A 66,628-nucleotide genomic window follows, 5' to 3' on the forward strand; every position below is an offset into this window, starting at 1 on the left:
TGTAATTGTACAACTTTGTACCTCTTTTATAGATCATGGTTTTGATTCTGCAGATCATGGTTCTGTAATTGTACAACTTTGTACCTCTTCTGTAGATCATGGTTCTGATCCTGCAGATCATGGTTCTGTAATTGTACAACTTTGTACCTCTTCTGTAGATCATGGTTCTTATTCTGCAGATTTTGGTTATGATTCTGCACATTATGGTTCTGATTCTGCAGATCATGGTTCTGTAATTGTACAACTTTGTACCTCTTCTTTAGATCATGGTTCTTATTCTGCAGTTTTTGGTTATGATTCTGCACTTTATGGTTCTGATTCTGCAGATCATGGTTCTGTAATTGTACAACTTTGTACCTCTTCTGTAGATCATGGTTTTGATTCTGCAGATCATGGTCCTGTAATTGTACAACTTTGTACCTCTTCTGTAGATCATGGTTCTGATCCTGCAGATCATGGTTCTGTAATTGTACAACTTTGTACCTCTTCTGTAGATCATGGTTCTGATCCTGCAGATCATGGTTCTGTAATTGTACAACTTTGTACCTCTTCTGTAGATCATGGTTCTTATTCTGCAGATTTTGGTTATGATTCTGCACATTATGGTTCTGATTCTGCAGATCATGGTTCTGTAATTGTACAACTTTGTACCTCTTCTTTAGATCATGGTTCTTATTCTGCAGTTTTTGGTTATGATTCTGCACATTATGGTTCTGATTCTGCAGATCATGGTTCTGTAATTGTACAACTTTGTACCTCTTCTGTAGATCATGGTTTTGATTCTGCAGATCATGGTCCTGTAATTGTACAACTTTGTACCTCTTCTGTAGATCATGGTTCTTATTCTGCAGTCTTTGGTTCTGATTCTGCACATTATGGTTCTGATTCTGCAGATCATGGTTCTGTAATTGTACAACTTTGTACCTCTTTTGTAGATCATGGTTCTGATTCTGCAGATCATGGTTCTGTAATTGTACAACTTTGTACCTCTTTTATAGATCATGGTTTTGATTCTGCAGATCATGGTTCTGTAATTGTACAACTTTGTACCTCTTCTGTAGATCATGGTTCTTATTCTGCAGTTTTTGGTTATGATTCTGCACATTATGGTTCTGATTCTGCAGATCATGGTTCTGTAATTGTACAACTTTGTACCTCTTTTATAGATCATGGTTTTGATTCTGCAGATCATGGTTCTGTAATTGTACAACTTTGTACCTCTTCTGTAGATCATGGTTCTGATCCTGCAGATCATGGTTCTGTAATTGTACAACTTTGTACCTCTTCTGTAGATCATGGTTCTTATTCTGCAGATTTTGGTTATGATTCTGCACATTATGGTTCTGATTCTGCAGATCATGGTTCTGTAATTGTACAACTTTGTACCTCTTCTTTAGATCATGGTTCTTATTCTGCAGTTTTTGGTTATGATTCTGCACTTTATGGTTCTGATTCTGCAGATCATGGTTCTGTAATTGTACAACTTTGTACCTCTTCTGTAGATCATGGTTTTGATTCTGCAGATCATGGTCCTGTAATTGTACAACTTTGTACCTCTTCTGTAGATCATGGTTCTTATTCTGCAGTCTTTGGTTCTGATTCTGCACATTATGGTTCTGATTCTGCAGATCATGGTTCTGTAATTGTACAACTTTGTACCTCTTTTGTAGATCATGGTTCTGATTCTGCAGATCATGGTTCTGTAATTGTACAACTTTGTACCTCTTTTATAGATCATGGTTTTGATTCTGCAGATCATGGTTCTGTAATTGTACAACTTTGTACCTCTTCTGTAGATCATGGTTCTTATTCTGCAGTTTTTGGTTATGATTCTGCACATTATGGTTCTGATTCTGCAGATCATGGTTCTGTAATAGTACAACTTTGTACCTCTTTTATAGATCATGGTTTTGATTCTGCAGATCATGGTTCTGTAATTGTACAACTTTGTACCTCTTCTGTAGATCATGGTTTTGATTCTGCAGATCATGGTTCTGTAATTGTACAACTTTGTACCTCTTCTGTAGATCATGGTTCTTATTCTGCAGTCTTTGGTTCTGATTCTGCACATTATGGTTCTGATTCTGCAGATCATGGTTCTGTAATTGTACAACTTTGTACCTCTTTTGTAGATCATGGTTCTGATTCTGCAGATCATGGTTCTGTAATTGTACAACTTTGTACCTCTTCTGTAGATCATGGTTCTGATTCTGCAGATCATGGTTCTGTAATTGTACAACTTTGTACCTCTTCTGTAGATCATGGTTCTGATCCTGCAGATCATGGTTCTGTAATTGTACAACTTTGTACCTCTTCTGTAGATCATGGTTCTTATTCTGCAGTTTTTGGTTATGATTCTGCACATTATGGTTCTGATTCTGCAGATCATGGTTCTGTAATTGTACAACTTTGTACCTCTTTTATAGATCATGGTTTTGATTCTGCAGATCATGGTTCTGTAATTGTACAACTTTGTACCTCTTCTGTAGATCATGGTTTTGATTCTGCAGATCATGGTTCTGTAATTGTACAACTTTGTACCTCTTCTGTAGATCATGGTTCTTATTCTGCAGTCTTTGGTTCTGATTCTGCACATTATGGTTCTGATTCTGCAGATCATGGTTCTGTAATTGTACAACTTTGTACCTCTTTTGTAGATCATGGTTCTGATTCTGCAGATCATGGTTCTGTAATTGTACAACTTTGTACCTCTTTTATAGATCATGGTTTTGATTCTGCAGATCATGGTTCTGTAATTGTACAACTTTGTACCTCTTCTGTAGATCATGGTTCTGATCCTGCAGATCATGGTTCTGTAATTGTACAACTTTGTACCTCTTCTTTAGATCATGGTTCTTATTCTGCAGTTTTTGGTTATGATTCTGCACATTATGGTTCTGATTCTGCAGATCATGGTTCTGTTATTGTACAACTTTGTACCTCTTCTGTAGATCATGGTTTTGATTCTGCAGATCATGGTCCTGTAATTGTACAACTTTGTACCTCTTCTGTAGATCATGGTTCTTATTCTGCAGTCTTTGGTTCTGATTCTGCACATTATGGTTCTGATTCTGCAGATCATGGTTCTGTAATTGTACAACTTTGTACCTCTTTTGTAGATCATGGTTCTGATTCTGCAGATCATGGTTCTGTAATTGTACAACTTTGTACCTCTTTTATAGATCATGGTTTTGATTCTGCAGATCATGGTTCTGTAATTGTACAACTTTGTACCTCTTCTGTAGATCATGGTTCTTATTCTGCAGTTTTTGGTTATGATTCTGCACATTATGGTTCTGATTCTGCAGATCATGGTTCTGTAATAGTACAACTTTGTACCTCTTTTATAGATCATGGTTTTGATTCTGCAGATCATGGTTCTGTAATTGTACAACTTTGTACCTCTTCTGTAGATCATGGTTTTGATTCTGCAGATCATGGTTCTGTAATTGTACAACTTTGTACCTCTTCTGTAGATCATGGTTCTTATTCTGCAGTCTTTGGTTCTGATTCTGCACATTATGGTTCTGATTCTGCAGATCATGGTTCTGTAATTGTACAACTTTGTACCTCTTTTGTAGATCATGGTTCTGATTCTGCAGATCATGGTTCTGTAATTGTACAACTTTGTACCTCTTCTGTAGATCATGGTTCTGATTCTGCAGATCATGGTTCTGTAATTGTACAACTTTGTACCTCTTCTGTAGATCATGGTTCTGATCCTGCAGATCATGGTTCTGTAATTGTACAACTTTGTACCTCTTCTGTAGATCATGGTTCTTATTCTGCAGATTTTGGTTATGATTCTGCACATTATGGTTCTGATTCTGCAGATCATGGTTCTGTAATTGTACAACTTTGTACCTCTTCTTTAGATCATGGTTCTTATTCTGCAGTTTTTGGTTATGATTCTGCACATTATGGTTCTGATTCTGCAGATCATGGTTCTGTAATTGTACAACTTTGTACCTCTTCTGTAGATCATGGTTTTGATTCTGCAGATCATGGTCCTGTAATTGTACAACTTTGTACCTCTTCTGTAGATCATGGTTCTTATTCTGCAGTCTTTGGTTCTGATTCTGCACATTATGGTTCTGATTCTGCAGATCATGGTTCTGTAACTGTACAACTTTGTACCTCTTTTGTAGATCATGGTTCTGATTCTGCAGATCATGGTTCTGTAATTGTACAACTTTGTACCTCTTTTATAGATCATGGTTTTGATTCTGCAGATCATGGTTCTGTAATTGTACAACTTTGTACCTCTTCTGTAGATCATGGTTTTGATTCTGCAGATCATGGTTCTGTAATTGTACAACTTTGTACCTCTTCTGTAGATCATGGTTCTTATTCTGCAGTCTTTGGTTCTGATTCTGCACATTATGGTTCTGATTCTGCAGATCATGGTTCTGTAATTGTACAACTTTGTACCTCTTTTTTAGATCATGGTTCTGATTCTGCAGATCATGGTTCTGTAATTGTACAACTTTGTACCTCTTCTGTAGATCATGGTTCTGATTCTGCAGATCATGGTTCTGTAATTGTACAACTTTGTACCTCTTCTGTGGATCATGGTTCTGATCCTGCAGATCATGGTTCTGTAATTGTACAACTTTGTACCTCTTCTGTAGATCATGGTTCTTATTCTGCAGATTTTGGTTATGATTCTGCACATTATGGTTCTGATTCTGCAGATCATGGTTCTGTAATTGTACAACTTTGTACCTCTTCTTTAGATCATGGTTCTTATTCTGCAGTTTTTGGTTATGATTCTGCACATTATGGTTCTGATTCTGCAGATCATGGTTCTGTAATTGTACAACTTTGTACCTCTTCTGTAGATCATGGTTTTGATTCTGCAGATCATGGTTCTGTAATTGTACAACTTTGTACCTCTTCTGTAGATCATGGTTCTTATTCTGCAGTCTTTGGTTCTGATTCTGCACATTATGGTTCTGATTCTGCAGATCATGGTTCTGTAATTGTACAACTTTGTACCTCTTTTGTAGATCATGGTTCTGATTCTGCAGATCATGGTTCTGTAATTGTACAACTTTGTACCTCTTCTGTAGATCATGGTTCTGATTCTGCAGATCATGGTTCTGTTATTGGACAACTTTGTACCTCTTTTGTAGATCATGGTTCTGATCCTGCAGATCATGGTTCTGTAATTGTACAACTTTGTACCTCTTCTGTAGATCATGGTTCTTATTCTGCAGTTTTTGGTTCTGATTCTGCACATTATGGTTCTGATTCTGCAGATCATGGTTCTGTAATTGTACAACTTTGTACCTCTTTTGTAGATCATGGTTCTGATTCTGCAGATCATGGTTCTGTAATTGTACAACTTTGTACCTCTTCTGTAGATCATGGTTCTGATCCTGCAGATCATGGTTCTGTAATTGTACAACTTTGTACCTCTTCTGTAGATCATGGTTCTGATTCTGCAGATCATTGTTCTGTAATTGTACAACTTTGTACCTCTTCTGTAGATCATGCTTCTTATTCTGCAGTTTTTGGTTATGATTCTGCACATTATGGTTCTGATTCTGCAGATCATGGTTCTGTAATTGTACAACTTTGTACCTCTTTTGTAGATCATGGTTCTGATTCTGCAGATCATGGTTCTGTAATTGTACAACTTTGTACCTCTTCTGTAGATCATGGTTCTTATTCTGCAGATCATGGTTCTGATTCTGCACATTATGGTTCTGATTCTGCAGATCATGGTTCTGTAATTGTACGACTTTGTACCTCTTTTGTAGATCATGGTTCTGATTCTGCAGATCATGGTTCTGTAATTGTACAACTTTGTACCTCTTGTGTAGATCATGGTTCTTATTCTGCAGATCATGGTTCTGATTCTGCACATTATGGTTCTGATTCTGCAGATCATGGTTCTGTAATTGTACGACTTTGTACCTCTTTTGTAGATCATGGTTCTGATCCTGCAGATCATGGTTCTGTAATTGTACAACTTTGTACCTCTTCTGTAGATCATGGTTCTTATTCTGCAGATCATGGTTCTGATTCTGCACATTATGGTTCTGATTCTGCAGATCATGGTTCTGTAATTGTACAACTTTGTACCTCTTTTGTAGATCATGGTTCTGATTCTGCAGATCATGGTTCTGTAATTGTACAACTTTGTACCTCTTCTGTAGATCATGGTTCTGATCCTGCAGATCATGGTTCTTTAATTGTACAACTTTGTACCTCTTCTGTAGATCATGGTTCTGATTCTGCAGATCATGGTTCTGTAATTGTACAACTTTGTACCTCTTCTGTAGATCATGGTTCTGATTCTGCAGATCACGCTTCTGTAATTGTACAACTTTGTACCTTTTCTGTAGATCATGGTTCTTATTCTGCAGTTTTTGGTTCTGATTCTGCACATTATGGTTCTGATTCTGCAGATCATGGTTCTGTAATTGTACGACTTTGTACCTCTTTTGTAGATCATGGTTCTGATTCTGCAGATCATGGTTCTGTAATTGTACAACTTTGTACCTCTTCTGTAGATCATGGTTCTGATCCTGCAGATCATGGTTCTGTAATTGTAAAACTTTGTACCTCTTCTGTAGATCATGGTTCTTATTCTGCAGTTTTTGGTTATGATTCTGCACATTATGGTTCTGATTCTGCAGATAATGGTTCTGTAATTGTACAACTTTGTACCTCTTTTGTAGATCATGGTTTTGATTCTGCAGATCATGGTTCTGTAATTGTACAATTTTGTACCTCTTCTGTAGATCATGGTTCTGATTCTGCAGATCACGCTTCTGTAATTGTACAACTTTGTACCTCTTCTGTAGATCATGGTTCTTATTCTGCAGATTTTGGTTATGATTCTGCACATTATGGTTCTGATACTGCAGATCATGGTTCTGTAATTGTACAACTTTGTACCTCTTCTGTAGATCATGGTTTTGATTCTGCAGATCATGGTTCTGTAATTGTACAACTTTGTACCTCTTCTGTAGATCATGGTTCTTATTCTGCAGTCTTTGGTTCTGATTCTGCACATTATGGTTCTGATTCTGCAGATCATGGTTCTGTAAATATACAACTTTGTACCTCTTTTGTAGATCATGGTTCTGATTCTGCAGATCATGGTTCTGTAATTGTACAACTTTGTACCTCTTCTGTAGATCATGGTTCTGATTCTGCAGATCATGGTTCTGTTATTGTACAACTTTGTACCTCTTTTGTAGATCATGGTTCTGATCCTGCAGATCATGGTTCTGTAATTGTACAACTTTGTACCTCTTCTGTAGATCATGGTTCTTATTCTGCAGTTTTTGGTTATGATTCTGCACATTATGGTTCTGATTCTGCAGATCATGGTTCTGTAATTGTACAACTTTGTACCTCTTTTGTAGATCATGGTTCTGATTCTGCAGATCATGGTTCTGTAATTGTACAACTTTGTACCTCTTTTGTAGATCATGGTTCTGATCCTGCAGATCATGGTTCTGTAATTGTACAACTTTGTACCTCTTCTGTAGATCATGGTTCTTATTCTGCAGTTTTTGGTTATGATTCTGCACATTATGGTTCTGATTCTGCAGATCATGGTTCTGTAATTGTACAACTTTGTACCTCTTTTGTAGATCATGGTTCTGATTCTGCAGATCATGGTTCTGTAATTGTACAACTTTGTACCTCTTCTGTAGATCATGGTTCTGATTCTGCAGATCACACTTCTGTAATTGTACAACTTTGTACCTCTTCTGTAGATCATGGTTCTTATTCTGCAGTTTTTGGTTCTGATTCTGCCCATTATGGTTCTGATTCTGCAGATCATGGTTCTGTAATTGTACAACTTTGTACCTCTTCTGTAGATCATGGTTCTGATCCTGCAGATCATGGTTCTGTAATTGTACAACTTTGTACCTCTTCTGTAGATCATGGTTCTTATTCTGCAGTTTTTGGTTATGATTCTGCACATTATGGTTCTGATTCTGCAGATCATGGTTTTGTAATTGTACAACTTTGTACCTCTTTTGTAGATCATGGTTTTGATTCTGCAGATCATGGTTCTGTAATTGTACAACTTTGTACCTCTTCTGTAGATCATGGTTCTGATTCTGCAGATCACGCTTCTGTAATTGTACAACTTTGTACCTCTTCTGTAGATCATGGTTCTTATTCTGCAGATTTTGGTTATGATTCTGCAAATTATGGTTCTGATTCTGCAGATCATGGTTCTGTAATTGTACAACTTTGTACCTCTTCTGTAGATCATGGTTCTTATTCTGCAGATTTTGGTTATGATTCTGCACATTATGGTTCTGATTCTGCAGATCATGGTTCTGTAATTGTACAACTTTGTACCTCTTCTGTAGATCATGGTTCTTATTCTGCAGTTTTTGGTAATGATTCTGCACGTTATGGTTCTGATTCTGCAGGTCATGGTTCTGTAATTGTACAACTTTGTACCTCTTCTGTAGATCATGGTTTTGATTCTGCAGATCATGGTTCTGTAATTGTACAACTTTGTACCTCTTCTGTAGATCATGGTTCTTATTCTGCAGTCTTTGGTTCTGATTCTGCACATTATGGTTCTGATTCTGCAGATCATGGTTCTGTAATTGTTCAACTTTGTACCTCTTTTGTAGATCATGGTTCTGATTCTGCAGATCATGGTTCTGTAATTGTACAACTTTGTACCTCTTCTGTAGATCATGGTTCTGATTCTGCAGATCATGGTTCTGTTATTGTACAACTTTGTACCTCTTTTGTAGATCATGGTTCTGATCCTGCAGATCATGGTTCTGTAATTGTACAACTTTGTACCTCTTCTGTAGATCATGGTTCTTATTCTGCAGTTTTTGGTTCTGATTCCGCAGATCATGGTTCTGTAATTGTACAACTTTGTACCTCTTTTGTAGATCATGGTTCTGATTCTGCAGATCATGGTTCTGTAATTGTACAACTTTGTACCTCTTCTGTAGATCATGGTTCTCATCCTGCAGATCATGGTTCTGTAATTGTACAACTTTGTACCTCTTCTGTAGATCATGGTTCTGATCCTGCAGATCATGGTTCTGTAATTGTACAACTTTGTACCTCTTCTGTAGATCATGGTTCTGATCCTGCAGATCATGGTTCTGTAATTGTACAACTTTGTACCTCTTCTGTAGATCATGGTTCTTATTCTGCAGTTTTTGGTTATGATCCTGCACATTATGGTTCTGATTCTGCAGATCATGTTTCTGTAATTGTACAACTTTGTACCTCTTTTGTAGATCATGGTTCTGATTCTGCAGATCATGGTTCTGTAATTGTACAACTTTGTACCTCTTCTGTAGATCATGGTTCTGATTCTGCAGATCACGCTTCTGTAATTGTACAACTTTGTACCTCTTCTGTAGATCATGGTTCTTATTCTGCAGATCATGGTTCTGATTCTGCACATTATGGTTCTGATTCTGCAGATCATGGTTCTGTAATTGTACGACTTTGTACCTCTTTTGTAGATCATGGTTCTGATTCTGCAGATCATGGTTCTGTAATTGTACAACTTTGTACCTCTTCTGTAGATCATCTGTCTTGTTCTGCAGATTTTGGTACTGATTCTGCAGATCATGGTTCTGATTCTGCAGATCATGGTTCTGATTCTGCACATTATGGTTCTGATTCTGCAGATCATGGTTCTGTAATTGTACAACTTTGTACCTCTTTTGTAGATCATGGTTCTGATTCTGCAGATCATGGTTCTGTAATTGTACAACTTTGTACCTCTTTTGTAGATCATGGTTCTGATTCTGCAGATCATGGTTCTGTAATTGTACAACTTTTTACCTCTTCTGTAGATCATGGTTCTGATCCTGCAGATCATGGTTCTGTAATTGTACAACTTTGTACCTCTTCTGTAGATCATCTGTCTTGTTCTGCAGATTTTGGTACTGATTCTGCAGATCATGGTTCTGATTCTGCAGATCATGGTTCTGATTCTGCACATTATGGTTCTGATTCTGCAGATCATGGTTCTGTAATTGTACAACTTTGTACCTCTTCTGTAGATCATGGTTCTGATTCTGCAGATCATGGTTCTGTAATTGTACAACTTTGTACCTCTTTTGTAGATCATGGTTCTGATTCTGCAGATCATGGTTCTGTAATTGTACAACTTTGTACCTCTTCTGTAGATCATGGTTCTGATTCTGCAGATCATGGTTCTCTTATTGTACAACTTTGTACCTCTTTTGTAGATCATGGTTCTGATCCTGCAGATCATGGTTCTGCAATTGTACAACTTTGTACCTCTTCTGTAGATCATGGTTCTTATTCTGCAGTTTTTGGTTCTGATTCTGCAGATCATGGTTCTGTAATTGTACAACTTTGTACCTCTTTTGTAGATCATGGTTCTGATTCTGCAGATCATGGTTCTGTAATTGTACAACTTTGTACCTCTTCTGTAGATCATGGTTCTGATCCTGCAGATCATGGTTCTGTAATTGTACAACTTTGTACCTCTTCTGTAGATCATGGTTCTGATTCTGCAGATCACGCTTCTGTAATTGTACAACTTTGTACCTCTTCTGTAGATCATGGTTCTTATTCTGCAGTTTTTGGTTTTGATTCTGCACATTATGGTTCTGATTCTGCAGATCATGGTTCTGTAATTGTACAACTTTGTACCTCTTTTGTAGATCATGGTTCTGATTCTGCAGATCATGGTTCTGTAATTGTACAACTTTGTACCTCTTCTGTAGATCATGGTTCTTATTCTGCAGTTTTTGGTTCTGATTCTGCACATTATGGTTCTGATTCTGCAGATCATGGTTCTGTAATTGTACAACTTTGTACCTCTTTTGTAGATCATGGTTCTGATTCTGCAGATCATGGTTCTGTAATTGTACAACTTTGTACCTCTTCTGCACATTATGGTTCTGATTCTGCAGATCATGTTTCTGTCATTGTAAGACTTTGTACCTCTTTTGTAAGTCATGGTTCTGATTCTGCAGATCATGGTTCTGTAATTGTACAACTTTTTACCTCTTCTGTAGATCATGGTTCTGATCCTGCAGATCATGGTTCTGTAATTGTACAACTTTGTACCTCTTCTGTAGATCATCTGTCTTGTTCTGCAGATTTTGGTACTGATTCTGCAGATCATGGTTCTGATTCTGCAGATCATGGTTCTGATTCTGCACATTATGGTTCTGATTCTGCAGATCATGGTTCTGTAATTGTACAACTTTGTACCTCTTCTGTAGATCATGGTTCTGATTCTGCAGATCATGGTTCTGTAATTGTACAACTTTGTACCTCTTTTGTAGATCATGGTTCTGATCCTGCAGATCATGGTTCTGTAATTGTACAACTTTGTACCTCTTCTGTAGATCATCTGTCTTGTTCTACAGATTTTGGTACTGATTCTACAGATCATGGTTCTGATTCTGCAGATCATGGTTCTGATTCTGCACATTATGGTTCTGATTCTGCAGATCATGGTTCTGTTATTGTACAACTTTGTACCTCTTCTGTAGATCATCTGTCTTGTTCTGCAGATTTTGTTTCTGATTCTGCAGGTTTTGGTTTTGTTTCTGCAGATTATGGTTCTGATTCTGCAGATCACTCTTCTGGAATTGTACAACTTTGTACCTCTTCTGTAGATCATCTGTGTTATTCTGCAGATTTTGGTTGTTATTCTGTAGATCATGGTTCTGATTCTGCAGATCATGGTTCTGATTCTGCAGATCACGCTTCTGGAAGTGTAAAATTTTTACCTCTTCTTTAGATCATCTGTCTTATTCTGCAGATTTTGGTTATGATTCTGCACATTATGGTTCTGATTCTGCAGATCATGGTTCTGTAATTGTACAACTTTGTACCTCTTCTGTAGATCATGGTTCTGATTCTGCAGATCACGCTTCTGTAATTGTACAACTTTTTACCTTTTCTGTAGATCATGGTTTTGATTCTGCAGATCATGGTTCTGATTCTGCACATTATGGTTCTGATTCTGCATATCATGGTTCTGTAATTGTACAACTTTGTACCTCTTTTGTAGATCATGGTTCTGATCCTGCAGATCATGGTTCTGTAATTGTACAACTTTGTACCTCTTCTGTAGATCATCTGTCTTGTTCTGCAGATTTTGTTTCTGATTCTGCAGGTTTTGGTTTTGATTCTGCAGATTATGGTTCTGATTCTGCATATCATGGTTCTGTAATTGTACAACTTTGTACCTCTTTTGTATATCATGGTTCTGATCCTGCAGATCATGGTTCTGTAATTGTACAACTTTGTACCTCTTCTGTAGATCATCTGTCTTGTTCTGCAGATTTTGTTTCTGATTCTGCAGGTTTTGGTTTTGATTCTGCAGATTATGGTTCTGATTCTGCAGATCACGCTTCTGGAATTGTACAACTTTGTACCTCTTCTGTAGCTCATCTGTTTTATTCTGCAGATTTTGGTTCTTATTCTGTAGATCATGGTTCTGATTCTGCAGATCACGCTTCTGGAAGTGTAAAATGTTTTCCTCTTCTGTAGATCATGGTTCTTATTCTGCAGATTATGGTTCTGATTCTTTAGATCATGGTTCTGATTCTGCAGATCATGCTTCTGATTCTGCAGATCACGCTTCTGTAATTGTACAACTTTGTACCTCTTATGTAGATCATCTGTCTTGTTCTGCAGATTTTGGTTCTGATTCTGTAGATCATGGTTCTGATTCTGCAGATCACGCTTCTGTAATTGTACAACTTTGTACCTCTTCTGTAGATCATGGTTCTGATCCTGCAGTTTTTGGTTCTGATTTTGCAGATCATGGTTCTGATTCTGCAGATCACGCTTCTGTAATTGTACAACTTTGTACCTCTTCTGTAGATCATGGTTCTGATCCTGCAGTTTTTGGTTCTGATTCTGCACATTATGGTTCTGATTCTGCAAATCATGGTTGTGATTTTGCAGATCATGGTTCTGGAAGTGTAAAATTTATACCTCTTCTGTAGATCATCTGTTTTATTCTGCAGATTTTGGTACTGATTCTGCAGATCATGGTTCTGATTCTGCAGATCATGGTTCTGTAATTGTACAACTTTGTACCTCTTATGTAGATCATCTGTCTTGTTCTGCAGATTTTGGTTCTGATTCTGCAGATTATGGTTCTGATTCTACAGATCATGGTTCTTATTCTGTAGATCATGGTTCTGATTCTGCAGATCATGGTTCTGATTCTGCAGATCACGCTTCTGTAATTGTAAAACTTTGTACCTCTTCTGTAGATCATGGTTCTTATTTTGCAGTTTTTGGTTCTGATTCTGCAGATCATGGTTCCGATTCTGCAGATCATGGTTCTGATTCTGTAGATCCCGCTTCTGCAATTGAACAACTTTTTTCCTCTTTGGAGATCATGTCTTATTCTGCAGATTTTGGTTCTGATTCTGCACATCAAGGTTCTGATTCTGCCGATCACGCTTCCGTAATTGTACAACTTTGTACTTCTTCTTTAGATCATCTGTCTTATTCTGCAGATTTTGGTTCTGATTCTGCAGATTTTGGTTCTGATTCTGCAGATCACGATTCTGACTCTCTAGTGCATGAGAACCAGACTCCACAGCTTCTAGCAGTCCCAATTTTCGTGACCTTTTGGAGACCCAAAACCAGTGTTGGGTCTGTGGGGAGGGGACTGTCTGGACTCATCTGACTTCTGCATTTGTTGTCTAATGGTGTGGAACTGACCTGTGACATGCTGTCCTCTGCATCCTGGAAGTTCCGCAGTGCCATCATGTGGTTTTGCTGAATCCTCTTCAGCAGCATCTCCTCCTTCCTGGATTCACTGAGTTGATTCTGCAGAACTCTGATTCTGCAGATTTCGATTCTGATTCTGCAGATCCCCTTTCAGGTTCTGCAAATCTGTAAAGCACAACTCTGTACCTATTCTGTAGATCATCAGTCTTATTCTCTAGATCATCAGTCTTATTATGCAGATTTTGGTTCTGACTCCGTATTGCACGAACCTGACGCCACAAAACCAGTGCAGGGTGGGGGGAGGGGACTGGCTGGACTCATCTGAGTTCCACATTTAAGAGGTGTTATTCAAATTAGGGTGCGGTCCTAACTGCGTGTTCACACCGGACGCAAATGCGAATTTCCCGTTCGCTGTGAACACACAGTTCAAGTGTCTTGGGTGCAACTTTTTCCCTATTGGTTGATCGACATGTGAGCGGGAAATTGACTACGTCTGCCTGGCAACAGCCACAGCAGGAGGAAGTCGCCACATGACTCTCAATGGCGGTATATATGGCTACAAGCTCGAGGGAGCTCCGTTTATTCTCAGATATTGCTGATAATGCTTCCCCAGATTACCTGCTGTTCCGGGTGGAAGCATTGTTGGAACAGTTAATTTACATAAATGAAACAATAGACTCGGAGGTCGACCCTGTAGTTTACAGGAACTTGTGTCATGTTGTGGAGTACCTAAGCACTCGAGTCGCAAGTTGTGTTGACAGTGGACAAGTTGGTCGTCCATCGCTGGAGCTGTCCAGGCAAGCCGTGGAGACTTGTTGGCGGGTCTTAGTGTGAACAAAATAGCCCACCTGCTCGGTGTGAGCGAGAGAACACTCCACCGTAGAATGGCAGAGCACGGTAGCAGATGAGTTTGCATGACAAGGTCGTATTGTATAACTTTTGTAGGAATTTTTCAACAAGTCATCATTAATCAATCAGAAGGACCCACAGAGTCTATATTGCGCTGTTCAAAATCTGGAGAGGACACCTTCCAGTTGGTTCAAAAGAATTTATTCAGATTAACAGGAAAGAATACAGAGCTCTGGAGATGGTCTTCCCCTATCCTGGAGTCAGCATACGCAGATGCGGCATCCCTGGCGTTGGGGCAAGAAGTCCAACGATCTAACTATCTTCTCCAGTTTTATGTGTTACAGGGAGGTGCTTATGTGATTGCTTATGCGTGCAAGTGTGTATTTTTGATCTTCGTGTTCTTTTGCAGATTCTTCTGTCTGACCGCGTGCCAGCACCATCTGTTCCCATTGTATACTTCGTGTTTCATCTGTGAAGACAAAAACCCCTCTTTCCCTGATTCACGACCTTGCTCTAATCTACTTCTGACTCCCATAGAGATTCTGTGGACTCTGTTCCGACCTGATTAGCTTGAGGGAGTGATGCTAGCCATGAGCTACACTCCTGCTATTCCCTGTTGTGACCTTTTCACCTGTGTCCACTCTTATACAGTCTGGTCTGTGCTTCACTGCCTTGTGTTTCCTGCACTCTATTTTAAGTAAATATATGTATAAATTTAACTACAGTTTAAGCAAATATATATGTATGGATTAATTTACAGTTAAAGCAAATATATGAATACATTTATCTACACTTTACAATGAATCATGTGGTTTTGTGGCACCCAGGATATTTGATTAGTTCAAATTATGTCCATACTTATTTCTTTATTGGTTATTGTGATTAACTTGGTCCCCCACCATTACTTTTTGTCATTAATGTAGGTTAAAATGCGCTGTGTCACCGGTAAAGACTGGCCTGCTTTAGCTGAAGTCATTGTGGAACAATACCCATTTGCGTCAGGAGGTGTCAGCGTCGGCTCTGGTAACGAGGCTGACTAGTGTTGTAATCCTGGCCTCGTCATATTAAGTGTACTCTTGAGTTGTGCTGTCATATGTATATGTTTACAATGGAGTTACCGTCCATAAATAAGGCCGTAACTACCGCTAGCCTCAGCTGCTAATGCAGCATGTCGTGTCCGCCGTAGCAGTTGACCGAGCGCCGCGGTGCAATGATAGCGGCCGTACCGTTGACTTTTGTCGTGTCAAGTGAATGAATAATAAGTTCAGAGGTTTGTAGACATGAAGCAGCCACTAAAAACTTGTTCAACATGTTGTATCTAAGTACAAGTGTTCAACTAAGGTGACTAATATGTGGGACAACGACCATGAGCAGTTTAAGTACTCAAACCTTATGTAAATGGGTGAATGCAACAAGTGGTTAGTATGTTTAGTTTAGTTAGTATGTTTGAGTTATTACCCAGATAAATAGAGCACTCAGTCAGTCAGGAGTAGACAAATTGTAGGAGCAGCTGCAAGTATGGAGTTTGTTACTGTTGTGAACTGCAAATGTTCTCTCGTGTGTTATGTCTTGATGTAACTGTTTAACAGTAATAGTTGTATTATTTGTTAACTGTAGGACAGTGGTAGTTGTATTGTTGTTTACTGAATTATTCAGCGCCGTAATCTTGGCATAACAGAAGCGAGCTCAGTCACAAAGCGCAAGACGGACCCAATAGCAACACAGAAACCGATACTCACAAAAGACAGTTGATATTTTCTATTTGACGGTGTTTGCTGTTCAATAAAAATCCCTGGCACCTGGATGGAAGTTGTCAGCGTTGTACAAGAGTAGCAGTAAGTTCTATGGCGCGTTGCCCCCTCAACACTTCTGAATGACACGGCAATCAAAGTTGTGTAGGACTGCCCCAGTTTGGCTTAGCAGAGGTTACAACTCACATATGACAGCAAATTTTCTGCCTGTTCACCATGAAACTTTGTGTGCAGGGTTTCTGACTTGAATAATTCCACTGACAATGCAACGTTGGATGCAGCTGTCACAGAACTCCCTGGATATCACCCAAATACAGGCTACAAGATGATGCTTGGACATCTCTGGGCTGGAGGTGTGAAGGTTCAAAGTTAGTGAATGTCATGAAGTGGTCTATAGCCTACTTGGACTAAAGTTTTCATCCAGTCAGAATAAAAAGAATCCAGCAAGCTTTTCTATGACTTAGATGAAGGGCTCAGGCAAATGTTTGATCACAATGAAAGACAGTGCTGCAAAAAAAACCAACCTGTCTAATTTGTACCAGGAATATCAGGCTAACTAATTTGACACTGAGCAGCCAAACATGACATTTTGTCATTACTGATACACTCACTTAACTTTTAATGATTTTTTTTTTTTACCAACTGCTGATCTGTGTAACAATACAGAGAAATCATGACTTAGACATGAATGTTAATCCACTTTATTCAGTTGAGGCTTCTTTAACCGTTAGAAATGATTTTTTCAGCATTTATGTGATGCAGCTTTTAAATTGCAACTTGTTTTCCTGTTTTGATTGGAGGACCATGTGTGCAAGAATCCATGCGATGTGTGGATCCACAGGGAATTCTAGTCCGCGCACTACGACTACACACCGTCAGGTGCAGGAGATATTCTGTGCCAGCTGCCAACAGTCTGTGGCTTATAGATGGCAACCATAAACTCATAAGGGAAGCCTCTATGTTGGGAAACCAGGAAGTAGATTCAAGTACATTTCCAAAAACTTGAATATCATGAAGAAGTTCAACATGTTTTGTCACTCGTTTCAGAAAGTGAACCCAAACGTTAAACCCCTTTCCCACTGCACCAAAAACGTGGATCAACACGGGTTTTTGGGCGCTCCGAAAGGGTCGACTCAGCATTTTGAGTCGTTTACATGAAACAATGATGCTGTCAGCACGATGACGTACAAGAGAGAAAATCACAGGCACGCAGCCTCACAGCGGGAGCTCAGACGCGCGTCTGCTGGAAGCTTGAATGAGCCCTAAAGCCGAGCAAACGCGGGTCCAAAAACCTGCGTTGACATGCATTTTTCAGTGTGAAAAGGGCATAATATACACAAATTAAACATAGAGTGAAATATTTGAAGCTTTTATTTCTTGAGATGTTGATGTGTTCTGCTGAGTCCCTTTCTACTTTTAAGAGACAATTGAAGACTCAATTGTTCAGAGAGCACCTCGGCACTTAACCTGACTCTTCTCCTCTTTGTTCTGTGGGGTAGAATAAGTCAGAGGGCCCAAGTCCCAGCACTTAGTGATTATGTGGCACTAACTGTGTTGTGTGATGTTGTATATTTGTCCCCAAAAAAAAAAGGGGAGGGGGGGCGACACTTCTTCTGCCACTAGATGGCAGTACATGTGACCAAATCACAACTGAAGCACTTTTGTGCTTCCTATGGGTTTTTCCTTAATTAAGTCTGAATTCTTGCTTGTGTTGTACGTCGCTTTGGACAAAAGCGTCTGCTAAATGAAATTGTAGAATTGTAGAATTGATGATTATGGCTTGCAGATAAGAAAACCCAAAATTCAGTGTCTCAGAAAAAATGCAAAACAGAAATTTTCCTCGTGCCTGCAACACATCGGCTGCTGTTAAGAAATTTGTGTTGCTGCCTGAGTGGTGAGAAAATTTGTTGCTGAAGTTTTTCAAGTTCATCTTAGCTACACAGGTTCTTGTCTAAATCCATGGTTTCATTGCAACACTATGGGCAGTTGTTAAAAATAGCTTCAATTGGATGCTGTCAACAGAAATATAACAGCAGGTGTGGATTTCTGTTAACCTCCAGATAAAAAACAATAAAAGTCTCATGTTAAAGTGAAGTTAAAAAGGTTAAAGCAGTCATAGACACAAGCAAAATGTGCAGTTGATTTATCCAGTTATATACCATGAATGCAGATTGACAGATACACATTTTCATACTGTGTGTTTATGCAGCAGCCATTCACCAAATAGTGTTAAATTTCCCCTTTACTGCACACTGTGCCTCATGTTGTCCCAAGTGATCCCTGCTTCTGTCACTGTTTTTACAGATGGAGAGTTGTGGTCCATGGGGGAGTTGATGGCTTCAGCCGTCTAAGGGTCTGTCTTCGTGCTGCCACCAACAACCGAGCCTCAACAGTGCTGAACAGCTTCACGCAGGCTGTCCAGACCTATGGAGCACCATCTCTGTTAGCGCTGATGAAGGGGCGACCACCTGGAAGTAGCAGGGTACATGGGGTCACACAAAGGAGTGAACCGCAACTCCCACATTACCAGGAGAAGTACACACAACCAAAGGTATTCAGATGTTCTATAAATAATCTTGAAGTGGTACTTAATGTTATCATGGTTTGCCCAGTCAGCATTGATATTGAATGCATCCATGTGACTTCAGTACCTTTTTGGTTTGTAATTTGTGTTTGTGTGTATTTCTTGGGGGGGGGGGGGGGTTGGAACCATCTAATTGCATGTGTTCTAAATCCATGTAAAAGTTCCTGATCAGAACACCTTGGAGCTCTTCACAAGCCTGTGTTTTCAGCACCAGCCTTGACAGCATTTCATCATCTTTGGTGATTTCTAAAGCTGACTTTGTTTTGTTTGTGTGTGTTTTGTTTAGATTCAAGGACTGAGAGGTGATGGCGTGATGTCTCTGGGGAGTGTCACACCTCTTCTACTCCTGCTTCTGCAGGATGGAAAGTAATGGCCTACTGGACCCAGATGATGAACTCCACATCTGTGCACTGCACTGGAGCTTTCTGCCACACACCCAGAGTCACCTTGAGTTCTTCAAGGATGGGTGGAATCACCACACACTGCGTACTGGAAGAAATCAGTCACCTCTTCAGCTATGGACTCTTGACCAGCGTGAGGGATAAGACACCCCCCCCCCCCAAGGTTTGTTCTTCAGACAGAAAGAGAACTTTAAGATTGCATGTTTAAGTGTAATATTACAATAAAAAGGAACACTTGAGTGTATTCAGAAAAGTAGTCACACCTTCCATGTTGTAGCCTTGTGCTCAAACATTCCTCCTGATAACAACACTTTCACAGTCCAGGCTCACACAGGTTAGGAAAGTCCACAACTCTAAATCAGCCATGTGGGTGTGCTGGTTTAGTTAGACTGAGGACCAGCTGGTTCAAACCTTGTTTACATAATTCTCTAGTGTTTTATGTGACAACGACTTCAAAACACAACATATTTTTATATTTTTACACTTCAGGCAGACACAGAATTTGGAATTGACTGTGACACCCACGTGGTGATCACCACGTGGGTGTCACAGTCCCTGAGGTGCAGCTGCCAGATCCCTGTGGGCCCTTTTCTAATGTGCTGAATGTGCACAGCGAGACAGTGGCCATCATACGTCAAATACCTGGACTTGTTTGAAGTCAAAGTGATGTGTATCGTCTCTGCATTGAGCTTGGACTCAATTGTGTGTTCAAGTTTGGCGGTTACTCCGGCTTCCTGCCACAGACCAAAAACACACTCATGAGGTTAATTGGTGACTCTAAATTGCCCTGAGGTATGAGTGTGCGCGAATGGTTGTCTTTCTCTCTATGTTGCAATTGGCTGGCGAATGGTTCAGCGTGTACCCCGCCTCTTGCCCGATGATAGCTGGGATAGGCTGCAGCCCTCGTGACCCCAAAAGGGATAAGCTGTATGGAAAATGAATGAATGAAATATAGGGATTCAGAAACTGTTTATTCACGTATCAGTTACCTGGAATGGTTCGAGGAGGGTGGGCCACCTTTCTTTGAACTCTGCCACCCCTGGGGACTGGGCAACCACTTCCATTCTTCTCCAGCTGTAGGTCCTGGCCATCATGTAGTTAACGTCTTTGACGTTGTCCTTTCTCTTGCTAGCCCCAATTAGTTCAAGTCTAACACTCTCAAGAGTGTCATCGCTTTCACCAGGTGGGTGTGGAGGAAGATCATTTATCTCTGCTCTCTTTGGTTTTTTCATGTTTTTGGCAGCTTTTCTATCTTAGTCTTGTATTTCATTGAGTTTATTAGAAGTTCAGGGCTTCCCAGTGGTCTACGTTTTGTGTGATAGTTTCCACATTTGTACTTGAGACTCTGCTGCCATCCCTAAGTTCCATTAAAAGATCCAGGCTCCTTTAAGCATGGATGCTTCTCTGTGAGGGCCTGTGCAACTGCACATCTTTGAGCATCACTGGGATAAGATGTGTAGGAGAACATGGCCTCTGCCAGACGCTCCAGTATGTCAGATTTGACACTTGGTGATGTCAGTGAGGTGCCATCTCTCAAATAGCTTTCATTGCCTTGTCTCAATGCGAGCTCTGTGTTATGGGAGAAAGTTGGAATGGGAAAAACGGAGGGCCATGGCTCCTGCCTTTCAGAGGGAGAAGGACTCCGAATCCCAGTATCGTCTGACTCTGTAGACTGACTCGCACATTCACACAGTGAGCTCACATCAGAGGTATCAGGGGTGCTTTTCATGGGAACAAGTGTCAGTGTCACAGGATGAGGCATGAACGCTTCTTTCAGTGTGTCTTTATCTTTCAGCTCACTAGTTGAGGTAAGGGTAAAGAAGTCATTGAAGTCTTCATCTTTGTATTGCAGACTTACTTCTGCAGTAATGGAAAACTCTTCCTTGATAGCTCCAAGTAGCTCTTCCACAGATGAAGGCATACCACTGTTAAGAGTGAGTTTCTTGATTTCATTATCAATGAGGACCCGCAATCTCACAGCTTGGTCCACACCTAGAAGGATAACGGAGAGCAAAATGTGACACTGAGATACTCAACACTGTTATTATGTAAATTAATCCATACGGCCATCATCTCCTTAAAAATCACATATTCATGCAAAAAAATTCGGTCTTTAAAATTTGTAACATGATTCTAAATGACAGAAATTTATAGAAGTCTATAATGTGAGGACAGGTCATTTATGTCAAATGGAAGTGATTAATAATTAATCAATGCTAATTAAGGTTGGATATAACTGAGCACTTCAGTGTAAAGACATTACTATGGAAGTGGATAACAGGTCAAAAGGAAACAAAAGTTAAAAATGATACTTCTCTATTTCTACATGAATGCCTGACTTTTCATTATTTGATGACTGAGCTGGCAATAAAGCACAGAGTACAGTTATTTATATTGTAGGTTTAAGTCAGAAGGTAATGTTGGTTGTTTTACATTTTGTTTGGCAACAAGGATATTATAGGGATAATTCATAAATTATGAGATGGTTATAATACAGAAAAGAGTCCTTTTTGGTTTGGTCAGGGTCCTGTCCACCCTGAGGATAAACAATTCGGTGAGACCTTATAAATTCAGCATTGTTAACCATAATTGTGCCCTCACATATTTTAAAGTTTGAACAGGGCTATCATCGTTCTGGGAGCACACATGAACCACAACAGGACTCATTCAGAGCTGAAGGCCAAGGATGAGCCACCACGCTGCAGCCTGCATACTGGGAAACTCCACAACTGTTGTCAGCGGTCAAATGTCATTTTTCACACATTATAAGGCGCACCTTCAATGAATGGCCTATTTTAGAACGGTTTTCATATACAGGGCGCACCGCATTATAAGGTGCATAGAATAGAAACTACTGTCGTAGCTGGGGATGCATTATGCATCCACTAGATGGACACGTGGGTCACGTTACCAGCATTGTTAGTTTTGATTGGTTAAAACCACACCTGTTCTGCTTTCACGGAACGAAAAAAAGAGAAAGAAAACAAAACAGAGGGCAAAATCAAAGAACTCGGCTGCTGGCTTCCTGCAGCCTCCGAGAGTTTCTAAAAGTTGCCAGAGCCTTCAGCTATCAGGCTCCCCTCCTGTGGAACCCTCTCCCAGTTTCGGTCCGGGATGCAGGCACCCTCTCGACCTTTAAGAGCAGACTTAAGACCTTCCTTTTTGATCAGGCTTATAGTTGGGCTGCTTAGGCTGGCCCTTAGATATGCTGCTGTAGGCTTAGGCTGCTGGGGGATCTCCCATGGTGCACTGGGCTTCTCTCTCCTCCTCTCTGTCCTCCTACATTTGTCATACATAAATCTGACTCATACATATTACTCACTCATCTTCTTCTCCGGAGCCTTCGGACTCCCCTCATCCCAGATCCCGGGTTCTGCTGGAGGAGGCTGCAGACCTGAAGAGGCTCAAGCTGCCACCCGTAGCTCCACCTGCTCATGTCCCCGTCTGTCCATCAATCTCTTCCCTCTCTCTCTTCTTTATCTCTGTCCCACTCTTTCCTTCTGCATATCTTTCTTCCTCCATTATCTGTCTTTGTCTCTGCTCTGCTCTCCTGGTCTCTGTCCCCCCAACTGGTCAAAGCAGAAGGCCGTCCCCATTGAGCCTGGGTCTGCTCGACGTTGCTGCCTGTTAAAAGGAAGGTTTTTGTCGCCGCTGTTGCAGGATGTGCTTGCTGATGGAGAATTGTTGGGTGTAAATTCATTGAAGGAGTGTGGCACTGGACCTGCCCTACCTGTAAAGTGTCATGAGATAACTTTTGTTGTGATTTGGCGCGATACAAATAAAACTGACTTGACTTACCGGAATGAAGTTGGTTCCTGATTTCCGTTTTGTTTTTGTCCATCGTGATGTGGATGGATAGTTCAGACCTTCTACGCCTGTTCAACAGTTATGAGTGAACAATCTTCCGTTGTAGATAGATGACATAATCCCGTTCCTATGGCAACGGTGACACATTCAAAGAATTTACAAGTTGCATGAAGATCAAACAAAATTATGTAATTGGATTCTGAGATTTCTGATACTTCTGATTTCTGATTGAGGGGTAACACCCCCTCAAATCAAAATTTTAGAAGCTGAGAAAAACACACTGATATTCTCACAAAATTAATATATTAGGAGTTGACATCAGCCCAAAAAGGTACGTGATACAGTCTGAGCTATCAGCCTTAAGGTGGGAAGAGTTGGAGACCACTGTCGTGACTGAATCCATGCTAGGTCCAGCAAACGGTTGGATTTGCAAATAAAACTTTAAGATAATTAGAAATTCATTTGACCTGCAATGTTTTAAAAAGCGAACGGATAAAATACCTCAGTGTCTGTTGAAGCAAACCCTTTCAAATAGCAAACTGTCACAGATTTATGTGGAAACGGGACCCAAATGCAGCCAAAGGAAGGACAACAAAAGCCTTAAATTCAAAATGGTGAAGTACAACACAACACTGGGAGTTCAAAGGAAGGAAAAAACAAAGGCCTGAAGTCCCTTCTGGCTCAGGCCCTAACAAAAAGGGCCAACAGGCTGAAGTCCTGGACGAGTTCAAAGGACAAACCAAACAAAGTTCTACACAGGACTGAAAACTAAGGCCTTAGGGGAGACGTGGAGAACGACCATGACGCCGACTAAGACAATGAAGCGAGCAGAGACAACAGGAAACACAGAGGTGAAATACATGAAGAAACCTCACAGGTGGTGCAATCATACAGGTGAGACACATGAGGCGGTCACAGCAGGGAGCACACAGGAAGACAAGACCTGAACTTCAGATGAAAACAGGAACTAAAGGCAGACCAAGACAAAAGGGAACGCACAGGAAGAAAGGACACAAACCACAAAATAAAGCAAGAAATCAAGACACGGACCGAGACACAAACAAAACATGGTGGACTCCTGCAAAGGTTTTGAATTTGCAAACTATGTGCAAACAAACCTTTGAGATCATCACATTCCAATTTTACATGCAATAAAAACATGATTGCAGTGAGGAAAGTCTTGCCCTTCAAAGAGATTTTTTTCTTGGTTTCATAACAAAGACACAAAGAACCTCATAGTTATGTGATACAGTTGCAGAAACATGGCGCAACACAGGTGAGCCTCAACCACAGGCCAGGACTCAGCAGTCCACCTCCACCTCAAGGAGAAGGGGCACTCCTTTGAAGACCACAAGGTGTTTGTTCTAGCCAGAGAGGACAGATGGTTTGAAAGAGGGGTGAAAGAAGCCGTTCATGTCAAACTAGAACGTCCATCTTTGAACAGAGGAGGGGGCCTCAGACACCACCCGTCACCCACCTACAATGCCGTCCTTAGATCCCTCCCCAGGAGGTGCAGCCGGAATTCACGACAGCGAGAACTTAAGAAGCTTCTTGGATGAGAGGCGAAGAGGTGAACTACCCAGCATATGTTCGTGCACAACAAGACCATTCAAATAACTTTAAATGAATGAATCCTTAAAACAGACATTCTTGTGAGAGCTTTTATTTTGAAAAACTCCAGAAATGTTGCTGACAGGATGTCAGTACAACTGAAAACAGGTCATTCCAGTCCGTTCAGCAGTGAAGAGTCAAGATGAGTGACAGGTCAGGATGAGTGATGATGACTGACTGATGAAGGTGGCTCCCAGTCATCTGCTGCCCTGACTGAGATCAGTGATGAACTCACTCATATGAGGGGCGGTTGAAGAGACTCCATTCACACCACATTTGTTAGAACACAACTTGACACCTGGAGCGTTAATCACACCTCTGAAATGCAGAACTCAGAGTCCAGCCAGTCCCCTTCCCCTAGACCCTGCACTGGTTTTGGGTCTCATAAAGGTCACCAAAACGTGGACTGGAAGGAGGTGTGGAGTCTGGTTCGAGCACTTCGGAGTAAGAACCGTGATCTGCAGAATGAAAACTATGATCTGCAGAATCAAAACCAAAATCTGCAGAATAAGACAGATGATGTACAGAATAGGTACAAAGTTGTAACATTACAGAAACGTGATCTGCAGAGGCAGAACCGTGATCTGCAGGATAAGATGAGTGATCTGCAGAATCATAACCAAAATCTGCAGAAGGAGGCAGATGATGTACAGAATAGGTACAAAGTTGTAACATTACAGAAACGTGATCTGCAGAGGCAGAAGCGTGATCTGCAGGATCAAAACCATGATCTGCAGAATCAGCTCAGGGAATCCAGGAAGGAAGAGATGCTGCTGAAGAGGATTCAGCACCGCCATGTGATGGCGCTGCGGAACTTCCAGGATGCAGAGGACAGCATGTCACAGGTCAGTTACTGAGTCCCTTTGGTGTATTTAATCTCATGATTGCAGTGCCTACTTTGAGTTCTGAGGAACAAGTCAGAATTTGGATTTTAGGCTCAGTTTGGATCTCTGACGGGACCTCAGAGTTCTCACTTGATCTGATTTTAATCTCTGATACCCAGCAGTAATCTTGGGGTTCTGATTTGATCTCTAGATTCTGACTTTAATCTCTGACAGCTTTTTTTATAGAAAGAGATCTTGAGCCCAGTTCTCCAATCATGGCTCAATTCCAGTGACAGTTTTGTAACAATGTTCTTGTTGTTCCCAGGTCCAAGCCAGGCATGACAATGAGGTCAGATCTTTAAAGAAGGAGCTGTATCAGACTCGTTCCTGCCGTAACTGTCTGGGACAGGAGCTGCAGGTCAAAGACAAGAGGTTGCTACATGCTGTTGATCGCATACAGCACCTGGAGCAGCTCAACCAGGATGAGAGCCTGTTGGAGAGGGAGGAGCTCAGCCTCCAACTGGCCAAGGTGACACAGGAACGGGCCGAGATCACCAGGAAGTATGAGGTATGTTTGTGTTGACTGATGTGGTTCAACGTCAGATGTGAAAAGAGTGTCTAGCCTTGTTTACACCTGCACCAAAAGCCAAAGTGGGAACTCACTTGAGGAGTCCACTAGTGATCAGATCCATGAGGAGGATCTCTGTACCGGGTGTACACAGGTCTTCTGAGATGAAGGTCACCACCAACAGACCATGACTGGAGCCTGGAAATGTGGATCAGATTATAAACCCAAGGTGGGAGCATTAAGATTATAATTCTCTTTTTGTTGGCTTTCTGTCTTTTCTACTAGGACTTACAGAGAAAACAGGATTTGAGAGAGTCTGCATTCAATCGCCAAATAGCCATGGAACAAAGAAAGGCTGCCACAGCCCAAAACACATGTTGTTCTCTACAAGAGCAGATAGAGAAGTTAAACAAGGACCTACAAGTGAGTTGGAGGAGCAGTCAATCTGACCTCACGTCGTCCCAACCTGCGTCCAGTTTCTGGGCGTTTGAGGACATAAATGATCACGTTGAATAATTAGACGTTAGCACAGGTGACCCTTGCTGGAAGGCTGAGTGAATGTTGAGTGAACCGAATATTGGAGATTAATTTTCCTCATCAGCTTTGGGTCAACAGTTGTAATGTGTGTGATGCTGGATTACAGAGGAATCCTGCAGTAACTTCATGTGTTGTTCATCAAACAGGATCGAGACAGAGAGCTGGAACGGAGGAATATTTACTTCCAGAAATTCACCAAACCTTCCACCAACAGAGGTATCAAACATAATCTGCTGAGTGACTCAGCTGTTCTGGATCTTCTCAGTTGACACTGATGGCTCATTATCTGAATCCTTTCTCTTTGACAGGGAGAAAAAACAAGGGGCTTCAAACAGAGGAATCACTCTTGATCCCTCTTTCACACTCTCGACAACAGGAGCCTTTGGCAAGTGGATATCCTTCTGCAGGTAAGCACACAGTTCACGTTCCCTCATTCATTCATTCATTCATTCATTCATGCACTCAAAAGTGAATCTACAGAAGGATTTGACAGTGACAGTGATGTCATCGCTGTAGTCCACCTCACCCATTCCTTCAGTGTTAATGGAAGAGGATGTATCTGCCCCATGGTGCAGACTGGTTCTATACTGGGTTCTACCTCGGACCGTGCTCCTCCCCTGCGACAGCTTCCACTGTAACACTCACTCATGGTCGTGTCTGACTTACAGGAACAGAGACCAAGATGGTTCAGACAGAAGAGGAATTCCCTTCAGCCACAGAGGCTGGTAGTCTGGTGCCACTGCTGGAGGAGCAGAGGAGCTCTGGCAAATCAGTAAGTGATTCAAATCATTGGAACATGTGCATTTTTTTAGAGAGATGCACTTTTATTTTCGAAAGCTTGAACGTTGAATCATGCTGAGTGTTTTTACAAATCTCTGTATTTTTAAATACACACATTTTGACACGTAAAGCTTGGAACATTGAATAAAGCTGAATAGAACTCAGACATTTCTGATCTCTGATGAACCTTTTCTACTTTTGTCTTGTGCTTCAGGATTCAACCGAATATTCAGAGGTCCCAGTCGAGGGAAACAACTGTCCAGACCCTGATAAAAGAAAACCAAATGAGGAAGGGAGGACAGGAGACGCCTCATCAGAGAGAGGTCATGAGAGCCAGACGTCCCTCTCATCATCTGGGTCTAGGAAACCCCCCAGACCTGCTGAGGAACACCGGTGGCCCAGATTTAGCCACAAGTGTCCCAGATTTATCCGCAAGTACATCTTCAGAGATGTTGATGTAAACCTGCACTGTGGGAGACCCGCCTACTGGAACCTGGACAAGGAGACAGCACAAGTAAAAAAGTCTTCATTCACATTGTAAGTTCAGCCAGAAAGAGAGTGTGTGTGTTTGTGTGTGTTTGTGTGTGTGTGCTCATATACATTCATGAAATGTTACTGTCTGGATGTGACAGTGAGGGGTGTCACTCAGTCTACTTCCAGCAGGGAAGTGGTGCAGCTGACAATATGGGAGTCTCAGTTTCCAGAGTCAAATTGTATGAAAAGAGACAAATTAGTGATTGTCGATAGGATCAAAATGTCTGCTATCGACCTCTCCAGTCTTTTCTGCTAAATGCTGAATCCTGCAATGGGAATGAAAGAGAACGTATTTGCCCTGTGACTCTGATGTGCTCCAAATGTGAAGGGCTGTTCTTCAGTGTGCACTCCACTAATTCATCCATTGACCATCAATAACACTTTGTCTGTACAGGCTCAAGAGGAGTGAGGGTGACAGCTGAAACCCCTGTGTACTGGAGCCAGAGCTCCCTGCCACGGAACAGCCATGATGAAACCAGTCAGTTCAAAAGTCAATGTGGATGTTTGACTGTCCGACTCACATCGAGAAGATCAAGGACCAGCTAGCAGAACAAGTATACACCATGAGAACGACCCCATCCATGGAGGTCAGGGGCTCCGAGAAGATGGGTCACCTGAGTGCAGGTCTCCTCAGACCTGCTGGCATCCAGGGGTCAGTGGAAACAGACTGAAACACCTTTCCAAAGAGAATCTTCCATTGCTCTGCATTCTTGCTGCTCTGCTGCTGCTGGCTGCTGTCTTATGGATTGTTGCACTTGGTTGGGCTGCTCGGTCCTCGTCCTCATCGTGTCCTTCCATGTTTCGGAGTTGAAAAGTGACAGTGGTTTGGTGGACGGAATTCTGGAAGTCCCAGATATGGAGACTGTTAGGTCTTCTAATGCTGAGGAGCATGAAGCTCTAGTCAGGATTCAGACAAGAACGAGACAGAGAGCTGGAACGGAGGAATATTTACTTGCAGAAATTCACCAAACCTTCCACCAACAGAGGTATCAACTCCTGACTCAACCGTGCCTGAAACAAGTGAGTGACAGGCCTGTGGTTTGGATCCTCACGGTTCTGACACCAACATCTCTGCCCCACCAAGCCTCAGTCATGGGACGCAGCCAGGAGAAGTTATTTCTGCGTTTGTGTTTCCTCATCACTACTTGAATGAGTTTAGAATCTAATCTTGGCGTTTGTCTTTGTATATTTGGTTTCTTCTGATGTTTATGGGCTCTTATGATCTGTTTGGTCATCTCCACTTTGTCTTTGCAGGTTTTCAACCATCCCATCATCTGCCATGGTCACTGCCGACCTTCAACCTTTACAAGCATTAGCGTCATGTCATCTGGATCGATGGCTTCCTCCAGTGACAGAGTGAGGGTTAGTGTACAATCGTCTCCCTCTGTCAGAACCTTTGACTGCAGTTACTGCTGACATCCACAAGGTGGAGGCAGGGGACCATTTTATGACTGTCCTGACTACACGCCAACCCTGTGCAGCTCTCCTGCGCTGCCACGCTGTTGTACTGTATATTGTATTTGTTCAGATCAGATCCAAAAGATAAAATATGTCCAGTTTTGAGGACGGCACCAGAATATAAAGGGGTTTACACAGATTTACAGGATTTTGATCAGAAACAACCACAAGTTTACACTTTTGTTTTCCCCGTTGTTTTCCTCTGTTCTCTCCCTCCCCTCATGTGTGTTCAACATTTAGACAGACACCATCAGCGCGTTAGAAGTGGAGGGCACTTGACCTGATACTCTTCACCCCTGTACCACATTATGTAACTGGTGCAGCTTTCTGATGATCATTTTGAGCCTCCTTGTTGAGTAATCCTGCATTTATTCTCAGGATTACAACAAACAGGAAGAGCTCCTGTCAGGCTTTGCCACATTTTAATGAAGTGTTTACTGTTCGCTGCAGCTTGCACATCAGATTAGAATGCACCACACTCACTAACTCAGGGCCGGGGCCATGTGGAGTCACACAGAGGAGCAGTTCTGGTAACATAAATCCAACGTGACACAAAACCTGACCAGTCTGGGGGGTTCATCTCTGACCTGACACAGTTGGTCGGAGGGCTTTGTTTTCTTCAAGAGAGAGAAAAGGCCTTTTTTCCCATTGACCCTGATGCTTTCCTGGGGGAACTGCTCCAATTGGACTGTGTCCATGATGTCATGTCCACCAGGATGGGTGCAGTCCAGCATCAACTTCAGGACCAGCTTCTTCTTTTTACCACCTTTGCTGATGTTCTGCTTCTTCTGAGTCGCTGCCATGGGTTTGCCAAAAAGGAGGCCATTCGCTGTCTCTAAACGTCGATGTATGGCTTGATATTAAAAGCTAGCATGATCCCATGTCAATGAGCTCTGACTCAATGTAAAGGTGGAAGTCTGACCTTTCCAGAGACACCAGGCTTGTTAATTTTGGACTTTCTGGGCCCAAACAGCCCCTGGGAGAGTTGCTTCACCTTTCAGCTGAATTCAGGGGAGCAAAAAGCAGCAAAAACCTTCTTAATGCTGCCTGGTGATTTTCTCTGTCCTTCCTTCAAATTAAACTCATCCCACATCAAATGAAAGCTTACCCACCCTTTTTTCCATGCATGTTTCCTGGTTGCTGGATGTCTTGGTCACAACCTTCCCAAGCTCCAGACCCAGGTGGTCATCTATCTTCTGAGTCAGGTCCGGTAGTTCCAGGTCCAGGTCTTCATGCCCATATCAGAACGCACAGGTGAGTGTGACAAAGTCTTACTGTACCTGTCCTTCAGATATTCAGGGTCGACAAGGTTCACTCCATCTCCTGGGTCAACGTGGTCCACGAAGTCTGGCTTTCCCAGGTAAACGGTCTCCTTACAGTTAGGACTCGACTTCTTGGAAACTCTGGTGCCCGCCAGGTCCATGAAGACCAGTCCTGGCCTTGCATTTGGGGTCAGAGGTCAAATGTTTGCTGACAGGAGCAACACCTCCACCCGGAGCTTCTTTCCAACTAAAACAGGCATTTCTATTGCCTCCTCCCAGGCAAGGTGGAAGATGAAGGGAGTTGAAGAACAAAGTACAAATCAAAACCACTCTGATGAAGGAAAAAGCCTAAAGTACAAAAACTCAAAATCACTCTGCAGAGGAAAACCTGATGAGACAAAGTAACAAAGACACTCAAAGTTAAATTAGTTAAGGAGCATGGCATGGACTAAAAACCTGACTAGACAAAGAATCGACAAAAATTCAAACTTGGATGAGGCGTGGAATGAGGCATGGAATGAGGCTTGGAATGAGGCTTGGAATGAGGCCTGGAATGAGGCCTGGAATGAGGTGTGGAATGAGGTGTGGAATGAGGCTTGGAATGAGGTGTGGAATGAGGCCTGGAATGAGGTGTGGAATGAGGCCTGGAATGAGGCCTGGAATGAGGCCTGGAATGAGGTGTGGAATGAGGCCTGGAATGAGGCCTGGAATGAGGTGTGGAATGAGGCCTGGAATGAGGCCTGGAATGAGGTGTGGAATGAGGCCTGGAATGAGGTGTGGAATGGCATAAGCTTTTTCACATGAGGGACGAGACGAACTGGCACCAGACAAAGGGAAACACAGACTACATATACAAATGGGGTGATGGGAAACAAGTGGACACAATCAGGGCAAGGAAGACAATCAGACTCACCAAGACAGGAGGAAGCCGATGCATCGTCCATCCTGGGGACCTGGTCCACCACCCAGAGGTGGTACTTTTTTGGATCCTGTCTCTTGGAGTGTTGCTCTTGACAACTGAGGCTGGTTCTTTGGTGACATTGGTGAAGCAGCACCTGGGATGGACAGTAGAGTCGGTGGATGAGTGCAACGGCGCTGACGGTAGCACGCCACCGTCCACCCATCATTAGCAAAGAAAGCCTGTGCTGTAAAATACAAAGCTCCATCTTTTACGTCTTCTCATTTGTGGAGCGCTTAAAATGTAAAATCTTTGCATTTTCTTACAAAATGTTTAAAAAAATAAATACACATGGCAGGCTGAGTCGTCCTAAATACAGAAAGAATGAGAGGGGCAGTGTGGAATAAAGAAAGCAAAGAGGTTTAAAAAAAGAAGAAGAAGCAGACCTGGGTTAGGGTTGGGGTTCAGGGTTCTACTTTACAACTCAGTCTTTGTTCCATGTCAGCAGTAAATCTGTGCATTCTATCTGCCATACCTGCAGCAGCACAGCAGTGGTGCTTGATCTGGTTGTGGTAGCATACTGCCCTCCAGTGTTCAAATGCTGTGTTACACCCCAGCTCAATGTCCTCATCCTCTCATGTTGTCTGACTTTTTATTTTTTGTCATACCTCATTTGATTCTGGTCATTTCAGTGGTAGAGAGTTGCCTGAGCTTTCAGCTGAATTCAGGGATGCAAAAAGCAGCCACACTTTCTTGATGCTTCCTGGGTGATTTTCCCTGTCCTTCCTTCAAATTGAACCTGTCATCCATCAAAAGCTTACAGTCTCACCTTTACAGCAATAACAAGCTTTTGGTTCTGTCATGAACTGAGAGCTCACTGTCCAGCAGCTGGTGTGGTCAACATTTGCCACACTGGAGGCCATTCAGAATGTCAGTAATGCAGTGTCCCTGGAGTACCGTTGACAGCCCTGTCCATTCCCTGTACATGCGGGCCTCTGGGAGCCTTCCCAGCTCCCCCAACTGTGGCAAGGGGCCCTCCACTGTTAACTATGACACCTCCAGCCTCAGGACTACAGTTGACATGCAGCATCCCGGCTCTCGTCTCCTGCCAGGCCACGTCATTCATACCCAGGATCCTGAATGGGATGCTCATTCCACGGGAAAGCATGTTGTCCTGTCATGAGAGGGTCTGTTCTAGTTGCACACTGTCAGTGAGTTCCCACCACTTCCATAGATTTAAAAAGGCCAAGAAATGTCATCTTGAAAAAAATGAATGACTTTGATAGGAACTTTGACAGGAAGTCCTAAACATGTGGGGTGAAAAGAGAGTTCCCAGCTAAAAAACCAGCGTGGTGTCTGCATGTCATGAAGATTCTGGGATCCTAGTCCAGGCAATGACAAGCAGCCTGAGAAAAGAAGGTGGAAAACCTGGCAGGTGGATAAGCAGAGGGGATCTGGAGCAAACACAAGTCTCTGGTGCTTCCTCTTGCAGGCTCTCCGCACAAAAAGCAGATATGAATTTTACAACTGAAAGAGAAAAGTAGAATAAAAAGTACACTCACAGAAATGAGTCATGGCAGAGTTAAATTTTATGCATTTACATCTATTTGTTTTCTTTAAAAACTCATATTTTTTAAATGTATGCATACAAATTAATTATAATCTGCACAATTTAATCAATTCTAAAATGTATTAATAGAAGTAGTTAATACATACTTACATGGTTTAAATAATACAAATTGTACAACAAACAAGATTCTGTCATTTAAATTCATGTGATCGGTTTTCATAGAAGTTATGAGAGGTGAATTCGGTCCTTCAACCTTGACTATGCGCCCGTGTCAACATCCCTTTCGGGTCCAAACATTCTCACTGGGAATCTGCCTCAGTGTTGTGTCCCTCGCTGAGACCTCGGGTTGGAGATAAATCAACCATCCTTCCAACGAAAAAGACAAGATGAAATGGCTTGAGCTGACAAGGTCAGTTAAAAGGCAAAATACATTATTTAAAACTTTTAAACATGCAGCGGTTCATTGCTAAATAAAAAAAAAATGTTGTGAGTGTAAAAAGATTGAGGAGCTCTGAAATTGTTTTTAAAATACGAGCGGACCGCGCCGAGTGGCTGTTTGACCCTCGAACATTCACTTCCGTTGGACGTCAGCAGTCAAGCCCTTGTGGGTATCAGCAGTTGTCCATGTGACGGTAAGCACTCCCATCCATCCTGTGTCCTGTCACTCCCGTATGTATCGTTCCTAATTGTATCGTTCATATCACATCATATCAAAATCATTTCATGGATGATAAAATCTATGTAGTTCCTGATTATTTTAAGCAGTTTTAACTTGGTCACATTGCGTGTATCATGCTATTAGCCATGACGCCTGCGAGCATCATAGCTAACGGGCTAGCTATTTCACCGCATCTTAGCTAGCTTGGTCGTACGGCTTGTTGGCTTTTGTCAAAATTATGCGTTTTTAATGCAAAAGATGGTATTTCTGTGATTCATGTAAATTTGCAATTAAACTGGCGAGTCATCGCGTCGGGAGGGGGATGTATGTTAGCTAGGATGGCTGCTAGCATCAGCCTAGCATTGTGTGGAGCGGTCAAATCGCAACCTCCATGAAGCTGGCACCCCACAACACTCAGAATTAAGTGAAAATATAGACAATGGTTTGTGCTGCATTTTTTTCTCTATATATGTATGTATATGTATATACACACATATATATACATATATACATACGTATATATATATATCCATATATATATGTGTGTGTGTGTGTGTATATATATATATATATATATATATATATATATATATATATATATATATATATTTAACTTTACGCAGCCTTCTGACTTCGTCCAAACTGAACCAAAATGGTGTCGTTAGTTTGTGCAGAAAAATAATTGTTGGTGCTGCTTCACTTTCTTGTAGTGTTTTCCAAACTAGTTTAGTCGACTCGTCTTTTTCCGCCTTTTTTGTGATTGGCACTTTCCTGCTTGTTAAACGTTGCCAGTGGTGCTGCCTTTTCTAGTGCCCTTAATTTCTCCTCATTCATCGGCTGACTGTCCGTAATAAGGAGTGTGCTGCTCATCTGTTTGTGTGTGTGTTACCATGGAAGCATGGATTCACTCCAGTCCATTGAATTGCATCAATGAGCGAGATATTTTCTCTGTTTGTTGTTGGCAGGAAAAATAAATGTGGGTCAATGATGAAATGATTTTCACTCAGTAAATTGGGCTTTTCAACTGTAATTAAAAAAAAACTTGAACTGAACAAGAATAAAATTGTCTGATCTCCGACAAATTGGCATGTAAGGGTTATTCAGGTATTGCTATATACTGTAGTATGTATGCACTGTGAAGAGGAGCTGGCTTTTTGAGTGCTTTTTTATAACATCATGAAAGCTGTTAAACCCTAACAAGAAACTCAAGCTGGAGAGCAGCTGATTTTACAAATAACCTCATTGATTTGTTCTGTGTCTTCATTCACAGGTGCTGTCTAAATGTGGCCCTGCTAATTGTGTGACAGTTCGTTATCGACCAGGTAGGAGTTATTAAAACGTATTAGGCTGAGACATTTCCTCCATAGCCACACAGGCCAGTATCCATGTGTGTATCTAGACTGTCCTTGCACATTCACAAGCTGGAAAAACCTTTTGAGTCACACTTATGGAACACACAGCAAGTTAGAAATAACAGGTGCTCAGTCCACTACGTTCTCATGTCAGACTTGTGGGTGTGAAGAACTGTCAACAGAACAGGAAAACTTCAGTCATAGTAATCAACACCTCAGGCAGTATGAAAATGTAACTTGTAAGTTTGAGGGATGTCCATATCAGTCAAACATATATGGTACTTTGAACTCACATAAAAATCGTAAACATAATCCACTCAGTCTAGAGGAGTTTAAAGCAGGTGTAGTTAAAGTCAGTGTTCACTCTAGTCCAGCAGATGAGGGGCCCACATTTACTGCAGACATAGATGCTAGTCTGTCAGACGCAGATGCAGATAGGGATCTTGATCATTCAGAGGACCTTCCTGAAGTTGGAGAAGGGAAAATTGGCTCGGTTCTTTTGAAGTTGGAAAACATTTTTCATGCAGTGTTGTTTTTGGCAGGCATTTTAGATTTAGTTTTCGTCTTAGTCTTTTGGACTAAATGTTTCTCAGTTTTAGTCGCATTTTCGTCATTTCTATCCTTGATCGTTTTAGTCTAGTTTTAGTTGACGAAAACTCAAAGGTTTCAGTCAAATATCAAAGATACTTATGAATTAAATATATGTGTATGTACTTAACAGGCCAATACAGTGTTAGAATGAAGCACACTGAAACTGATCGAACCTTCAAAGGTGAGTTTTTTCCCCTCTTTTTCTTTCTCTACCTTTTACTTTTATAATTTTGTTGCAGATGCAGACAACACACTGGCACACAATATGAGTGTTGTATCACAATAAAATAGGATTAAACAAAAACTAAAAGCACACTTGACTTTCATGTGAATGACCTCATGTCCTACATATTGGCTTTAGCTGCTGTTATTGGTTAAAGCATCCAGGTGTGTTGCTTAGATAGGGAACAGCAGCAGGTCTGAAGACGACCGTGTTTCCCAGTCCCACAAACGTGGGTCAAAGCATTTCACTTGCCACCCGTCCACAAATGGACAGGGGTTTTATTCATAACATGCTAAATTAATAGAGGGGCTGGTTTAAACGAGCCAACATTAGCGAGGCCCCTGGCAGCCCCGTTCATTCTAGCTTTAGCATGTAGCACGAGGAAGCGGTCTCTGCACCACAGGGGAGGTGTAACCACCACCACCACAAAACTTTAGGCTGAATACAAAACAGAAAAGCATCACAAGGCTGGCCTAACATAGACTAAAGCTAAACTTTAATCATCCCGCTTTTCACAACCACCCGACACCGCTGCTGCTGCCGTGGTGTGAGACTCGTCCGCTTCAGACAGGCCCAGACTGTCTCTGTGTGTGCATGTGGTTGCGTGCGCGAGAGAGGCTTTTAGTGCGTATGTTCTGATGATGGGGGCGTGACCATGAGGACCAACAGCTCCAGCTGGCTCCGTTCTGATGTTTGAGCTCTTGATTGACATTGCACGCATGTTATAATTGGCGGAAAAAACCTGCATGTTTTGAAACTTTGATCGTCCACCCACTAACAATTTAGTCTCGTCTCGTAAGATGAAAATGTGTACAATTTCGTCACAGTTTAGTTTTTACAGGGCGATGGTGACGTTCGACTTAGTCTCATTTTCGTCATGGAAAAAAGGGGTCTGACGTCGCCATTTTCGTTTTCGTCCAGCGTGATGAAAACAACACTGTTTTCATGTTCCATCTCCAGCAACAGAGGAATTGGTTGATGAACTCCACTACTGCAGAGTAATGTGTCTGTGCCAAGAACTTGGAGCAGTATTTAAAATTTGTTCAAACAAAAACTTCGAGGTCGATGGCGTGGCTATCAAGGAATTAGCTGATTCACTGTGTAAATCTCATCCTTTGGCAGAAGCACTGGGAAAAGGTGGCCCCCTCGCAACCGCTTCTAAGAGAAAGGAGTACAATAAAGAAGTGTTTAAGGTTGTCGAGCCAGTAGAGTTTGTTCTTGATCAAAAAACAAGCAGGTCCTTTCAATACATCCTATGACTGGGATCTTTGCAGCAGATACTTGATTCTCCTGAAGTGTTGAATAGAGTGATTGATAGCCACAGAACAGAGGGCAGCAACACAGACCAGCTTGAAAACCAGCAGGATCACTCCATAAAAGACGGTGTCTACTTTAAAGAAAACCCTTTCCTGTCAGATGATGAGTTAAAAATTTGTTTCACCTCATACGAGGGGATCAACTCCAGAAATGGAATGGTGGTGGTGTGTGATTCAACTGCTGGAATGCCTGAATTTGCAGAGATTCTCCAAATGTGTATCATTGGAGATGAGTTGAGCTTCATAGTTGGTTTCTATTTTGCTTGGTATCAGGAGCATTTCAGGGCCTTTCAGTTGACTTTGTCAGCAGATAGAAAGGTTGCCCTTGTTCAGTTTGAGGAGCTAAGAGATTGCTACCCACTTGTGGCCTACACAGTTGGATCCAGACGTATGGTGACCCTGAAGAGACACATCATCATCAAAGGTAGGATTTTCAGATGCTATCGTGCTGTGGAAATTCTTCTGGAACAGAGTTTGTGGGAAGGGTAGAAAAGTGGAGAGGACACTCACCTCGTCACCTTTCCTGGCTTTCACTCTTTGCTTAACTCCTCACCCATCTTCCCCCCTTACCAAATCTCCTCTAGCCTTCTCACTGCAACCCTCCTTTCTTCTCCACCTCCTTGTTCTCACCCTCTTCCTTGCTCTCTGAGCCTCTGCTCTGTTAACCTCTCTTACCCTCCTCCTTGCTTCTTCTCTACTGACCACGTACAACCTCCATGGGCTATTTTTGACTTAACACACATATTTTTCCTTTCCTTTCTCAGGAGACATGGCAGCTCCTCTGGGATATATTATATTCCTGGATGAACGGATTCAAGCAGGAACTCAGCAGTCCTCTGAAATGCGCAGACCCAGAACCTTGAAGCTCCTGACGCGCTCCACTTGGTTCACGTTGATGTTCAGGCCTGAGTGCAGTGAGGTCCTTGTCCTCCAGAAGTCTATGATCATTTCTGAGTAAGCTAAGGTAACCATCATACATCATTTATACATCATTCCATGTAAATACAATGTCAGTCCCTGTCAAAACATGTCAAGGTCATGTATTTTTTTCTTTTTTAAATTACAATCTAGGATTTTACCAAATAAATGGTCAGCCATCAGACTCCCGGTGCCTCCTCTCACCTGGAAAACACTCTCATGTCAGATTTTACTGTCATTTCTCATCATTTGTGTGCAATGTGCTGTATTTTTTCTTCCAGGTAGGCATGGCTGTGAGTGTGAATGGAATGGCTCAGTAGAACGGGAGCCCAGTGGAAACGTACACAGACACCAGTCCCTCACCAAAGAGGCAGAAATATAACCCACACTGTAAAAAGTCCTTCACGAGCCTTGGTGTTAGAGCCTAATTTTTTAAACTGGATTCCTTCTTGTAAATTAAGTTTCCTTTATTTCTGTTTCTATTTAAGTTTTAATGAAATAAAAAAACACTTTATTCTTCTGACTTAATTGTTTAGTTGTTGAAGCTTTCATTTAATATTACAAAATTGATTCAGCAGAACTTCACCAGGAATTACTTTCACAAAAATCAGTTTTATGGCTTATCTGCGAAGTAATCGTCAGAGCCCGCCTTCTGATGCAGCAACGGACTCGTCTGGGCATGTTGATCGGTTTCTCCGTCTGAGTCCATCTCTATGAGATGCAGCAGACAACTTTGAAAGTTCACGTCCTTGTACGACGCATGTAAGTAAAAATTCACATTATTTTAATGTACCCTGTTGTCCAAATGTGAAAAATCTTCTTGTGCCATTTGGTTAAAAACTTGGCCAAACATGAGGTCTTATCAAGCTAGCTTGATTCTCCAGCAGCTCCTGAGTAAAGTAACTTTTCTAAAGATAAATGCTTGTCGTGTGTTTTATTTTTTGGTTACAAATGCAGTTTAACCAGCTGCTTACTTTCCTGTTCCAAGATTATCGATAAATAGAGCATAATGAGGTCGGTGTCATGCCTTGTGAGAATTGAAAAGTTAAATATAGGCCTACTGAAGGTGTTTGAGATAATGGTGGAACTGGAACTATGCCTTTTGCAGTTTTTTCTGCTATAGCGATATGTTTCTTGCTCTCAGCACTTGATTGAAACTATTGTCTATGCTGGGGCAATTTGACATTTGACCGCTGACAACAGTTGTGGAGTTTCCCAGTATGCAGGCTGCAGCGTGGTGGCTCATCCTTGGCCTTCAGCTCTGAATGAGTCCTGTTGTGGTTCATGTGTGCTCCCAGAACGATGATAGCCCTGTTCAAACTTTAAAATATGTGAGGGCACAATTATGGTTAACAATGCTGAATTTATAAGGTCTCACCGAATTGTTTATCCTCAGGGTGGACAGGACCCTGACCAAACCAAAAAGGACTCTTTTCTGTATTATAACCATCTCATAATTTATGAATTATCCCTATAATATCCTTGTTGCCAAACAAAATGTAAAACAACCAACATTACCTTCTGACTTAAACCTACAATATAAATAACTGTACTCTGTGCTTTATTGCCAGCTCAGTCATCAAATAATGAAAAGTCAGGCATTCATGTAGAAATAGAGAAGTATCATTTTTAACTTTTGTTTCCTTTTGACCTGTTATCCACTTCCATAGTAATGTCTTTACACTGAAGTGCTCAGTTATATCCAACCTTAATTAGCATTGATTAATTATTAATCACTTCCATTTGACATAAATGACCTGTCCTCACATTATAGACTTCTATAAATTTCTGTCATTTAGAATCATGTTACAAATTTTAAAGACCGAATTTTTTTGCATGAACATGTGATTTTTAAGGAGATGATGGCCGTATGGATTAATTTACATAATAACAGTGTTGAGTATCTCGGTGTCACATTTTGCTCTCCGTTATCCTTCTAGGTGTGGACCAAGCTGTGAGATTGCGGGTCCTCATTGATAATGAAATCAAGAAACTCACTCTTAACAGTGGTATGCCTTCATCTGTGGAAGAGCTACTTGGAGCTATCAAGGAAGAGTTTTCCATTACTGCAGAAGTAAGTCTGCAATACAAAGATGAAGACTTCAATGACTTCTTCACCCTTACCTCAACTAGTGAGCTGAAAGATAAAGACACACTGAAAGAAGCGTTCATGCCTCATCCTGTGACACTGACACTTGTTCCCATGAAAAGCACCCCTGATACCTCTGATGTGAGCTCACTGTGTGAATGTGCGAGTCAGTCTACAGAGTCAGACGATACTGGGATTCGGAGTCCTTCTCCCTCTGAAAGGCAGGAGCCATGGCCCTCCGTTTTTCCCATTCCAACTTTCTCCCATAACACAGAGCTCGCATTGAGACAAGGCAATGAAAGCTATTTGAGAGATGGCACCTCACTGACATCACCAAGTGTCAAATCTGACATACTGGAGCGTCTGGCAGAGGCCATGTTCTCCTACACATCTTATCCCAGTGATGCGCAAAGATGTGCAGTTGCACAGGCCCTCACAGAGAAGCATCCATGCTTAAAGGAGCCTGGATCTTTTAATGGAACTTAGGGATGGCAGCAGAGTCTCAAGTACAAATGTGGAAACTATCACACAAAACGTAGACCACTGGGAAGCCCTGAACTTCTAATAAACTCAATGAAATACAAGACTGAGGAAGATAGAAAAGCTGCCAAAAACATGAAAAAACCAAAGAGAGCAGAGATAAATGATCTTCCTCCACACCCACCTGGTGAAAGCGATGACACTCTTGAGAGTCTTAGACTTGAACTAATTGGGGCTAGCAAGAGAAAGGACAACGTCAAAGACGTTAACTACATGATGGCCAGGACCTACAGCTGGAGAAGAATGGAAGTGGTTGCCCAGTCCCCAGGGGTGGCAGAGTTCAAAGAAAGGTGGCCCACCCTCCTCGAACCATTCCAGGTAACTGATACGTGAATAAACAGTTTCTGAATCCCTATATTTCATTCATTCATTTTCCATACAGCTTATCCCTTTTGGGGTCACGAGGGCTGCAGCCTATCCCAGCTATCATCGGGCAAGAGGCGGGGTACACGCTGAACCATTCGCCAGCCAATTGCAACATAGAGAGACAGACAACCATTCGCGCACACTCATACCTCAGGGCAATTTAGAGTCACCAATTAACCTCATGAGTGTGTTTTTGGTCTGTGGCAGGAAGCCGGAGTAACCGGATAGAACCCACACATGCACGGAAAGAACATGCAAACTTTACACAGAAAGGCCCTCTCCGACCCCTATATTTAATCATACGGAAATAAAGATATTGAAGAGCTCATGAATGAAAGGTTTGTACATTTTCAGCTCTCTGAACTGTGTTGTAACAGCTGCATGCTCACTGTCCCAAAGGTCAACGAGGAGTTCAGACGATGCACTGGTGTCGCATTGGAGCCAACATTTATGGCCCAGCTGGACCGATATACTCCAAAGCTCCTAGAGCTGTTCAGCACAAAGGGAGGAGCAGTTGGTTCGCGCATCAAGAACTTGCTGATGGTCCTGATACAGGTGAGGCAAAACTGGCCTGTGACATTACATAAACTTGTTTATAGTCACTAGTGGCCCCATAATACAATATCATAATGCTTTGATCTTATGCAATATTGCTAGGAATTAAATTTGAATAATATGAATAAAATACACAATTTTTCAAAATACTGAGTATTAAAATTACAATATATCATGTTTTGTGCCATTTTAGCTACATTTTACATCAACAAAAGGAGAGCTTGGTTTAAAAAGTTTTACCTTAGAAAAGACTCAGTATTTAACTCATTTCTGTCAGTTTTATTTTGGTAAGATAGGACTAGAACAATTGCTAACCTTTGGAGTCGAACACTTAAAAGTAACCATGTAAAATAATTGCTGAAAACACATGAGAAACTAGCTGCACGGTGGTGCAGTGGTTAGCACTGTGGCCTCACAGCGAGAAGGTTCCGGGCTTGAGCACAGGATCTTTCTGTGTGAGTCTGCATGTTCTCCCTGTTCCTGTGTGGGTTCTCTCTGGTACTCCAGCTTCCTCCCACAGTCCAAAGACATCAAGAGGGGACGAGGCTGATTGATACTCTAAATTGACCGTAGGTGTGACTGTGAGTGTGAATGGTTGTCTGTCTCTATGTGTTGGTCCTGAGATGGACTGGTGACCTGTCCAGGGTGAACCCCGCCTCTCACCTGTTGCTGCTGGGATAGGCTCCACCCCCCCAGGACCCTTAACAGGAATAAGCGGAAGACGATGGATGGATGGACATGAGAAACTTACCGTATTTTCCACACTATAAGGCGCACCTAAAAGCCTTTAATTTTCTCAAAAACCAACAGTGCGCCTTATAATCCTGTGCGCTTTATATATGGATCAATATTGGTTAATTATGGCAACCGTAGTCAGGGGGCATCACCGAAGTAACAGCGGTAAAAAGGGTAAAGGGGAATTCCAGTCCCACACCACTTGTGTGTGTATAAAGACCCAAAAAGGGCACCTTTCAAGAGACACGCTCACGACGCAGAGTTCAAACTCAAGGCTATCAGTCAGCAGCTACCGGTATCTACGGTACCGTATTGTGAATGCACCAACTTGTTTTGGGAGTGAACGGAGTTGTCAGAACGTTGGTTTGTATTCTATGAATAAAGTTTGACTGACTGACTTAGCTGACTGTTTTCCCTTGAGCGCAGCTCCATCTAGTAATAATGATAATAATACATTTTATTTATAAGGCGCCTTTCAAGGCACTCAAGGTCGCCGTACAACAGTTTTAAAAACAATAAAACATGCACAATTTAAAAGAATAACAACAACACAAGTCTCTAGCAGAGCACAGAAGAGGGCATTCAGCCATACACCTGTCTAAAAAGGTGAGTTTTGAGATGTTTTTTGAAGGTATCAACGGAATCAGTGTTTCTGATGTCAGGAGGGAGGGAGTTCCAGAGGTGAGGGGCAGAGCAACTGAAGGCTCTAGCCCCCATGGAGGTCAGACGAAAGGAGGGAACGTTGAGGCTGATGGAGGAGGAAGACCTGAGAGACCGGGTGGGAATGTTGGTGTGGAGAAGGTCTGACTGGTATGAAGGGGCGAGGTTATGGATGGTTTTGAATGTATGGAGGAGGATCTTGTAGTCAATGCGGTGTTTAATAGGAAGCCAGTGGAGTTGATGTAGAACGGGGGTGATGTGACTGATGACAGGGGTTCTGGTGATGATTCGGGCAGCTGCGTTCTGGACCAATTGAAGCTTATGGAGGAGTTTGTGTGGGAGACCAAAAAGAAGCGAGTTACAATAATCCAGACGGGAGGTGACGAGAGAGTGGACCAGGATTGCAGCGCTGTTGGGAGTGAGAGATGAGCGGAGACGGTTGATATTCCGGAGGTGGAAGTAGGCGAACCTGATGGTGTTGTTGACGTGGGTATGGAATGATAAGGTGGGGAAGGGGAAACGGAGGTGTTGTCAATGGTGAGGGTGAAACTGGGAGTGGATGCATAACGCATCCCCAGCTACGACAGTAGTTTCTATTCTATGCACCTTACAATGCGGTGCGCCCTGTATATGAAAACAGTTCTAAAATAGGCCATTCATTGAAGGTGCGCCTTATAATCTGATGCGCCTTATAGTGCGGAAGATACGGTATACTCAGGCCACAAGTGGCTCACCCATTACCCTGTTTATTAGACTGTAGTTGCATAGACGAAAGAGTTTGTTGAGAACAAAGGGACCTTTTTTGTATGTCAATGTTTTTCTGGAAAGTTTATTTAAGTTTTCTTTTTCCATTACAAAAAAAAACACAAAACACTGAAACATAGAAAGTAAATATCCCAAGGCCTCATGATTAAAGGTTTTGTCTTTGGTTCTGTGCAGAAATTAAATAAAATCTGAAAAAATTGTAATGATCATGTCCCCATATTGCTGATGTTGAAACCACCGCCAAACTTGAACACACAATTGAGTCCAAGCTCAATGCAGAGACGATACACATCACTTTGACTTCAAACAAGTCCAGGTATTTGACGTATGATGGCCACTGTCTCGCTGTGCACATTCAGCACATTAGAAAAGGGCCCACAGGGATCTGGCAGCTGCACCTCAGGGACTGTGACACCCACATGGTGATGACCACGTGGGTGTCACAGTCAATTCCAAATTCTGTGTCTGCCTGAAGTGTAAAAATATAAAAATATATTGTGTTTTGAAGTCGTTGTCACATAAAACACTAGAGAATTATGTAAACAAGGTTTGAACCAGCTGGTCCTCAGTCTAACTAAACCAGCACACCCACATGGCTGATTTAGAGTTGTGGACTTTCCTAACCTGTGTGAGCCTGGACTGTGAAAGTGTTGTTATCAGGAGGAATGTTTGAGCACAAGGCTACAACATGGAAGGTGTGACTACTTTTCTGAATACACTCAAGTGTTCCTTTTTATTGTAATATTACACTTAAACATGCAATCTTAAAGTTCTCTTTCTGTCTGAAGAACAAACCTGGGGGGGGGGGGGGTGTCTTATCCCTCACGCTGGTCTAGAGTCCATAGCTGAAGAGGTGACTGATTTCTTCCAGTACGCAGTGTGTGGTGATTCCACCCATCCTTGAAGAACTCAAGGTGACTCTGGGTGTGTGGCAGAAAGCTCCAGTGCAGTGCACAGATGTGGAGTTCATCATCTGGGTCCAGTAGGCCATTACTTTCCATACTGCAGAAGCAGGAGTAGAAGAGGTGTGACACTCCCCAGAGACATCACGCCATCACCTCTCAGTCCTTGAATCTAAACAACAAAACACACACAAACAAAACAAAGTCAGCTTTAGAAATCACCAAAGATGATGAAATGCTGTCAAGGCTGGTGCTGAAAACACAGGCTTGTGAAGAGCTCCAAGGTGTTCTGATCAGGAACTTTTACATGGATTTAGAACACATGCAATTAGATGGTTCCAACCCCCCCCCCCCCCCCCCCCCAAAATATACAATATAGCCTTGTAGTGCGGAAAATAGGGTAATCATTTGCACAGTCTAGTGTGCCTTGACTTAATGGAAAAATTAATGGACAATCGTACTTTCCAAAAGTGCCAATGGAATTAAAAAGTGCATTGTGTTAAATGTTAATGATAAAATGTAACCTTACATAACTACAAGGTTACAGTAGAGGCACATAGCTGGTTTGCAGCATCTTACCCCCTTGACACCTCCTGAATTGCCAGTTTTTGTGAAAAAAAACTTAACTTTTATAAAATACAAAAAAAAAAAAAAAAAACACAAAAAGTGAATGAATTTCAATCCTTTGCATGAAAAACATCTTGTGTTTTCAGTGATTATCAGAGCTTGGGAGTGTAAAAGATTGGTGGACAAAATGACTTTCATGCATGTTGACTTTCAGAGCATAGTAAGATTTGTATAAAACTCACCAAATAGGCCCTTAAGGGTGAAATTTATTTGACAAGCAATACTCTCAAAAAACATTACTTTGCTTTACAACATTCCATTATTTTACATTACTACTCTCAGTAACTTCAGCTCTCACCATACATGCCAAATTTTTATTTTGTTTCAAAATTTTAACCCCTTAAATGCAGGTTTGTGTTAAAACAGTGGACTTGAAAAAATACAAGCAATTGCAAATCCATCCGGGAGATGGAATAGTGTGTGATGTCATGACTTTAGAGAGATTTAATATTAACTTTCGAGAGATCAACAAAATTAAATGCATGGTAGTTCCTGCACACACATGCCAGTATCCCAGCTTTTTTGAAGAAGAAGAAGAAGAATCTTGTTTTATGAATAAGAAAATTTTTGAAAATCCCTACAATAATAAACTGTTTTACTTTATTTCACCCGAGGACCCAGATGCCTCAGTTTTAAAGAAGAGAGATGCACGCATTAGATGCCTCATGGAGTCATGGGGGAGTGTGGACGAGAGCTCCTCTCTGACTTCAGTGTAAGAAGGTTTTGAAAGAGGTTTTTCCACATCTGCTTGTCTCAAGTAAAGAGTTCTTCATTAGCAATTCTCATGACTCCCCAAGAAATGTGAAACTGTGTCTGTCTGCAGAGAAATTAGCATTCTTACCAGTGTTGTTATTGATCTGAAAATTTCTGCTATTTAGTAAACATACCTTGTTGGTTCATATTGCCATAATACATGAAAATCATATTCCTTTAGGGTGAATTGAATTCAAAGCTAAAAAAATACCCTTTATTTTTCCAAGCTAAATGTCTTTATATCTGAAATCAAACTTTGTCAATTTCCATGTAAATTTCACAGTTTACATGGAATATTAATTTTACGAAATTACTTTAAGTTTTTCAGACTGATTTTATTCACAAGAGTTTTCCTTTTATTCTCGTACAGAAGCGTGTTTCTTATTATGAAAGTACAAAAAGATTGGTCTTTATGTCACAACCACTAAACTGAGCTGATGGCACATCAGATTTCTTTTACATAACAAAACAAACAAAAAACCCAACACATCACATTTGTGTTTTGTCTTCCAGGGGGCAACAGAGGCAAAAGTCCATGAGGACATGAAAATGGAGAGCATGAAGATTTACAGATGCCAGTACCCTGATGCAGCTGGCGTCATTATTGAGGGAGTTCCAGTCCTGACTGACCTCGACAATCTGCCCAGAGCGTGCTGCCTACTCTTGGGAATGACGTATGCATTGAACCTTCAATACCCTCCGAAAGTCAGCAGAACCTTTGAGGTATTCCAAAGACCTTTGATGGGACTTGATGTGATGCGCCCAAAGCCACCCTCCAAGCACATGAGCCTGAAAAGCAAAATGCTATCCTAGACTGTTGAGCTGGGTTGTCAGCACAGTCAACTTAAACCATTTCATGTTTCTACAGTAAAAGTTGAATGGGTTTTATTGATTTATTTAAACGTTTCTTATTCAAGAGAATTCAGAAAAAAATATGTTGGGTTTTAAAAGAGGGTGGTTCATCGGAAATTGTTGCATTTGTTAGAAGTTGAAATTTCACTCCTCCAGTTCCCTCCAATGGCACTTTTAGATGATACTCCTATATTAGCACTCTTACACACGCACACGATCACTCACACACATACACGTATTCTGGTTTAACTAAAAATGTTGGCACTCGTGATGCACCGTCAGTGACACATCTTTAGATTTAGTGTTCACAGCTTTTCGTTAGAGATAAACTCTGTAAATCATATGTTGGATATTTAAGCAGAGGCCAGCTGCAAGCCCTGGGAGCATGTTAAAAAGTCCTTGAAGTGAAAGCCTACAATGCATTGGAAAATAGTTGTGCCGTTGTTTGTATGAGGCACAATAAATAAATGAATGAAAATGAGACCTCCTCTGTTTTATTAATGTGTGTTGAGGAGAACTAATTTTTTTAAGCATGTTCATTTTAAAATAATACAAAAAGTAATTGCCAAAGACGAATACAATTTAGTACGTTTAACATAATTTTTTGGAGTTATCTATGAAATGCTACTTATCTTTATTAAGTCTAATGTAACTTAATTTCTTGCCTCTTTTTACATTGATAAAAACTAATTTCTTATCTGATTTTTGTAGAATTGACTTAATATTGTTACATGATGTGAAGTGAATAATATTAGGTTGTACTTACTCATAAAAACAGTAAGTTCATAAAACAACAGAAAATTGATTGGAAAATGTTGCATCAATTTTTTTAAGTTGAGTTCAAGTAACAGTTTTTACAGTGCAGTGACTGTGACCACATCAACTTGAATGCACACATAGTTGTGATAAACTCCAGCCTGTTACTGTGCTATGATCCATCCATTGTGTGTGTGTGGGGGGGGGGGGGTGCCCATGTCCAACGTCCAACACACATAGACAGACAACCATTCACTCTTACAGCCACGCCTACGGTCAATTTAGAGTATCAATCAGCCTGGTCCCCTCTTGATGTCTTTGGACTGTGGCAAGGCAAGGCAGTTTGATTTGTAGAGCCGTTTTCACAAACAGTTTGTCTCAAAGGGCTTCACATGGCATCATAACAACATCCTCTGCCCTTAGACCCTCACATCGACGGAGGAAAAACTCCATAGAAAACCCTTTTAACAGGGAAAAATCTGAGAAACCTCAGGGTGAGCAACAGAGGAGGATCCCTCACCCTGGACGGACAGACGAGCAGTGGATGTTGTTACAGACAAGAAAACAGTTTACAATACAAAATGTGGGAAACAGGGAAATGTTAATAACAGTTGAAGAAGGAAGCTTCTGGAAGGGGAGGCAGGGAGAGCAAGCCAGCTTGATGGGGGACTGGTTCATGGGAGGGGAGCCTTCAAACAGGATGGAGCTTTATCATTGAGAGACTAATAAGTCAGCAGAAGGATCTTGAAATTGATTCTAGATCCTGCAGGAAGCCTGTGGAGAGAAGCTAAAGGGGAGGTCCAGCTGATGAGGGGCTGCTGGGGACCATGAGCTGCCCCTGGTGCTGCTGCTGCCCTCCCTTCTGTACTCGTCTCTGAAAAGAAGGAAAGATCAGGGCTGAGATGGTTACAGCTCTCATTCTGGACATCACAGTTCAGGTTTTGCAGAACATGATACCAGTTCTGACCAACATGGCTGATAGTTGGACTCAACCATCTCCCTTTTAAAGAGAAAGGACTCAGATAATGAGCCATCAGTGTCAACTGAGAAGATCCAGAACAGCTGAGTCACTCAGCAGATTATGTTTGATACCTCTGTTGGTGGAAGGTTTGGTGAATTTCTGCAAGTAAATATTCCTCCGTTCCAGCTCTCTGTCTCGATCCTGTTTGATGAACAACACATGAAGTTACTGAAGGATTCCTCCGTATTCCAGCATCACACACATTACAACTGTTGACCCAAAGCTGATGAGGAAAATCAATCTCCAATATTCGGTTCACTCAACATTCACTCAGCCTTCCAGCAAGGGTCACCTGTGCTAACGACTAATTATTCAACGTGATCATTTATGTCCTCAAACGCCCAGAAACTGGACGCAGGTTGGGACGACGTGAGGTCAGATTGACTGCTCCTCCAACTCACTTGTAGGTCCTTGTTTAACTGCTCTATCTGCTCTTGTAGAGAACAACATGTGTTTTGGGCTGTGGCAGCCTTTCTTTGTTCCATGGCTATTTGGCGATTGAATGCAGACTCTCTCAAATCCTGTTTTCTCTGTAAGTCCTAGTAGAAAAGACAGAAAGCCAACAAAAAGAGAATTATAATCTTAATGCTCCCACCTTGGGTTTATAATCTGATCCACATTTCCAGGCTCCAGTCATGGTCTGTTGGTGGTGACCTTCATCTCAGAAGACCTGTGTACACCCGGTACAGAGATCCTCCTCATGGATCTGATCACTAGTGGACTCCTCAAGTGAGTTCCCACTTTGGCTTCTGGTGCAGGTGTAAACAAGGCTAGACTCTTTTCACATCTGACGTTGAACCACATCAGTCAACACAAACATACCTCATACTTCCTGGTGATCTCGGCCCGTTCCTGTGTCACCTTGGCCAGTTGGAGGCTGAGCTCCTCCCTCTCCAACAGGCTCTCATCCTGGTTGAGCTGCTCCAGGTGCTGTATGAGATCAACAGCATGTAGCAACCTCTTGTCTTTGACCTGCAGCTCCTGTCCCAGACAGTTACGGCAGGAACGAGTCTGATACAGCTCCTTCTTTAAAGATCTGACCTCATTGTCATGCCTGGCTTGGACCTGGGAACAACAAGAACATTGTTACAAAACTGTCACTGGAATTGAGCCATGATTGGAGAACTGGGCTCAAGATCTCCATCTATAAAAGCAAAGGATTTCTTCATGTGTTTTCTCAATGGTCTCAACCATTCATGCCATCTGTGTCAAACAGAACCCGTGGCCACACCCCCTCGAAAAAAAGTATAAGCACACAAACTTATCACTGCACTGTTCAATAGCCAACACTTATGCTGCTAGTATTTATTTCAGTTGATTGTAGTTTATTATAGTGTATTGTAGTTTTATTGTGGTTAATTATAGTTTCTGCTGTTTATTGGCCCTGTACTTTTTCTGCTGCTACTTCTCTGTTGCTGCTGTAAAAGTGCCAGTTTCCCCACTGAGGGATGGGTTTTTCTTATCTCATCTCTTATGGAGCAAGAAATCTGTATGTGGTGATCAAAGCAGTCAGAGATTAAAGTCAGAATCTAGAGCTCAAAGTCAGAACCCCAAGATTACTGCTGGGTATCAGAGATTAAAATCAGATCAAGTGAGAACTCTGAGGTCCAGTCAGAGATCCAAACTGAGCCTAAACTCCAAATTCTGACTTGTTCCTCAGAACTCAAAGTAGGCACTGCAATCATGAGATTCAAGACACCAAAGGGACTCTGAATCTAACCTGTGACATGCTGTCCTCTGCATCATGTAACGGTGCTGAATCCTCTTCAGCAGCATTTCCTCCTTCCTTGACTCACTGAGCTGATTTTGCAGATCCCATTTCTGTAGCTTCACATATCTGGATTTGGCAATTAAATAATCAGTCTTGTCCCGACATTCTCAGTTTTAGTTATTCAGGAGAGGCCTTTCACCTTGAGAGCAGTCTAGACTACTTATTACCATGCAGACAACGCTCTATGGCCTTCACACAATCCCTTGGCTAATAGATAAAGACAGAGGTGAGGTGGTCATACTTTTACTACGAATTCAGGTTAGATGAAAAGCCGCTATTGGTTTGATCTCCGCGACACTCCTTCTCGGTCACGGTGGTCTGCTGAATACATAAACACCAGGACTGAGCCAATCAGTACATGGCTTGATGAAAATCACGGTTCCTGTCCAGCAGATCATGCTACAATAGCTGCACAGCCCTGAACCAAGCTGGCAATTGATAAGGATCATTCTGACATTTATTTTGTTGTAAATTGAGATTTTATCGTAGCATAAGTTTAGAGTTGTATAATTCATCATTGAATTTATTACATTTACAGTTTAGGAGATGGAGATCATCCATCTGATTTTGCAGATCATGGTTGATCTGCACATTACGGTTCTTATTCTGCACATCATGGCTCTGCAGACATATTCTGGCTTTGCCTACAATAGGCGTTAAACACTATGTATCACTACTTATGCCAGCAGTTAAAACATTCACCGAGTAGTCGGAATCAAAGATCTCCGCGCCACTCCTTCTGAGTCACGGTGACGGTCTGCTGAATACAGAAACACCAGTGTGCTGACTTGCAAACGGACTGAATAAGTTGATATTTGTTTGAAAAATGTTTGTACGTTTAATGTGGAAAAAATAGTGTTAGTGGTGCACTGGCAGAGGGTATCGCATTTTGTGTGATTGTTCTGAGGGTTTTCAGTGAAGAGTCACTTGCGGTTTCGGAATGTCACTTCCGGTTCACTCGCGATCGCTCTGTTGTCAGACAAACTGTTTCCTGCTCAACTCGGGACATCGTAAACCCGCGGTTGTGGACAAGTTCTGCTGTGAGTCAATTCATGTGTAGGATTGTGTGTGTGTTTTTAATTTTTTTGGCGAAGATATTATAATTTAGTAACTGCTTGTTGTTAGCCGAAAACAAGCTAATCGTTAGTCGTTGGTTAGACTGGGCAATTGAGTAATGTGTGTCCGTCTGTTTTGTTTCAGTTTTTACCACATACTCACGTGTGATCATTTCAGTACAAAGAAGAAACGCCACTCCACGCCTCCTTCCTCTTTCTTGGAATCCATACGTGAAGGTCAGCTTGGTGTTTATTTTGGCCTCCAAAGACCAAGGGAGAACATCACGACCAGGACTGAGCCAATCGGTGCCTGGGTTGTTGAGCCTCAGGTTTCAAGCTCCAACCAGACCCAGTTGACAAAGCGGACCGTGCGTCACTTGATTGTCACGTGACACCGGCCTATGAGATTATTTCCGAATATAAAGTAAATATTCTTTTAGCCAATAAACAGACGAAAAAACGGTGCAGAGAATGAGGGGATCAGGTTTCATGGGCAACAACAGGAGGCTTGCGTACCGGCGGCGCGTAAAGTGAGCTTGGCTGTGTAAAGCAGAGCTGTAGTCGTTGATGCCCGTGAACGCGACAGAGTGAGAGACAAGATGGCCAGGAAGAGATCTTTCGGCAGAGGAAGAGGCTGAAATGGTGCTTCAGCTGTCCGCTTCGGACATTCGGACACCTGCAGTTGACCGGGCAGACATCGGGCAGTGTTTACAGGAGTGGACCCAGACATGGAGCTATGAGTGACCGATCCAGTTGTTCCAGATGCGTGTTCATGTTCCAGCAATAAATAGTAGGCTGTGCTATGTTTTAAAAGCTGTTGTTTACTTGTCTTTACTTGTACCGGCCAGTCAGCAGCCTGATTTGCATGAGGAATGTGTGAAGTAGCTGCGTCAGAGGGGTGTGGTCACCGACAGTGAGTCCGACTGGATGAGCGGGGGAGAGCGGCTGGACTCATTAGTCAGTGAAATATTAGTTATTATTGTCAGTCTTATTCAATTTCAATTGAGAATTCTATTGCAGTCACAACTCTGCACCTTTCTAGTACAGTGATTCCCAACCTGTGGGCCGCGGCCCACGGGATTGCAAATGGGCCGCCAAATTGTTTCCAAAATATTGTGGCTTTTGTATGGGGGTGGGAGGAGTGTAATTAGGCCTGTATGAAAATAAATAAACAGAATAATGTCCTTAATGTCAAAAATCAGTTACATTTAATTTGATCTGCAGAATCAAAACCATGATCTGCAGAATCAGCTCAGTGAATCCAGGAAGGAGGAAAAGCTGCTGAAGAGGATTCAGCACTGCCACATGATGCAGAGGACAGCATGTCACAGGTTAGATTCAGAGTCCCTTTGGTGTCTTGAATCTCATGATTGCAGTGCCGACTTTGAGTTCTGAGGAACAAGTCAGAATTTGGAGTTAAGGCTCAGTTTGGATCTCTGACTGGACCTCAGAGTTCTCACTTGATCTGATTTTAATCTCTGATACCCAGCAGTAATCTTGGGGTTCTGACTTTGAGCTCTAGATTCTGACTTTAATCTCTGACAGCTTTTTTATAGATAGAGATCTAAAGCCCAGTTCTCCAATCATGGCTCAGTTCCAGTGACAGTTTTCTAACAATGTTCTTGTTGATCAGAGCGAAGTAAAATCTGGTCAACTGGACGTAAGTTTATCTTGAAGACGTTTCACCTCTCATCCGAGAGGCTTCTTCAGTTCTAGTGAAGAGTGTGGAAACTCCAGCTTATAAACCTATGTGGGAGTGGTCAGTGCTATTGTGGTGGAAACGACCCTCCCGAGTCTCACCTGGCCTCCCCAAACGACAGTCGTTGTGCGGTGTCAGGGAGTTTCAGGGGTGGTCGTTAGGGAGTTTCACCGACCACTCAGATGCTAATGGGCTGTGCTGGCAGCAGCCGTTCCACATGGGTCTTTCAGCTGAACTCTTTGGGGAAGCTTTGAAAGGACTTGGCTGTAAATAGGTGAAAGGAAATGTCGCAGTCCACCTCCTCTGTTCAAAGATGGTTTCTCTATCCTGACGTGGATGGCTTCTTTAACTCCTCTTTCAAACCATCTGTCCTCTCTGTCGAGGATTTGGACATGGTCGTCCTGGAAGGAGTGGCTTTCCTCCTTGAGGTGGAGGAAAACCGCTGAGTCCTGTCCTCCAGAGATGGCTCTTCTATGTTGGGCCATGCGCTTGTTGAGGGGCTGTTTGGTTTCCCCTATGTAGAGATCCGTGCAGGCCTCACTGCATCTGACAGCGTATACCAGATTGCTTTTCTGGCTGTGAGGGGTGGGATCTTTGGGTTGAACCAGTCTTTGTCTCAGAGTGTTGTCAGGTTTAAAAGACATAGGGATGCGGTGCTTGTTATAGATTCTCCTTAATTTCTCAGAAACCCCTGCCACATAGGGGATCACTATGTTTTTTCTCCTGCCTTCTTCATCTTCCCTCCTCCTGGAGCTCTCCTCCTTTCTGGACCTGGAAGAGGTCTACGCTTCGATCTACGATGACCTGGATGAATGAGAACCTACACAGACAATGTTCTTGTTGTTCCCAGGTCCAAGCCAGGCACCACAATGAGGTCAGATCTTTAAAGAAGGAGCTGTATCAGACTCGTTCCTGCCGTAACTGTCTGGGACAGGAGCTGCAGGTCAAAGACAAGAGGTTGCTACATGCTGTTGATCGCATTCAGCACCTGGAGCAGCTCAACCAGGATGAGAGCCTGTTGGAGAGGGAGGAGCTCAGCCTCCAACGGGCCAAGGTGACACAGGAACGGGCCGAGATCACCAGGAAGTAGGAGGTATGTTTGTGTTGACTGATGTGGTTCAACGTCAGATGTGAAAAGAGTGTCTAGCCTTGTTTACACCTGCACCAAAAGCCAAAGTGGGAACTCACTTGAGGAGTCCACTAGTGATCAGATCCATGAGGAGGATCTCTGTACCGGGTGTACACAGGTCTTCTGAGATGAAGGTCACCACCAACAGACCATGACTGGAGCCTGGAAATGTGGATCAGATTATAAACCCAAGGTGGGAGCATTAAGATTATAATTCTCTTTTTGTTGGCTTTCTGTCTTTTCTACTAGGACTTAAAGAGAAAACAGGATTTGAGTGAGTCTGCATTCAATCGCCAAATAGCCATGGAACAAAGAAAGGCTGCCACAGCCCAAAACACATGTTGTTCTCTACAAGAGCAGATAGAGCAGTTAAACAAGGACCTACAAGTGAGTTGGAGGAGCAGTCAATCTGACCTCACGTCGTCCCAACCTGCGTCCAGTTTCTGGGCGTTTGAGGACATAAATGATCACGTTGAATAATTAGTCGTTAGCACAGGTGACCCTTGCTGGAAGGCTGAGTGAATGTTGAGTGAACCGAATACTGGAGATTGATTTTCCTCATCAGCTTTGGGTCAACAGTTGTAATGTGTGTGATGCTGGAATACGGAGGAATCCTTCAGTAACTTCATGTGTTGTTCATCAAACAGGATCGAGACAGAGAGCTGGAACGGAGGAATATTTACTTGCAGAAATTCCCACCAACAGAGGTATCAAACATAATCTCCTGAGTGATTCAGCTGTTCCGGATCTTCTCAGTTGACACTGATGGCTCATTATCTGAGTCCTTTCTCTTTAAAAGGGAGATGGTTGAGTCCAACTATCAGCCATGTTGGTCAGAACTGGTATCATGTTCTGCAAAACCTGAACAGTGCAGTGATAAGTTTGTTTGCTGATACTTTTTTTCGAGGGGGTGTGGCCATGGGTTCTGTTTGACACAGATGGCATGAATGGTTGAGACCATTGAGAAAACACATGAAGAAATCCTTTGGTTTTATAGATAGGGATCTTAAGCCCAGTTCTCCAATCACGGCTCAATTCCAGTGACAGTTTTGTAACAATGTTCTTGTTGTTCCCAGGTCCAAGCCAGGCACCACAATGAGGTCAGATCTTTAAAGAAGGAGCTGTATCAGACTCGTTCCTGCCGTAACTGTCTGGGACAGGAGCTGCAGGTCAAAGACAAGAGGTTGCTACATGCTGTTGATCTCATACAGCACCTGGAGCAGCTCAACCAGGATGAGAGCCTGTTGGAGAGGGAGGAGCTCAGCCTCCAACTGGCCAAGGTGACACAGGAACGGGCTGAGATCACCAGGAAGTATGAGGTATGTTTGTGTTGACTGATGTGGTTCAACGTCAGATGTGAAAAGAGTCTAGCCTTGTTTACACCTGCACCAGAAGCCAAAGTGGGAACTCACTTGAGGAGTCCAATAGTGATCACGTTGAATAATTAGACGTTAGCACAGGTGACCCTTGCTGGAAGGCTGATATTAATGTTGAGTGAACCGAATATTGGAGATTGATTTTCCTCATCAGCTTTGGGTCAACATTTGTAATGTGTGTGATGCTGGAATACGGAGGAATCCTGCAGTAACTTCATGTGTTGTTCATCAAACAGGATCGAGACAGAGAGCTGGAACGGAGGAATATTTACTTCCAGAAATTCACCAAACCTTCCACCAACAGAGGTATCAAACATAATCTCCTGAGTGACTCAGCTCTTCTGGATCTTCTCAGTTGACACTGATGGCTGATTATCTGAGTCCTTTCTCTTTGACAGGGAGAAAAAACAAGGGGCTTTAAACAGAGGAATCACTCTTGATCCCTCTTTCACACGTTTACTCACGACAACAGGAGCCTTTGGCAAGTGGATATCCTTCTGCAGGTAAGCACACAGTTCACGTTCCCTCATTCATTCATGCACTCAAACTTGAATCTACAGAAGGATTTGACAGTGACAGGGATGTCATCGCTGTAGTCCACCTCACCCATTCCTTCAGTGTTAATGGAAGCGGATGTATCTGCCCCATGGTGGAGACTGGTTCTATACTGGGTTCTACCTCGGTCCGTGCTCCTCCCCTGCACCAGCTTCCACTGTAACACTCACTCATGGTCATGTCTGACTTACAGGAACAGAGACCAAGATGGTTCAGACAGAAGAGGAATTCCCTTCAGCCACAGAGGCTGGTAGTCTGGTGCCACTGCTGGAGGAGCAGAGGAGCTCTGGCAAATCAGTAAGTGATTCAAACACTTCAACTTCAACTGCCTCACCAGAGACAGGTCATGACAGCCAGACTTCCCTCTCATCATCTGGGTCTAGGGAACCACCTGGACCCCTTGAGGAACACTGGCAACCCAGATTTAGCCACAAGTACATCTTCAGAGATGTTGATGTAAACCTGCACTGTGAGAGACCCGCCAACTGGCACCTGGACAAGGAGACAGCAAGAGGAAAAAAGTCTTCATTCACATTGTAAGTTGGCAGTTTGGTATCATGACACGGTTCATGGTACCGTGATACGGTATCAAAGATTTCATCAAGTATTGACCTCTGTCTTTGTCTCTGTCTATTTATGTATTTTACATATTGTTTATATTTATTTTTGATAATTAAAAAATGGATACCAACCCTGATGTCCAGAATGAGAACTGTAATCTTCGCTTCTTTCCAGAGACGAGTACAGAAGGGAGGGCAGCAGCCTGCACCAGGGGCAGCTGATGGTGCCCAGCAGCCCCTCATCAGCTGGGCACCAAGGCACCGTATCACGGTCGACCACAAGCTTTACCAAGCACTGACCTCTTCCTCTGTCTATGTATATATTGTACTGTATGTTTGTTTGTTTTTATTACAATTTTTTTTAAAAATGGCCTCCAGTCCTGTTTCATGTTTATTAGGGCCAAAGCCCAAAGGTACTTCAGGGCAAAGACCCTGTTAAGTTTGCTGGACACACTCAAAAACTAAAAACACAAAATTGACACACAAAACAGGATCCCACACTAAAAATAAAACACATAAGGAGGGTCGGGGGGTCCACCATTAGATACAAGGGAAAAAGTGAGGACAACTGCTTTAGCTATGTTTTTTTTTTTTATTAGGGCCTGAGCCCGGAGGTACTCGGGGGCGAAGACCCTATTATCGGGGCCTGAGCCCGGAGGTACTAGGGAGCGAACACCCTATTATCGGGGCCTGAGCCCGGAGGTACTCGGGGACGAAGACCCTATTATCGGGGCCTGAGCCCGGAGGTACGCGGGGCGAAGACCCTATTATCGGGGCCTGAGCCCGGAGGTACTAGGGGGCGAACACCCTATTATCGGGGCCTGAGCCCGGAGGTACTCGGGGACGAAGACCCTATTATCGGGGCCTGAGCCCCGAGGTACGCGGGGCGAAGACCCTATTATCGGGGCCTGAGCCCAGAGGTACTAGGGGGCGAACACCCTATTATCGGGGCCTGAGCCCGGAGGTACTCGGGGTGAGGACCCTATTATGAGGGCCTGAGCCTGGGGGCGAAGACATTTCCACACCCTGGACAAACACTATCTCTTCCTAGGGCAGGGGTGTCCAAAATACGGCCCGCGGGTCAACTGCGGCCCATTGTCCGATTTTCATTGGCCCGCAGCATATTCTAAATATAATCGAATATGGGCCCACACATGGAAGTTGACTTTAACCTCTTGAGCAGGATTTTACCGGCAACAATGTATCTGATCATATTATACCTCATTAGAAACCTGGTGGTGTAACAATTAAGAAACACCCAATCACGATGAATAAAGTTACTTGTCGCCAGAGTTGTGTTTACATGTTGCTAGGCAACAGACAAGGAACATCCAAGTTCTAACTCCCAATGTTGACACCGTTAAATTGTCAGCTTTTCACTTTCCCTGTTGAACGTACTATCAGAGACAATTACTGTATTCCTTTCAACCATCTTTTTTACAGAGGTATTGCTGAAGAGGCAAAATAAGCAAGGCACATAATCGCTGACGTACGTTGTCTCTAGTATTCTATCTATTTCACCCAGTATCACCTTGATCTCCGTGCCACTCCTTCTCAGTCGCCGTGACAGTCTGCTGAACACATCAATAGCAGGCTGAGCCAATCAGTGCCTGGGCAGTACCGGCAGTGCGTAAAGTGAGCTTGGCTGTGTAAAGCAGAGCTGTAGTCGTTGATGCCCGTGAACGCGACAGAGTGAGAGTCAAGATGGCCAGGAAGTGATTTTTACTGTTGAGCCTGTTGTTTTGAGAATGAGCTGCCAACCCTTTTCGAAAGAAAATAAATGAAAAAAACATTGTGGAAAGCTGTGTTTTTTTCTCTTCTTCAAGCATATTCAATTATCAAGCATAATTAACCTACAATTGATTGATTTTGCTAATTTTAATACACTAACACCTCGAGTGCGTGGCCCGTATGTTTGTAGATTTTCTTGTATGGCCCTCAGTGAAAAAAGTTTGGACAGCCCTGTCCTTGGGCTTTAATGGTATTGCTTCCAAAATTTAATTCCTGACTCAGGACCCTTTGGAGATCAAAATTTGTTAAAAGTATTTTTTATAATCCACACGGTTTGGATTTTATAAGCTCTCAAAGTCTTGGATGCTTTTTCCACTGTAGGAATTTTTCAACAAGTCATCATTAATCAATCAGAAGGACCCACAGAGTCTATATTGCGCTGTTCAAAATCTGGAGAGGACACCTTCCAGTTGGTTCAAAAGAATTTATTCAGATTAACAGGAAAGAATACAGAGCTCTGGAGATCGTCTTCCCCTATCCTGGAGTCAGCATACCCAGATGCGTCGTCCCTGGCGTTGGGGCAAGAAGTCCAACGATCTAACTATCTTCTCCAGTTTTATGTGTTACAGGGAGGTGCTTACGTGATCGCTTCTGCGTGCAAGTGTGTATTTTTGATCTTCGTGTTCTTTTGCAGAATCTTCTGTCTGACTGCGTGCCAGCACCATCTGTTCCATCGTAGACTTCGTGTTGCAGCTGTAAAGATAAAAACCTCTCTTTCCTTGATTCACGGCCTTGCTCTTATCTCTCACTACTTCATCCCACCGTAGAAATTCTGTGGACTCTGTTCTGACTTAATTAGTTTGAGGGAGTGATGCTAGCCATGAGCTACACTATTCCCTGTTGTGACCTTTTCACCTGTGTCCACTCTTAAACAATCTGGTCTGTGCTTCACTGCCTTGTGTTTCCTGCACTCTATTTTGAGTAAATATATGTATAAATTTAACTACAGTTTAAGCAAATATATATGTATGGATTAATCTACAGTTTAAGCAAATATATGAATAAATTTATCGACATTTCCCCATGTTGAGCACTACTAAGTGCTCACTTTTTCAGCTGGATAAATTTATAGCTGATCATCCAATTGTGGGGTCTCATCAGTGTACTCATCTACCCAGACGAGCTCAGGTCCACCCTCATCCAGGGGAGGAGCTGAGGGTTCAGTGGTGGACAACATCTGGTATGCTGGAGGAGGCCCATTCTGCATATTAACTTTCTTCTCCACTGCTGCTGAAATCACACGCTCACACATAGATCTGATTAGTGGGATACAACAACAACCAACAATAATCAATAATGCAAATGCAACCAAGATGCCAGAGAGAACACACTTAATCATTCCCGACCATTTTTGTCATATAACATATTTTGTCTATACCTTTGAATGGATCATCAATTCCTGAATGCTCCTTTAATTCTATCGACAAAGCCCTCAGTCCATCTAATGCTCTAGTCACTGATCCGTCTGGGGTTTTAGGTCGGTCATGTTGGTCTGTGTTGTCATCATTTGGTATATCGGGGAATACCCTGCTGCTTGCTTTGCAGCCATATCTGCAGCTTGATTTCCCTTAGCCACTATAGTTCTGCTTGTATCATGTCCCTTGCACTTCACTACTGCAACCGTTTCCGGGAGCATGAGTGCTTCCTCTAATTCTCTCATCATGGTCTCATGTCTGATTGGTGTGCCTGTGGAGGTGAAGTAGCCTCCTCTTCTCCATTCTGGGAGTTGCACATGTGTTGCGTTAACCGCATATGCTGAGTCCGTGTATATGTTCACTCTCTGTCCCTTCCCTAATTTGCATGCCTCAGTGAGTCCCACAATTTCTGCCTTCTGTGCTGAGGGGCCATCTATCACTTGCCCTGTTACTAGGGTTTCATAGGTTCCATGTGCAGATAGTTACACTACCGCCCATGCTGTGGAGAGTGAACCATCATGTTTTCTAAAACAACATCCGTCAGAAAACAATGTGCATGTGGCGTCATAATTAGGTGTTGCCGTCAGGTCCTCTCCCAGTTTCGAGTCTTGTATGGCTCTCGGGGCGCACTCGTGCGGTTCCCCTTCTGTCATGTGATCTGCCATATTTATCCCCTCGTGGGTGTAAGTCAAATTAGGTGCCAACAGAGCTTTCTCTATTCTGGACTGTCTTGTTCCTGTCAGAGTGAATGCCTCAGAGGATACCAACCCCACAACTCCATGAGAGGTCAAGATTGTACATGGGTGTCCTGCTATGAGATGTTCGCTTTTGTGTAGTAATTTAGTCAATCCTGCTGCGTGTCTTACGCAAGGTGGTTGTTTGGTTTCGACTGTGTCTAATGCTACACTCAGATACTTTAACACTGCTCGCCTACCTCCCCCTGTTTTCTGGAAAAGAACACCATTCATGGTGTTGCCTTTTTCAGAAACATCAAGGTAAAAAGTCGGAGAGTGATTTGGTGCTGTAAGAGCGGCTGCTGTTGCTAGTTCTTGTTTCACTTGAACAAATGAGTCTTCTGCTTCTGGTGTCCACACCAAGGGCTTAAATATATTCTTCAGTCCTTGTTCGTTAACTAGCTGGCGAAGCGGGGTTGTCTTGTGGGTGTAGTCGCTAATATGATGACGACTGTAGCCTGTAAGGCCCAGAAATGACATCATGTCACGAACTGTTTGAGGCTTGGGATATCTCAGAATGGTGTTACGATGCTCTGCAGAAATGTGGATGTGGATGGATGTGGCGTTACCGGCGACTAATCTTCCCAAAAATGTTACTTGGGAGCGCGCACATTGTAATTTGGATTTTGACGCTTTAAAGCCTCCGAAGGCTAGGGATTTCAGGCATGCCTGGGTGGCTTGTAGACACTCAGATTCAGTGGGTGCGGCAATGAGAAGATCATCTACATACTGTAATAACATGCAACCTTGTGGGACGTGGAGGGTTTTAGATAAATGTTCATGTAGCGCACGATTGAACAGGCCAGGTGAGAGAGAGAGAATCCCTGAGGTAGAACAGTGTTCTGATATCTGTGTCCGTTCCACGTGAATGCAAAGTACTTGCGCAGTTCAACTGGCTGAGGTATTGAAAAGAATGCGTTTGCTAGATCAATCACTGTGAAAAACTGTTGTGTTGGAGATAGTTGAGACAGGGCAGTGTGCGGATTTGGAACCGGGATAGGAGGCGTGATTACACGTGCATTATCAGCTCTCAAGTCATGAGCCATTCTCCAATCTCCGTTGGCTTTCCCTACAGGTAGAATAGGAGTGTTCCAAGTAGAGGTGGAAGCCTCCAGAACACCTTTTTGTTCAAGGTCCTTGATAATCTGAGTGATGGGCCCGACAGCACCGGGCTTAGGTGGATATTGTGATATCCAAACGGTCGGTCCAGGTGACACTTCAAATGTTACTGGTGTTTCAGGGTCACAGTGTCCTACATCTGTTTTTCCTTCTGACCACACCGAAGGTGGTATGGTACTGAGGAGTTCTGTAGTCATGACACTATCTGAAATTTCACGTCCATGTTGTCTCGTCAACTCACACTGTTGCAACACCGATGGGGTCACAGTGTGATGAGTGATGCCATAAGTCTCTAGGGAGGCTGAATATGTTAAGCCTGCCACCTAAATGGGCCGCTTTGGTCATTGGTCCAAGATCCTTAGCATCCACTCTAACTCCCACCAACAGTGAGATATGTGGGACAGAGGTATCTGACATCCAAAACCATTCATCTTGTTCGGGGGTCAACACCACACGGGCTGCCACTCCTGTTTTATTTACATATATACAATCTGACTGCAGCATCCAGTGTGAACCATTCACTTGACCAAACGCCTCTTCATATACCTCATTAGTCTGATATCGATCATAGAGGAGAGTACAATGATACGGATCAGTAGGAGGATCATAGGGGTGCATGGAGTTAATCCATGGGCGCCATTGATGGAAAAGAGTCATCAGACTTTGGGGACCAGGTTCATCTAGACACAGTTCTGCCCAGTAGATGGTAGCGTTAACATTCTCTTTAACTCCAGGTTCATGCATCAACCATTGTCCAGTCACTGAGGAGGCCAGCACCAAGTTGGTAGGTGTCATCTTTATTCCATTCAGGAAAGATATTTCCAGTCCTGTTTCACCACACAAAATAGAAGCATTGCATTTAGTCAACAAGTCTCTTCCCATCAGGGGAATAGGACAGGATGGAGAGTACACAAACCGATGCTGCAAAGTTTGTCCACTGACTGCCGTTCGGAGGGGGTGGGTAAATGGGATGGCAGTTGGCTGTCCATTAAAACCCACTAGTTCCACTTTTCTGTCATAGATAAGAGCTTCTGGGAGGCTATGATTTATAGTAGAATGAGGCTGAGGTCCAGGTGGAGCCCACTGGCACTGCGGTGGATAGTATGGTAAGGCTGGTACCACAGGTGCAGGCATTACTGGTGCTGGTCCAGGTGCGGGTGCTGTTGCGCCATCTGTTTCTCTGCTTTGGCAGACTTCTTAGCACTGGTTGCTTGTTCTCTGGCTTGTGCTATTTGGAGTTTAGTCAGTTGCATCTTCAAGTCCTCTAATTCTTTATTAGATTTAGCTGAGTCACTGTCTTCTTGTCTGAGTCTGTGAGTAAACACTCTGCACCACTGTGCCAAGTTATCTCCACTGCAATGAGGATCATTTTCCATCTCACTGCGCACCTTCTGTGACACTCCTGCTAGCAGAGCCATTTTAGACCGAGTGGCTGCTAGCGGGGAATGATTTGGTCTTTCACCTGTTCTGTTCTCCCACTCATCCTCGCATCTGTTTATGAAGGAGGAGGGAGACTCACCAGGCTGTCTGGAAAACACTGTGTGAGGGGCTGTGCATGAGGGCGGAAACGCCCTTCTTAGCGCATTTTCCCATACTCTCGCTATTTGTGTGTAAGGCATGTTATCAGGTGCACCGTTAGTGTCAGCTTCTGTGTCGATGTCTAGTACACGTGATACTGAAGTACACACTCCTACCAGGGCTCTCATGTCCCCTATGGAGAGTGTAGTCCCCACTGTCAGGGAGTGTAACTTTGTCAGCCAGGGTCCTGCACCCTCATCCCATAAACTGGGGAGGCGTCTAACCAACGGGTCTCTGTCAGCGAGTGGCCACGGTTTGTATATCACTTCCCCACCCCCCGGTTGTTGTATCAGCGGCATAGCGAACGTCGTTGTTTTGCTACTCCCGCCTGTAGATTTACTGCGTGTGTGATCAGATACAGGGCTAGCAGAACGGCTTCCTGGTCTACTGAGTTCTTTACTGGGTGGACGGCTCTTTCGTGTTGGCACGTCATCATCGGAGTCTTCGCGCTCGAACACAATGTCACATTTTAGTTTTCCTAGCATAGGTTTGTGATCTTTATCACGTCAGTGGAGGTCTGTCAGGTAGCATCTCTCTGGGATCCCATCCGCTGCAGTGAGGTGAGTGATATTCTACTCCTGTTCTTGTCTGTAGTTTTCTGACTGACATCCATCTTTCATCAGTACTGGGCTTTGCCCACTTTTTAGGGGGCTGGGGTCTCAGTTGAGACAAACAGTCTGGGTTCTACTGTAGACCTGATTTTCTTTTTCGTAGGGCAGGTTTTTCAGCTGCGTCATGGTCAGTCTTGTCCTTCTGTGGTTTGTCACCATTATTCTGTAGTAGTCCACCACCATATTCTTCTTCTATGTCTCTATATGCTTGCTCATCTCTCTCTCTCTTTCCCCTGATTCATGACCTTGCTCTTATCTACTTCTGACTCCCACTACTTCATGCTTCCGTAGAAATTCTGTGGACTCTGATTAGCTTGAGGAAGTGATGCTAGCCATGAGCTACACTCCTGCTATTCCCTGTTGTACCTATTCACCTGTCCACTCTTATACAGTCTGGTCTGTGCTTCACTGCCTTGTGTTTCCTACACTCTATTTTAAGCAAATATATATGTATGGATTAATCTACAGTTTAAGCAGATATATGTATGGATTAATCTACAGTTTAAGCAAATATATGTATGGATTAATCTACAGTTTAAGCAAATATATGAATAAATTTATCTACAACCTTCAGCCACAGAAGAGTGTCAATCAGTGGAATCACCTGTTAAAGTGTTTGGTTGGAAGGAAAACCTGCGTACACACGGCCCTCCATGGCACATGGTTGCCCACCCCTGGTCTAGGAGCTGCTGCTGTGGAGGTGTATGTTGTGGATGCCTAGAGCTGCGCGCCACGCATTGATCCACTCGACCCGCTCCGTGCCCACTCTCCTTCCCCTTCTCACTCCCTCTCGCACACACACGCTTGTTTACATGCCGGTTTTATGTGTAAGACAGACGTCGTTTCGGTTCTATTACCATTTTATTTTTAAACAGTGACATTGTTGAGCTGAGTTGTTCAGCTAAAAGTTTCCTTGTTTTCTATTTTTGCAGATCCTTGTGTTGTGAGGATGCTGTGGAAGTGGAAGTATTGTGAGTTTATGAGTGAGAAAAGGGGTTACCTTTTAAAACATTATCGGTTAAAACACGGAAACTATGGTGAGACTGTCCCATTTCCCTGCTTACACCAAGAATGTGTGTGCACATTCAACTGCATTAATGCACTCAAGGTCCACTTAGCAAAGATTCACCAGAAAACCCAGGGTGGACAACCAAGAGACACTGCACAAGTAACCTTTCAGTGTCAGTCGTGATTTTTCTGCACCCTGCACAGAAGCAGTCTTTCTCACTCACCTGCGCAGTACACATTTGAAGGTAAATCATAGAGTCCAATGGCCATTTAATGGCTGTAACTTTCACACCAATGTGTATTCTACATTTAATGCACACAGAAGTAAGGAGCACTGAACACACAACTGGAGGATGTTCAGGCCAGAAATAGTCTCTGGTAGTGTAACTAATGAAGTGGCCCAAGAAGAACACAAGCCTCTAAATGACACCTCCGAATCAGAAGACAGTGAGGATTGTACCAATGAAGATCCTCATGATCTAGAGAAACAGCTGGAGCGCAATCCAGCAGCTCTCTTTTTAAAGATGCCAACAGTGCTACACATTCCAGAAATGATTTGTACATTTGAGCAGAGGTTTCTTGTGAATTTTGTTTTTTTTTATGGATTTACCATTATAATCTCAGGGCACATCCATGTTTTTTCTTGTAAATTTGTGATGCATTCAATACCCACACACATAATTGTTTCAATGATTTGAAATTACCTTTTTCTGACGAATCATTTTAGATTGGATGTGTTGATGTTGACCTGATGATGAGTTTGTAATACAGCATTGGCTGTGTTTTGCCATTTACTTCAAAATAAAATGCATTGGAGCATTTAAAGGTGTTTATTTTTTCCATCTAATTTAATTAAAACAATGTTTTCTACAATATTAAAAAAAAGAAAAGGTCATTAAATTAGAGGAAAAAACAGTAGTTGTAGTGAATTAATACAACTCAACATATCCAGTTTCAGCTTGCGTAAAAAGTTCACGTTCCATGTTAGTAAAAGTCAGCATATTTAGTTTCAGCTTGTGCAAAAACTAAAGTGGTATAGGGCAACGGGTTTCCCATGATTCGCGAGTAAATTCAGCTAATTCAGGTTAAGAGTGTAGTAGTATTTTCATCATTACGGCAATATTTTGTATGCAAAAATATTTTTCTTCAAATTTAAAAGTAGCTGTTGGGTCCAGGGGCTGCACGGTGGTGCAGTGGTCAGCACTGTGGCTTCACAGCAAGAAGGTTCTGCGTTTGAGTCCCGCATTGGGCTTGGGATCTTTCTGTGTGGAGTCTCCATGTTCTCCCCGTACCTGCGTGGGTTCTCTCTGGTACTCCGGCTGCCTCCCACAGTCCAAAGACATGCAATTTGGGGACGAGGCTGATTGGATTCTCTAAATTGACAGTAGGTATGAATGTGAGTGTGAATGG

At 42.6% G+C, this 66,628-nt stretch overlaps 3 protein-coding genes and 1 long non-coding RNA gene across 17 annotated transcripts; 3 read left to right on the forward strand and 1 right to left on the reverse strand.

The window, feature by feature from the left end:
* Window positions 1–16,132: 16,132 nt before the first annotated feature.
* Window positions 16,133–19,397, forward strand: LOC147269545 (uncharacterized). Its single transcript, XR_015111463.1, has 4 exons — window positions 16,133–16,388; window positions 16,539–16,672; window positions 18,609–18,855; window positions 19,175–19,397. It is a non-coding gene; the product is annotated as an uncharacterized LOC147269545 (long non-coding RNA).
* Window positions 19,398–24,969: 5,572 nt separating this feature from the next.
* Window positions 24,970–31,583, forward strand: LOC147269546 (uncharacterized). Of its 2 annotated transcripts, XR_015110314.1 has the most exons (9): window positions 24,970–25,552; window positions 25,857–26,099; window positions 26,385–26,522; window positions 26,783–26,852; window positions 26,945–27,043; window positions 27,305–27,408; window positions 27,631–27,953; window positions 28,345–28,970; window positions 29,205–31,583. XR_015110314.1 is itself a non-coding variant. In XM_086186685.1 (8 exons), exons 1-8 carry the CDS (start codon window positions 25,031–25,033, stop codon window positions 28,370–28,372), a joined length of 1,527 nt encoding a protein of 508 aa, XP_086042811.1. In that variant the 5' UTR covers window positions 24,970–25,030; the 3' UTR covers window positions 28,373–31,583. The 2 variants fall into 2 exon arrangements, 1 of the variants encoding a protein (XP_086042811.1); XM_086186685.1 differs by having other exon boundaries at window positions 28,345–31,583.
* A 70-nt stretch (window positions 31,584–31,653) lies between these two features.
* LOC147269547 (uncharacterized) lies at window positions 31,654–57,334 on the forward strand. Of its 10 annotated transcripts, none has more exons than XM_086186746.1 (17): window positions 31,654–33,770; window positions 35,067–35,118; window positions 35,870–35,920; window positions 37,552–37,702; window positions 38,043–38,242; window positions 38,478–38,958; window positions 40,137–41,143; window positions 41,591–41,746; window positions 46,702–46,911; window positions 54,193–54,858; window positions 55,119–55,178; window positions 55,548–55,790; window positions 56,084–56,153; window positions 56,246–56,350; window positions 56,596–56,699; window positions 56,786–56,938; window positions 57,138–57,334. In XM_086186746.1, the coding sequence occupies exons 7-10, from the start codon at window positions 40,859–40,861 to the stop codon at window positions 54,430–54,432; spliced, it is 891 nt and encodes a 296-aa protein (XP_086042872.1). In that variant the 5' UTR covers window positions 31,654–33,770; window positions 35,067–35,118; window positions 35,870–35,920; window positions 37,552–37,702; window positions 38,043–38,242; window positions 38,478–38,958; window positions 40,137–40,858; the 3' UTR covers window positions 54,433–54,858; window positions 55,119–55,178; window positions 55,548–55,790; window positions 56,084–56,153; window positions 56,246–56,350; window positions 56,596–56,699; window positions 56,786–56,938; window positions 57,138–57,334. The 10 variants fall into 10 exon arrangements, with proteins under 10 accessions (XP_086042872.1, XP_086042896.1, XP_086042845.1 ...); XM_086186770.1 differs by having other exon boundaries at window positions 54,193–54,664; XM_086186719.1 differs by having other exon boundaries at window positions 54,193–55,178.
* Window positions 44,735–52,099, reverse strand: LOC147269548 (uncharacterized). Of its 4 annotated transcripts, none has more exons than XM_086186806.1 (5): window positions 50,538–50,625; window positions 49,640–49,882; window positions 49,219–49,356; window positions 48,889–48,958; window positions 44,735–44,980 (listed from the first exon to the last, which is right to left on the reverse strand). In XM_086186806.1, the coding sequence occupies exons 1-5, from the start codon at window positions 50,544–50,546 to the stop codon at window positions 44,961–44,963; spliced, it is 480 nt and encodes a 159-aa protein (XP_086042932.1). In that variant the 5' UTR covers window positions 50,547–50,625; the 3' UTR covers window positions 44,735–44,960. The 4 variants fall into 4 exon arrangements, 2 of the variants coding, with proteins under 2 accessions (XP_086042932.1, XP_086042919.1); XM_086186793.1 differs by lacking the exon at window positions 44,735–44,980 and adding an exon at window positions 46,187–48,670; XR_015110323.1 differs by having other exon boundaries at window positions 48,889–49,356.
* Window positions 57,335–66,628: the final 9,294 nt, after the last annotated feature.

Source organism: Aulostomus chinensis, chromosome 2 (genome assembly GCF_037954235.1).
Source record: "Aulostomus chinensis isolate RoL2024-O1b breed Wild chromosome 2, RoL_Achi_v1.0, whole genome shotgun sequence".
In the NCBI taxonomy this organism is placed as follows: Eukaryota; Metazoa; Chordata; class Actinopteri; order Syngnathiformes; family Aulostomidae; genus Aulostomus; species Aulostomus chinensis.

Excerpts from the sequence above, each read along its gene's own strand:
- LOC147269546 (XM_086186685.1), top strand. The coding sequence starts at position 25,031 with ATGCAGAACTCAGAGTCCAGCCAGTCCCCTTCCCCTAGACCCTGCACT. Across the intron at positions 26,523-26,782 it reads AGTTAAACAAGGACCTACAA|GATCGAGACAGAGAGCTGGA; the intron begins GTGAGTTGGAGG and ends TTCATCAAACAG. Across the intron at positions 26,853-26,944 it reads CAAACCTTCCACCAACAGAG|GGAGAAAAAACAAGGGGCTT; the intron begins GTATCAAACATA and ends TCTCTTTGACAG.
- LOC147269547 (XM_086186703.1), top strand. The coding sequence starts at position 40,859 with ATGAAATACAAGACTGAGGAAGATAGAAAAGCTGCCAAAAACATGAAA. Across the intron at positions 41,144-41,590 it reads CCCTCCTCGAACCATTCCAG|GTCAACGAGGAGTTCAGACG; the intron begins GTAACTGATACG and ends ACTGTCCCAAAG. Across the intron at positions 46,912-54,192 it reads AAGTCAGCAGAACCTTTGAG|GTCCAAGCCAGGCACCACAA; the intron begins GTATTCCAAAGA and ends TGTTGTTCCCAG.
- LOC147269548 (XM_086186793.1), bottom strand. Across the intron at positions 49,357-49,639 it reads AGATCACCAGGAAGTATGAG|GACTTACAGAGAAAACAGGA; the intron begins GTATGTTTGTGT and ends CTTTTCTACTAG. Across the intron at positions 48,671-48,888 it reads CAAACCTTCCACCAACAGAG|AGACGAGTACAGAAGGGAGG; the intron begins GTATCAAACATA and ends CCTTCTTTTCAG.